General features: G+C 62.9%; 3 protein-coding genes across 18 annotated transcripts; 1 reads left to right on the top strand and 2 right to left on the bottom strand.

The window, feature by feature from the left end:
* Positions 1-3,905: 3,905 nt before the first annotated feature.
* On the top strand, positions 3,906-24,644 carry ARHGEF11 (Rho guanine nucleotide exchange factor 11). Of its 11 annotated transcripts, XM_062632689.1 has the most exons (41): positions 3,906-4,361; positions 5,109-5,200; positions 5,490-5,588; positions 6,993-7,042; positions 7,127-7,184; positions 7,369-7,547; positions 7,652-7,723; positions 7,879-7,998; positions 8,165-8,219; positions 8,299-8,375; positions 8,825-8,962; positions 9,100-9,174; positions 9,406-9,507; positions 10,467-10,565; positions 11,771-11,813; positions 12,246-12,342; positions 12,432-12,554; positions 12,802-12,825; positions 13,191-13,335; positions 14,063-14,162; positions 14,706-14,735; positions 15,015-15,144; positions 15,377-15,556; positions 15,916-15,963; positions 16,451-16,638; positions 16,966-17,112; positions 17,530-17,609; positions 17,789-17,914; positions 17,993-18,110; positions 18,451-18,629; positions 18,733-18,808; positions 19,446-19,613; positions 19,725-19,812; positions 19,893-19,994; positions 20,139-20,215; positions 20,288-20,515; positions 21,293-21,529; positions 22,545-22,637; positions 23,023-23,189; positions 23,306-23,492; positions 24,509-24,613. In XM_062632689.1, the coding sequence occupies exons 1-41, from the start codon at positions 4,210-4,212 to the stop codon at positions 24,550-24,552; spliced, it is 4,593 nt and encodes a 1,530-aa protein (XP_062488673.1). In that variant the 5' UTR covers positions 3,906-4,209; the 3' UTR covers positions 24,553-24,613. The 11 variants fall into 11 exon arrangements, with proteins under 11 accessions (XP_062488673.1, XP_062488670.1, XP_062488668.1 ...); XM_062632679.1 differs by lacking the exon at positions 3,906-4,361 and having other exon boundaries at positions 4,811-5,200; positions 15,018-15,144; XM_062632681.1 differs by lacking the exon at positions 3,906-4,361 and having other exon boundaries at positions 4,811-5,200; positions 20,291-20,515.
* Positions 24,645-27,351: 2,707 nt separating this feature from the next.
* LRRC71 (leucine rich repeat containing 71) lies at positions 27,352-35,915 on the bottom strand. The gene is made up of 10 exons (XM_062632704.1): positions 35,675-35,915; positions 35,466-35,582; positions 35,243-35,374; positions 35,058-35,133; positions 34,177-34,251; positions 33,992-34,060; positions 29,794-29,953; positions 27,568-27,651; positions 27,407-27,493; positions 27,352-27,357 (listed from the first exon to the last, which is right to left on the bottom strand). The coding sequence occupies exons 1-10, from the start codon at positions 35,769-35,771 to the stop codon at positions 27,352-27,354; spliced, it is 903 nt and encodes a 300-aa protein (XP_062488688.1). The 5' UTR covers positions 35,772-35,915.
* A 2,490-nt stretch (positions 35,916-38,405) lies between these two features.
* On the bottom strand, positions 38,406-58,301 carry PEAR1 (platelet endothelial aggregation receptor 1). 6 transcript variants are annotated; one of them, XM_062632695.1, is made up of 24 exons: positions 57,570-58,301; positions 53,485-53,595; positions 51,804-51,896; positions 51,593-51,697; positions 51,350-51,450; positions 51,174-51,266; positions 49,965-50,211; positions 49,766-49,880; positions 49,545-49,681; positions 49,033-49,245; positions 46,901-47,075; positions 45,354-45,474; positions 45,063-45,226; positions 44,853-44,955; positions 44,058-44,204; positions 43,850-43,978; positions 43,644-43,772; positions 42,065-42,193; positions 41,768-41,983; positions 41,165-41,271; positions 40,391-40,484; positions 40,235-40,288; positions 39,374-39,547; positions 38,406-38,612 (listed from the first exon to the last, which is right to left on the bottom strand). In XM_062632695.1, exons 3-24 carry the CDS (start codon positions 51,893-51,895, stop codon positions 38,407-38,409), a joined length of 3,051 nt encoding a protein of 1,016 aa, XP_062488679.1. In that variant the 5' UTR covers position 51,896; positions 53,485-53,595; positions 57,570-58,301; the 3' UTR covers position 38,406. The 6 variants fall into 6 exon arrangements, with proteins under 6 accessions (XP_062488679.1, XP_062488674.1, XP_062488677.1 ...); XM_062632690.1 differs by lacking the exons at positions 53,485-53,595; positions 57,570-58,301 and adding an exon at positions 52,378-52,852; XM_062632693.1 differs by lacking the exons at positions 53,485-53,595; positions 57,570-58,301 and adding an exon at positions 52,139-52,360 and having other exon boundaries at positions 51,804-52,028.
* Positions 58,302-61,972: the final 3,671 nt, after the last annotated feature.

The following is a 61,972-nucleotide window of genomic DNA, read 5'->3' as shown; positions in this document are numbered from 1 at the left end:
ACCGTGGCTCCAGGCAGACCAGTGCCCACCAGTACAGGTGCAGTGCACCACTGGGAGCATCACCCATCAGGCTGCGGGATGTGGCTTGGCCATGGGTTTAGCCACCCCTAAAGAGAAGGAGCCCATGGAAAGCATTCTGGGAGCAGCAGTTCCCACTTGGAAGAGGTGTGAGCTGGGATGTGGAGGCTTTTGTTATAGGAGGAAGGTTGGGAAGAAAACATCCCTTGGAGGAAGGTTATTCCCTATCTCTGCGTCTGCCGTGCAGCTCGCACCCCAAACCGGCGCTGGCCAAACCAGATCTGCCAGTCTGTGCTCCAGGAGATGAGTGGCACCGTTAATGATTACACTGCTCAGCACCAGGATTGCTTGGGAAGGGCCTGGAGAGCTTGGGAAGGACCTGGAGATCCGGCAGCGTTCCCAGGAAACCACATCGTCCTTGGTGGTGGATTGGGATCCCGGCTCTGCTTTCCCTATGGGGCTCCCTCCACGTGCTTGGCTTGCAGGCAGGGAAGGGATTTTGGTGGGAGGAATGGGGTTTTGGGGCACTGCTGCTCCGGCCTGATGGCTGGTGCTGGTCCTGATGGGTAACATCAATGGAGCAGAGCGTGCGTGGAGTGCTTGGCAAATGTTAGCTAATGGAGAAGCGTGGAATCATGGAATGCTTGGGGTGGGAAGGGAGCTTAAAGCTCATCTAAAGCTGCGAGCAGGGACCCCTTCCACTAGAGCAGGATGCTCCAAGCCCCTGTGTCCAACCTGGCCTTGAGCACTGCCAGGGATGGGGCAGCCAGAGCCTCAAAACACAGATCCCTGCTCATCCCTTCCTCCCCTCCTGTGCTCTTCCTCAGCTCTTTCTGGTCCCAGTGCTCCGTCTCCATCCCTTTGGGTCTAATCCTGCTCCGGAGCTCCCGCAGCCTCCTCCGGGGTTGTTTGGGATGGCTTTGGGAGGGAGCAGGGTTCCCGTGAGCCAGGCAGGCGTCACCACCGCGACACCCAACGGAGTCTGGGCTTTTCCTGCCCGTTGGGAATCAGCGTTGCAAAACTCCAGCGCACAGAGCACCAGAATGTTGGGAATGGCGCCTGGAACGGGCAGCGCTGCCGTGCTCGTCGCGCTCGTTTGGCTTTCCCCCGTTTCATTACAAGCCTTAATTTAAAGGGAGCTCCTGCAGGATCCTCTGTCTGCTGCCGGAGGGATCCCGGGATTCAAATCCACTTGGCCCTGGCGCCTACACGGGGCTTTGCATCTGATTTGCAAGCTCAAGTTTGGCCCCGGCCGCCTGCCGAGGGCTGAGGCTTCACCAGCAGTTCCCCTGGGATAAAACCAAGGAGAGGCCGAAGGGAAAAGCTTTGCTGCGGAATCCCAGACGGATCCAGGATGACTCCAGCCTCATGGATTCACAGGCTTGGCACTCACACAGAGCCACAGGGCACTGCTGCAGAGCCACCGGGATCAGCACGGCCGGGATGGAGGCACCGGGCTCCTGATCCAGCACTGGGCTGCTCCCACCCTGCACATCGGATGGGATCCGTTGGGAGTGGGAAACCTGTTGTGTGCTCCAGAGTGGGAAAAGAGGAGAGGAAAAGCGGATCTTAGGGACTGAGGGTCAGTGCAGGCTGCCTGCAGCAGCCAGGAATGCCAGGAAGGGGTATTCCCCCCTGTCCTCATCCCAGCAGCACCCAGCAAGGTTTAACTCCGCTTTGCCGCTCAAACTTCCATGCAGCTGCATCATTCCGAGCATCATTCCAAGCTTCCCGATGCGTCAGTGCGCGACAGGGCAGCCCCGGCGCAGCAGCAGCGGGTGGCTTCGAGCCGGCATTCCCAGGGGACGCACAGCCCATTCCCGGCGGGATGTGCGGGGCCATCCTCGGGAGATGCACGTCCCGGTTTTCCGCTGCGAGGCTGGAGCTGCTCCAGGCTGGACGCGTTCCCTCGGCCGAGCCGCGGGAGGGGGAAGGGGAGGAAGCTGAATCATTTTTCTTTATTTATTTTTGAAGCTGAAATTCCTTCCTTCCTTCCTGTCCCCAGAATCCCAGTGTGTGGAATCATCCACAAGGCTGTGGCCTGGGGAGAGAGCAGCCGGCTTTGGAGCGGGAGATGCCGGCTAATCCCAATGCGGGATCACCGAGCTGCGGTGGAAGCAGTGACTCTGTTGCAGGAGGCATCCCACCACCACACTGATTCCCCTTTCCGTGTTGTGGGCTTTATCTTTCCATAGATATTCCCACTTTTCCCCTGCTGACGGGCTGATGCTGTCCCCACCTGCATCCCTGCGTGCTCCTAAAGGCAGCCGCTTCCCAGGCACGCCGGAGCGGGCTCCGGTTTCTCTTCCCTGGAGCTGGGATCACAGGGAGCAGCCATTTGGAGACCTGGGAAGGAAAAGAGAATCAAGGTCCTGATGCTGGAGCAAAGCTCTGGCTGGAGGGTACCCGCTCCGAGGATGTGATGCTCTTCTTCTCCTTAATCTTTGCCCTGTGTGATGCTCCCGGTGTGGAAGCACCAGGGATGTGCTTGTGATGGGTTCATTTCCCTCCTTGGTGTTCTTCTCTTCTGGCCTGGCTGGGGGCATCTTGCTCCTGGGGTGTGTTCCTGAAGAGTGAAGAGCTGTGATTTCACTAGAAGGAGCCAGAATTGGCAGAGATAAGCTCAAAGCAGGTCATGGGGGGATCCTGCCCCTCTGCTGCGCTCTGTGAGACCCCCCCTCCCCTGCATCCTGCATCCAGCTCTGGGGCAGCAGCACCAGAGGGACGTGGAGCTGCTGGAGCGAGGCCACGGAGCTGCTGCGAGGGCTGGAGCAGCTCTGCCATGGAGCCAGGCTGAGAGAGCTGGGCTGGGGCAGCCTGGAGAAGAGAAGGCTCCTGAAGGGGAGACCTGAGAGCAGCTCCAGTGCCTAAAGGGGCTGCAGGAAACCTGGAGAGGGGCCTGGGACAAGGGATGCAGGGACAGGCCAAGGGGAATGGCTTTAACCTGCCCGAGGGGAGACTGAGCTGAGCTCTTAGGCAGAAGCTCTTCCCTGTGAGGATGCTGAGGCGCTGGCACAGGGTGCCCAGAGAAGCTGTGGCTGCCCCATCCCTGGCAGTGCTCAAGGCCAGGTTGGACACAGGGCTTGGAGCATCCTGCTCCAGTGGAAGGGTTCCCTGCCTGTGGCTGCAGATGAGCTTTAAGCTCCCTTCCAACCCAGACCAGTCTGTGCATCTCTATAGCAGAAACCTCTGTGGGTTCCAGATCAGAGCCTGGCCCCAGTGCTGGGGATGGGAGAGTCCAGGGCGGCTGCAGGATTCCTCAGTTAGAACTTTTAGGACAACCCAAGGGATGATCCTTAGGGCTGGAAACAGGCACCAGGGGCAGGGCTGCATCAGGCTGCCTGCCTTTGCTTCACAGCGGCATGTTTGGGCTCTCCCTAAGTCAATTAGGAAGCAGCTTATGCAAAGCCGAATTAAACTACTCTTTTAGACGGCAGTAAGCCAGCGCTGGCCCGGCTCCTTCCCGTGGGATGGAAACACAGATCGGGGTTGGCATCTCCACTGGGGTGGCACTGGTGGCTCCTGGCTGGGCTGGGGCTGAGCCTCACGTGGGCCTGGCACTGCTGGAGCTCCTAAGGAAGAGGCTTCATGAGCATCCCATGGTGCGGCAGCTCCGATGCGGAAGGAGGAGCCGATCCTGCCTTGGCCTGGATCAGGCTGACCTGCCCCGAGCTGCCGGGTAATCCCGTGGGGTTAATCCTGCACTCACCCTTTGACTGACACAGGTGCCCTGGGCCCATTTTGGATTGCCTTGAAATACAGGGAATTGATCCCACTGATGCCCTCAGCTCCCGGGAAAGCCCTTGGGATGCTTCAGCCCTTTCGCTATCCCCGGCTCCTTTGTGCTGGGGTCCCACTTCAGCAAGTGAGGGCTGCGATGGAGGCAATGAGAGGTTGGACCGTAACGGTTGTGCAGGTTGGGTCTGGATTCAGGTTATCCAGGCAGCCTCCAATGAGGTGTTTCCCAATATTCCTCTCCTGGAGCAGGGAAAGAGCTGCCTCCAGGAGCGGGGCTGTTGGCTTTACCCTGCTTCAGGCTCTGACTTAGGGGGACCCTCCTGCTCGTCCCCTACAAACTGCTGTGGGTGTCTCCAGGCTCCATGGTCCTGCAGGGAAAGCAAGGCTGGGAATGTTGCTGTAGGCAGGGGATGCTTCCCAAGCCTGCCCCCAGGCAGCCCTGCCCGTGGGGCGATGCCCTGGGCCGCACCATTGCCTCTTGATGTGTTTGTCTCCTCTTTCCACCCCTTCCCTTCCCCGCTGGCCTCCGGGTGTCCCTTGTGCCCCCCCTGTCCCTGTCCTGCCGGCAGCCGGGCGGGCAGCAAGCGGCAGCCTCGCGTGCCCAGGTAAGCAGGGTCGGGCTCGGGGGAATCCTGCGCTCATCCTGCACCTCGCTTCATCCCGTGAGGCAGAGCCCCGCTGCTTCCCGATGGGAACACCTTCATTTCCTACCTCTTCCCGTTGCTTTCTGACCCGTCCAGGAGAGCTGGCGCTGGTCGGGCTGGGAGAGGGAGCGACAGGACAGCAGAGCCGGAATGTCATCCTTGGGATGATGCTGGGAGCAGGGAGTGGCACAGGGAAAGGGAGGCCCTCTCCTGTAACAGCAGTGAGGGGATGTGTGGCACCCCTTGGATGCACAGAAATGAGCCCAGCATCCAGAGCCTCACTGCAGGACCCAGGAGGCTCAGCGGGATGTCTGCTGTCCGCCTGTTGTCTGCCTGTTGTCTGCCTGTTCTTGTCTGCCTGTGTCTGCCTGAGCCATCCTCGCTCTGCTTCCCTGAGCCCGGTGGCTGAGCTCCATCCTGTCCGTGCTGCATGGCACATCCCTGCCCTCGCCTGTCACCTCCACTGCTCCTCCCCAGTGGCAAACACAAGATTCCAGAGTCCTGGAGTCTCCTCTGGGGCTCCCTGTGGTGGGCAAGGGAGAGGAGTCTTTTCCTGGGACAGGCAATGGCAGGGACGTGCAGCACTCCCTGTGCTGCCTGCTGTCACCTTCCAGCTCTGTATTTCCTTCTCCCAAGCCCTAAGGAGCCGTGGATGGGGCTGGCCCCATCCGGCCGTCCCTCTCCCTCATCCCTGCTCTTCCTCCCCAGGTTAAGCAGCCTGTCTTCCCTGAGTGACTCTTCTTCCGAGCGCAGGTCTCCCGGGCACCGCCGCCAGCCCTCCGACTCCTCCGAAACCACAGGTAGGTTCTCCTGATGCCTCCTGTCCCTGATGCTTCCTGATGCTTCCCCTGTCCCTTCGGGGACCCTTCAGGGCACCCAGACTCACCCAGGAAGGGCTGCAAGTGCATGGGGAGCCCGGTGGGGTCGGGAACGCTGCATCCCAGGGACCGAGGCTCTCGCCACCAGCACCCTGTTTCCAGGAGCAGGGGTCGGAGCAGGGACATCCCCCAGGGAGTCTGGCGGGTGAGGATGCCTTGGCCGTGCCGCCGAGGCCGCAGGCTCACTGGTTCTGCTCCTGTTCCGACGCAGGCCTGGTCCAGCGCTGCGTCATCATCCAGAAGGACCAGCATGGCTTCGGCTTCACCGTCAGCGGGGACCGCGTCGTCCTGGTGCAGTCGGTGCGGCCAGGTGAGAGCAGCTGCGGCCCCGCGGCTCCCCTGGCCCCTTGTGAGGAAACAGGGGGGAAAGGGGGGGTCCTTCCTAAGGGTTCCCGGCTCGGGGGCTCGCTGCAGCCTCGAACCAGGGAATGGGTTGGGTGGGAAGGGAGCTTAAGGCTCATCCAGTTCCGTGGGCAGGGACAGCTTCTACTGGAGCAGGTTGCTCCAAGCCTCTTCCAATGGTAGGGTAAAGCCATTCCCCTTGGCCTGTCCCTCCATCCCTTGTCCAAAGCCCTTCTCCAGGTTTCCTGCAGCCCCTTCAGGCACTGGAGCTGCTCTGAGGTCTCCCCTTCATGCAGCAGAGGGGGAGCATCCCCTCCATGACCTGTGATGGATCAGCCAGGATGGGCAGGACACAGCAGACTGAGGGCGAGCTCCCCACATCCATAACTCCCTGCTCCCTGCACATCGTGGGAGCCGCGGCTGGGATGGGAATTCCCTTTGCAGCTCCCTGCTCCTGGCTTTGCTCTCTAATGGCTTTGCGGGGTGGCAGGGCTGGGAGCAGCAATTGAAACAGACAATGAGCTGCTTATTTTACAGCGGATGTTCCCACCTCCTCCCCCTTCCCCCCTCCAGCCCGAAAGCCAGGAAAAACGGGAATCTAGGAAAGGGAAAACGCTGAGTGCTTCCAGGGCAGGTTAACACTGGGGTGTCTCCATCCTGCAGCTGGAGCTGCATTGGGAGCCCCCCACATCACCCCCTGTCCTGGGCTCAGCAATAGCAGGGGCTCAGGTTGGGGGGACAAGGACCATGTCCCTGGTGCAGGACATCCCAGGGTCCTGTCCCCCCCTTTCCCCACTGGCTTCATTTGCTAATGAGGAGATGGTTGAAGCTGGAAGAATCCGAACAATCCAAGGCACTTTCCGCTGCCGGGGCTCGCTGCTGTGGCTCAGGCCCTTGGCTTGGAGTTGGGCCTCATGGAAACATTTTCCTCTTGGTGTTGGCTGGAGGAAAAGTGGATTTTTCGTGTATTCCAACCTCGGGAGCTTTGTTAAAGAGCAGGGGGAGAGGAGGCAGAGCGGAGCTGCTCTTCCCGGCCCCTGCTCCTGCCTTTGGATGCAGGCATGTGGATGTGTTGGAGCCAGCCTGGATGGTGGGGTAACAGGCTGGGGCCCTCTCTTCCACCCCGAATCAGATGGGAAAGACTGGGGGAGCAGAGGAGCTTGTCTGGATGAGCTGGGAGCATAAAGCACCCAAGGCTCCATCACCTGCCTTGTCCCATGGGCTGTGTGTGCACCCATGGGTGCCTGGTGGCTCCCATGTCCCCAGCCTGGCAGGATGAGTGGCACAGAACGTGCTGAGAGGACCTGGGACCAGTGGGAGCGGAGCCTCGGGCTCTGTTTGCTGACTCCTGTCTCTGCTCCCTGTGTCACAGGGGGAGCAGCCATGAGGGCCGGGGTGCAGGAGGGGGACCGCATCGTCAAGGTGAGCATCCCCCGTTGCCACCCTGCCCATGGGGCCCTGTGCCCCCTGTCCCCAGCCTGCCTGAGCCCCGCTCTCCTCTCCCAGGTGAACGGCACCATGGTGACCAACAGCTCTCACCTCGAAGTGGTGAAGTTAATCAAGTGTGAGTACGGGCAGGGAGCTGTGGGGGCTGCTTCCCACCCCCTGCCACCGTATCAGGGGTGGCCTCACTGCTTGTGGAGGTGCCCCATTACAGGGACGTGCCCGTCCTCTGCCGCGGTGCCCGTGGGATGTCTCAGGTGCAGGGACTGGGTCAGTCTCACCCTCACCCTTCCCTGTTGTTCCAGCCGGTGCCTACGTGGCTCTGACCCTCCTGGGCTCCCCCCCTCCATCCGTGGGGCTCCCCAGTTCTCAGCAGGACGTGAGCACGGCCGGGGCTCCCCGTGTCACCCCCGCCTGTCCCCCTCCGCCGCCTCCGCCACCGCTGCCTCCGCCGCAGCGCATCACCGACCCCAAACCCCTGCAGGTACCAAACCCCTCCGTGCTCCCGCTGCCGGGGCCCTGCTCCATGTGTGGGGCAGGAGGAGAGCAAAGCCCAACGTGGCTCTTTGCATCCCTCCCAACGTGCAGGACCCCGAGGTCCAGAAGCACGCCACGCAGATTCTGCGCAACATGCTGCGGCAGGAGGAGGCAGAGCTGCAGGTACAGCACCACATGGGGCTGCTGCGGTGCTGGCCTGGCTCCCCAGGCCCTGCAGCACGAGCCGGGCATGCTGCAGCCCGCTGGGCCACCGGACCTGCCCGGGACGGGCGGTGGGATGGAGTCTGTGAGTGTCGCGGTGGTGTCTCTTCACGCAGCGCTTCTATGAGGCTTACAGCAGGAACCCGGCCACAGCGGTGGAGGAGCAGATCGAGGGAGCCCGGCGGAGGGTGAGCCAGCTCCAGCTGAAGATCCTGCAGGAGACCGGTGGCTCCATGGTATGGGACATCAATGGGGGTCCTCCCGCCTCCCTCTGAGCCTGGCTGGAGCACGGGGAGGCCCTTGCGAGGTGGTGGGCACAGCTCTGGAGGCTGCTGTGGGGTGGGAGCTGCTGCGCTGGCACATCCATGGGCAGGGGATATCCCGCTGGTCCTCCCATTGCAGGACTCGGGACGGCTCTGCAGTGACTCCGGCTTGGCTGCTTTCAAGGTGGTGGAAGGTGAGTTGTGGTGGTGCCTCACACCGGCCCCATGTCCCCGGCTCCTGAGCTCACGGCTCAGTCTCTGCTCTGCTTCCAGGACGCCTCTCCCTGGACTCACAGGATGGGGACAGCGGGTTGGAGTCTGGGACGGAGCGATTCCCATCTGTGGGCGAGGTGAGAGCAGGACCCGGAGCCATGGGAATGCTCCATCCCTGGCAGTGCTCGAGGCTTGGAGCAAGCTGCGATAGTGGAAGGTGTCCCTGCTCGTGGCAGGAGGTTGATGACCTTTAAGATCCCTTCCAACCCAAACCATTCCATGATTCTATCCCAAGATTCTCCTGGAAGCACTGGGGGCTCTGTGCATCTGCAGGTCTCAGAGTGCTGCCTTTGCCATCACAGTGATCAGTTGTCACCTGAACAAACTGACTTGTGAAGCCCTCTCCCTATTCCTTGCTCTTGGAATGCTTCCCCTGCTGTGGTTGCCCCTCAAGTGAAGGCTGCCCCAAACCTTGTTGTGGTCCTCATCTTAAAACCTCTCTGACGGCCCCTGGGGGGTTTGGTGGGTCCGGGGCCTGTCCCCTTCATGCTGCCCCACGGCCCCTGACTCCTGTCACCCCGGGCAGGTCTCCCTGAACCGCAACTCGGTGCTGTCCGACCACGGCCTCGACAGCCCCAGGACATCCCCGGTCATCACAGCCCGGCTCTTCCAGCACCACCGGCGCCAGGGCTCCGACACCCCCGGCACCCCCTTGGCCGAGCAGGTGGATTGGGAACAACCTGGGGCTCCCACAGTGGGTGCTGGACCCGACCAGACCTGGTCCGAGGCTCCCATGGGTGCTGCAGGGAGGGCAAAGGTGCTGGGTGCCTGGCTCCTGACTCTGGCCCCTGTCCCTGGCAGGGCTTGGACCGCACGGGACGACCCCTGATCATCGGGCCAGAGGAGGATTGTGACCCCGGGTACTTCAATAACGAGGTAATGGTGTCCAGAGCTTGCTTGGGGGGGGCTTTATCCCTCTGCCTGGGGGACAGGGCTGTCACCATCACACATGGGGCCTGTTTTGGTGGCATTTAGAAGCCTTCCATCCAGGCTGGTCCGAGGGAGGTGGGTGCTTGGGTGGGAAGCAGGAGGTGGGGTTCGCCCCGGTGCTGAGCTGTGAGCTGGGCTCCTTTCCTTCCTGACTGGCTTTGTCTCCTCTGCTCCCAGTGCGACTCCCTCTTCCAGGACCTGGGCAAGCTCAAGTCCCGGCCGGCGCATCTGGGGGTCTTCCTGCGCTACATCTTCTCCCAGGCAGACCCCAGCCCCCTGGTAAGGGACCCACCAGCACCACTGAGCGGGGCAGGGGGGGCAGATGGAGCTGTGTGCTTGGCAACGTCCCCTCCTTCATGGAATCATGCAATGGGTTGGGTTGGAAGGGAGCTGAAAGCTCCTCCAGCCCCTGCCACGGGCAGGGACCCCTTCCACTGGAGCAGGATGCTCCAAGCCCCTGTGTCCAGCCTGGCCTTGAACACTGCCAGGGATGGGGCAGCCACAGCTTCTCCATTCAACCCATTCCAGTGTCCCACCACCCTCACAGGGAAGAACTTCCCTATCTCCAACCTAAATCCCCCTGTTCCAGTCTGAACCCATCACCCCTTGTCCTGTCGCTCCAGTCCCTGATGAAGGCCCCTCTCCAGCATCCTTGCAGCCCCCTTCAGACACTGGAAGCTGCTCTGAGCTCTCCACGCAGCTTCTCTTCTCCAGGCTGAGCAGCCCCAATGCTCCCAGCCTGGCTCCTATGGGAGCTGCTCCAGCCCCTGCTCATCCTCGTGGCCTCCTCTGCACTTGCTCCAGCAGCTCCATGTCCTTGTGCTGAGGACACCAGAGCTGCACCCAGTGCTGCAGGGGGGTCTCCCAGAGCAGAGCAGAGCAGAGGGGCAGGATCCCCTCCCTGCCCTGCTGCTCACCTCCTGTTGATGCCGCCCAGCACAGGGGGGTTTGGGGCTGCTTTCCTCACTGGGGAGCTCTGGTGGCTCCAGGCACTGCTGCCTGCACCCTCCTGGTCTCTGCTGCCTGCTGCAGGCTGCTGCCAGCCGGTGCTTCCCACCCACAGAGGGAAGCCCAGCGCAGGGCTGCGCTCCCTCCCCTTCCTCCAGGCGTGGCACAGGGGTGCTGCCCTCCCAGACCCCACAGCGTTTCCTGTTTCATGGCCCTGCCCTGAGCCTTCCTCCTCCCCACTTCCCAACCCTCCTCCTCCGCTGCCCCCCTCAGCTCTCCCCTCCTTGCAGCTCTTCTACTTGTGCACCGACGTTTGCCAGCAGACGACAGCCAAGGAGTGCCGGGGCTTGGGGAAGGACATCTGGAACATCTTCTTGGACAGGAGCGCGGTAAGGGCAGGGCTCAGCTGGGAGCCAGCACGGGATGCCTTGTCCCTGCTGGGGAGCCGCTGGAAACCCGGCATTATCCATCGTGCCCCTTGCACGGGGATGCTTTTAGGGCTGTTTTGCCACCGTCACCGCTTTGCTGCTGCTGGTTCCTGTGTGTCGGTGCAAGCGGTTGCAGCAGGCGTTGCACAACTGGGGCACCTCTGGAGAGGGGGGCCCTGGGTGGGGGACAGGGCTCCAGGGGCTCCCCTTCGTGCTCCTTCGTTGCAGGGAGCAGGATCCCATTGTGCTGCTCCACAGGGGGATGGGTTGGGTGCTGGGATGGGCGCAAGGTGCTGGAATGGGTGCTGGGATGGGTTGGGTGCTGGGATGAGTGCAGGGTGCTGGAATGGGTGCTGGGATGGGTTGGGTGCTGGGATGTGTTGGGTGCTGGGATGAGCACTGGGTGCTGGGATGAGTGCTGGGTGCTGGGATGGGTTGGGTGCTGGGATGCGCTGGGTGCTGGGATGTGTTGGGTGCTGGGATGTATTGGGTGCTGGGATGAGCACTGGGTCCTGGGATGCGTTGGGTGCTGGGATGCGTTGGGTGCTGGGATGCGTTGGGTGCTGGGACGTGTTGGGTGCTGGGACGTGTTGGGTGCTGGGACGTGTTGGGTGCTGGGATGGGTTGGGTGCTGGGATGAGCACTGGGTGCTGGGATGAGTTGGGTGCTGGGATGGGTTGGGTGCTGGGATGAGCACTGGGTGCTGGGATGAGCGCTGGGTCCTGGGATGCGTTGGGTGCTGGGATGCGTTGGGTGCTGGGACGTGTTGGGTGCTGGGATGTGTTGGGTGCTGGGATGGGTTGGGTGCTGGGACGTGTTGGGTGCTGGGATGTGTTGGGTGCTGGGATGTATTGGGTGCTGGGATGTGTTGGGTGCTGCGATGAGTGCTGGGTGCTGGGATGGGTTGGGTGCTGGGATGAGCACTGGGTGCTGGGATGGGTTGGGTGCTGGGACGTGTTGGGTGCTGGGATGTGTTGGGTGCTGCGATGAGCGCTGGGTGCTCGCTGCGGGAGATGCCCAGCTCCCACCTCTCTGCTGCAGAGCTCGCCATTGGGTGATGGTGCAGGGGCACAGGGCACCCTCCCCACCCTGCCCTGAGGCTGTCCCCAGCCCTGCACTGGAAGGGGAGCCCGGTGCTGAGCACCTCTTGTGCCTTCCCTCCGCAGCCTCTCCGGGTCAAAGTGGCCGAGCAGCTCCTGGCTGAGATCGGTGAGTGAGCGGCCCCGCCGGCCCCTTCCCCTCCCAAGGGCTCTTATTGGGATGCCAGGTCCAGATCCCAAAGGATTTCTGCAGCACTTGGCCATGCCAAGGTTTGGGAATGGGGCTCTTGAGCTCTTCCCAGGGCTCTTGTTAAAGGCAGGTGTCTCAGCCCGGGTGTGTGAACTGGAAACCAGTTAGCGAGGGGCTGGCTCTGCAGGGAGAGGCTCTGTGGTCTCCCTCCTGCCCCGCTCTGCCCAAGGGCCTGAGGCTACCAGAATCCTGGAATCCTGGAATGGTTGGGGTTGAAGGGACCTTAAAGCTCACCCAGCTCCAATGGGCAGGGACACCTTCCATAGGAGCAGCTTGCTCCAAGCCCCATCCAGAAGATCCCTTGTGCCCTTCCTTGCCTGCTGTGACACTGCTGCTCCTCTCCCATCCCAGAGACCCGGCTGCGGAATGGGGACGACGTCCGAGCCGCCCTCTTTGAAGCCCAGGAGATGGTGATGCCCGAGATCCAGGAGCAGATCCAGGACTACCGGTGGGTGCAGCAGCCCAGGAGCTCAATGGGCTCCTGCCTGTGCCGGTGGCCGGTGCCTGGGCTCATGGCCTTGCCCCTGACCCACACAGAACCAAGCGCACCATGGGCCTGGGCAGTCTCTATGGGGAGAACGACCTCCTGGACCTGGATGGGGACCCCCAGAAGGAGCGGCAAGTGGCCGAGAAGCAGCTGGCCCAGTTGGGTGACATCCTGTGAGTGCTGGTGCCACCCTGCCCTGTGCGTTGGGAAGCATCTCTCCCCTCGGATGCGGGGCGAGGGCGTTGGGAAAGGGCTTGGGCTCAAGCTTGGCTCTGCTCCTTGATCCTGCCCCATCCCTGCTTCTGCCATGCGAGAGGAGGGAAGGAGGGTTTGGAGCAGGGGCAGTGAGGGGAGGAGGGTGCCCAGGAGAGGAGCCTGCTCCTAACAAGCTCTTTCATCCCTCCCCACCTCCCTTTCCAGGTCCAAGTATGAAGAGGACCGGAGGTGAGTGGCCCCAGGGCATAGAGGGAGCACATCCAGGTGTGGCTGCCTTACAGCTCTTAGCTGGGGAGGCAAAAGGAGTCACAGGAGCATCCCCTTCCCATGCCAGGCGTATCCCTGTGGGCTCCTGGGTGGCCCTGGGGAAGGGTGGACACTGACCTCAGGGTCCCAGGGTGCTGGGTGCAGCCCCAGATCACCCTCTTGAGCTGTTCTTGCCTTTCCTCCCTTCTCCCTTGCCCTACATCCCTTAGGCATCCTCTCCTGCCCGGAATGGCCCCTCTCTGCCCCCAGAGTCCCACGGGGCATCCCAGCCTCCCCCATTGCCTCCCCGAGCTGGATCTCCAGCCTCACGCTCTGCTCTCTTGCAGCTCCCCCATGGCCTTTGCCCTCAGCACCTACATGAACCACGCAGGCATCCGCAGCCGCGAGCCCCGGGCAGCCGGCGCCAGCGAGAAGGCCCAGTCCCTCCCAGACAGGGACAAGTGGCTCCCCTTCTTCCCCAAGGCCAAGAAGGTGGGAGGCTGCTGCTCCTCGGCCAGGGGCTGCACTCATGCTGCTGGGTCATGGAACCACGGAATGGGTTGGGGTGAAGGGACCTTAAAGCTCACCTAAAGCCACGGGCAGGGACCCCTTCCACTGGAGCAGGATGCTCCAAACCCCTGTGTCCAACCTGGCCTTGAGCACTGCCAGGGATGGGGCAGCCACAGCTTCTCCATTCAACCTATTCCAGTGTCCCTTTATGCAAAACTTCCCTATCTCCAACCTAAATCCCCCCTGTTCCAGTCTGAACCCATCACCCCTTGTCCTGTCGCTCCAGTCCCTGATGAAGGCCCCTCTCCAGCATCCTTGCAGCCCCCTTCAGACACTGGAAGCTGCTCTGAGCTCTCCACGCAGCTTCTCTTCTCCAGGCTGAGCAGCCCCAATGTTCCCAGCCTGGCTCCTATGGGAGCTGCTCCAGCCCCTGCTCATCCTTGTGGCCTCCTCTGCACTTGCTCCAGCAGCTCCATGTCCTTATGCTGAGGACACCAGAGCTGCACCCAGTGCTGCAGGGGGGGAGGACTTCTGAAGCAGCCCAGGGAGCGGTACTCCAGAGATCCCCATCTCCCCCCATGTCTCAGCTGCTTAATGCCAGAGCCAGATCCCAGCCCCATCCTTTCCCAAGCAGTTCCAGCATGGCCAAGGTTGGGGACACCCTTGGTACCCCCATGGTGTTTATCAGTGTTCCTCTGGGGTGTCCCAGCAGAGCAGCAGCACGAAGAAGGACAAGGATGCCATGGAAGACAAGAAGCGCAACCCCATCCTCAAGTACATTGGGAAGCCCAAAATCAGCTCCCAGAGCAGTGAGTACTGGGGCCTCCTGGGGTGCTGCACCCACAGCTCCTCTGCTGCCTGCAGGAGCAGCAGCGTGCCCAGGGCACCTTGGAACCCCTCTCAACCCTCTGTGCTCCCACATGGCTCTGAGGGGAGAAGGAAGGGAGCAGAACCGAGCTCTCCCCACAGATTTATAGGTTAGGGGCTGCTGACAGCATCTTAAAAGGGCCACAGCTCCTGGGGGTTGAGGTAGAATCAGGGAGCATGGAATCAATCCAGTTGGAAAAGAGCTTTAAGCTCATCAAGCCCAACTGGTCTCCAGCACTGCCAAGGCCACCACTAAGCCATGGCACTGAAGGGCTCATCTATGGTCCCATGAGGTGGTGGAGAGCAAGCGTGTGCCTGTGTGTGTGTGTGTGTGTGTGTGTGTGTACACACGTGTGTGCCCCTGTTTCTCCTCCTCCCCTTCTGCTTTCAGTTCTCATGCATTGGCTCACCCATCCCCTCTTTGCCTCCTTCGTTGCCAAGATGCAGGGTTGAGTTGACATCTCATTTTTGTTTTTCCCTTCCAGCATTTCATGTCCCTTTGTCCCCTGTTGAAGGTAAAAGGCCTCTTCTTTTGTTTGCCCTTCACCTCATGTGCTTAGTTTTATTTTATGCCCCCCCCCCCGAGCTACCCCAGTGTTGTTGCACCGGGTGTTGGGTGGGCTCAGGGTCAGGGCTTAGCATCGGCATCCCTGCTGCCTGCTCAGCCCATCTCCCCATGGAGGCTGGAATGCCCTCAGTGATGGTCACCAGTGCTTGGCCACGGGGTGGGTGGCAGCACCCGCATCTCCTCCCGACCCCATCTCACTGCTGTTCCCTCCTTGCTCTGGCGCCAGCAGTCAAACCCGGCAATGTGAGGAACATCATCCAGCACTTTGAGAACAACCAGCACTGCGAGAGCCAGGAGCCCGGCTCCCAGCGCCTCTCCACCGGCAGCTTCCCTGAGGACCTGCTGGAGTCGGACAGGTGGGACACGGGCACACGTGGGGAGCAGCTCCAGGGGTCCCACAGCCGCTTTGCAGGGATGCCCCTGCTTGTTCCTGGCCTTGGAATCATGGAATTGGGTTGGAAGGGACCTTAAAGCTCCTGACGGGGACCCCTTCCACTGGAGCAGCTTGCTCCAAGCCCCTGTGTCCAACCTGGCCTTGAGCAGGGATGGGGCAGCCACAGCCTCCTTGGGCTCTGTCTCCTCCTGCAGCTCCCGTGCCGAGGTCAAGCTGGGCCGCTCCGAGAGCTTGAAAGGTCGGGAAGAGATGAAGAAATCCCGGAAGGTGGAAAACGTTCCTCGGTCCCGCAGCGACGTGGACATGGATGCGGCGGCTGAGGCCACCAGGCTCCACCAGTCAGCATCATCCTCTGCTTCCAGCTTGTCCACAAGGTGGGAGGCACCATCCAAGCCCCAGGAAGGGCAGACCTGGGGTCCTATGGAGGTGTTGGCTTCAAAGAGGAGCTGGGATGGGCAGGCCTTGCCTTGGGGAAGCTTTTGCTAAGCCTGTGGGTCAAGGCCAAGCCTGGCCGTGCAGAGTGGGGTGTCCGTGGCCCTGGCTGAGCTTTTCCAGGGAAAAGCAGAGCGAATTGGGCTTTACTTCCCATTTGTGTCCCAACCCCCTCTCGCAGCGGTGGCACCAGCCCTGGATGTGTGAGGCCTTAGGGAAGCGCTGCTGGGTGCTGCCCCATGGGCAGGAGAGGGACCGGGATGCCGGGACACGAGGGTGACTTCTCCCAATCCCTCCCCAGGTCGCTGGAAAATCCCACCCCTCCGTACACGCCGAAGATGGGGCGCAGGTGAGTGGCCCAGCCTTGCTCTCGGTGTCTGTACCGCGCCGGGGCCCCGGGGCCAGCTTTCCTTCAGAGCAGGAGGTCACTGTAGGGGTGTGCTGGGGCTGTGCCCCCACTCTGGGGCTCCCAAAAGAGGATCCCATCTGTCCCTTCCTAGCTTGGCCCTGCCCGTCAGCGAGCCTTGACAGAGCACAAGGGGAGGCAGTGCCCTGGGGGGAGTCCCCTCTTAGTTCTCCATCCTCCTGGGGCGAGGGGGCAGCTCTGTTCCCTTGTGTCTCCCGCAGGAGCTAAAAGGACCTATGTAGATGTCTGCTGGGGGACCTAGTCTGTTAGCTCCAGAGTCAGAGGCTCTGTACTTCTTGTGCTGAAGGCCCCGGGTTCGAGCCGAAAATAGGGCCCAGGTAGATATTGGCTGTGCTGGGAGCTGCGGGGTTGGGCTGGCTGGATGCGGGTGGCTGCAGAGGACTCCCACCGCCGCCTTTCCCCCCCCCAGGAGCATTGAATCCCCCAACCTGGGCTTCGGCGTGGATCCCTTCCTGCCCCACCTCCTGGAGGACGAGCAGGGGCAGCTCTCGGACCTGGAGCCCGAGCTGGACACCCAGAACTGGCAGCACTCGGTCAGCAGGGACCTGGTGGCCAACCTGCCCCAGAAGGAGATCGACCGGCAAGAGGTCATCAATGGTAAGGAGGCACCGGGCACCCTGGGGACACGAGGGGCACCCTGGGGACACGAGGAGCACCCTGGGAACATGAGGGACACCCTGGGGATATGGGGGGGCACCCCGGGGATATGAGGGGCACCCCAGGGACATGAGGGGCACCCCAGGGACATGAGGGCCACCCTGGGGATATGTGGGGCACCCCGGAGATATGAGGGGCACCCCAGGGACATGAGGGGCACGCCGGGGACATGAGGGACACCCTGGGGATATGAGGGGCACCCCGAGGACACAAGGGGCACCCCAGGGACATGAGGGGCCCTTCTCCACCCCTGTGCCTTTCACACAGAGCTCTTTGCCACCGAAGGCTCCCACCTCCGCATCCTCCGGGTCCTCGACCTCCTCTTCTACCAGCGGATGAAGAAGGAGAGCCTGCTGTCCCGGGAGGAGCTGGCGCTGCTCTTCCCCAACCTCCCTGACCTGATAGAAATCCACAGTAAGCCTCTTCCCATTGGATTGTGCTCTGCCCTGGAAGCATCCCCTCTGCGGTGGCAGCAGAGGGTGGCCCACCCAGCCACCGGCATTCCAGAGCAGCCCTGCTGATGGCATGGTGTCATCTCGCTGCTCCAGTCTTTCCATTCCCTCTCCTGGGAGCAATCCAGAGCCTGTTTTTCCCAGGCTGTGCCAATGCCTGGTCAGCACCAGCCCTTGGTGTAGCCCTTCCAGGGCCTGCTTTTGGTGTCACACTCCCTGGCATGCAGCAATTGAAGCCCATCAGGCTCTCAGCTCCTCCTGCCCATGCCCAAGAGCTGGCAGGGACCCTCTGGGGCACAGGCAGCTCAGGGGGGGGGCTCACACCGGTGGCCCTGGCCCCTTGTTCACGGGAGTCCTGTCTCCCCCCATCCTTGTGCAGATTCTCTCTCCGAATCCATGAAGAAGCTCCGGGAAGAAGGACCAATCATCAAGGAAATCGGGGATCTCATGCTGTCTCGGGTGAGGGGCGCAGGGGTGGTGGAGCTCCTCTGGCACGGAGGGGTTGACCTCCCTAAGGGAGGTGGAGGTGACCCCACGCTGTCCCCTGGCTGTGCTTGGAGCTGAGGGACATGGGGGGCTCAGGGCCAAGCCTGGGGGAGCCTGAGCCCCGTTTTCCTCTGCCCCCCCCCCCCCCCCAGTTTGACGGCCTGGCCAAAGAGGAGATCCAGCAGGTCGCTGCTGACTTCTGCTCCTACCAATCCATTGCCCTTGAGCTCATCAAAACCAAGCAGCGCAAGGAGACCCGCTTCCAGATCTTCATGCAGGTTGGCCCTTGTCCTGGTGCTCCCCTGGCACCCCCCGATCCCACCTCAAGCCTTCCACCCTCTTCCCTTCCACCGCAGGAAGCAGAAAGCAACCCTCAGTGCCGGCGCCTGCAGCTCAAGGACTTGATCATCTCGGAAATGCAGCGCCTGACCAAGTACCCGCTGCTGCTGGAGAACATCATCAAGCACACCGAGGGTAGGGGCTGGGGGCACCCGGGGGTGGCCCCCACGCTGCTCAGCTCCGTGCTCCCATCTCCAGCCCATGCTCAGGCTGGAGGGAGATGATCGCGCTCTCCCACGGGGCTCCCGCCTCTCTGTTGCCATCCAGAGCAAAGGGTGGTGGGGAGGGACCTGGTGCCTTCCCAGCTGGAAGAGCCAAGGCGGGGGAGTGCTGGGGGTGGGAAATGTCCCCCCCTGTTCTCCATAGGGAGCTGTGGGCTGGCAGCGTTCTGTGCCCGGGAGCCGTGGCAGCGGGATGGGGCCAGCGCCGGGGCTGGGTGGTGCTGAGCCCCTGTCCCCACTGTGTGCCACGGCAGCGGGCACCTCGGAGCACGAGAAGCTGTGCCGAGCCCGGGACCAGTGCCGGGACATCCTGCGGCACGTGAATGAGGCCGTGAAGCGAGCGGAGAACCGGCACCGCCTGGAGGGCTACCAGAAGCGCCTGGATGCCACCTCGCTGGAGAGGACCAGCAACCCCCTGGCTGCTGAGTTCAAGGTAACCCCCGGGTCCCTGCAGCACCCAAGGGGGCTGGGGGGGGGGGGGTGTGTGTGTGTGCACATCCCAGCCCATGCTCAGCTCCAGCCGTGGCTTCCTGCAGAGCCTGGACCTCACCTCCCGGCGCATGATCCATGAGGGGCCGCTCAGCTGGCGTGTCAGCAAGGACAAGACTGTGGGTATGGAGGGCGTGATGTGGGGCTCGGAGCACAGACTGGGGGTACTCGGTGTGAGAGGGACGTGGAGCTGCTGGAGCAAGTGCAGAGGAGGCCACAAGGATGAGCAGGGGCTGGAGCAGCTCCCATAGGAGCCAGGCTGGGAACATTGGGGCTGCTCAGCCTGGAGAAGAGAAGCTGCGTGGAGAGCTCAGAGCAGCTTCCAGTGTCTGAAGGGGGCTGCAAGGATGCTGGAGAGGGGCCTTCATCAGGGACTGGAGCGACAGGACAAGGGGTGATGGGCTCAGACTGGAACAGGGGGGATTTAGGTTGGATGTTGGGAAGTTCTTCCCTGTGAGGGTGCTGGGACACTGGAATGGGCTGAATGGAGCAGCTGTGGCTGCCCCGTCCTTGGCAGTGTTTGATCTTTAAGGTCCTTTCCAACCCAAACCTTTCCATGATTCTATGGACCTTCCCCATCACCCGGTACCAGCAGCTCCTGCATCCTCAGATCCCCCAGGACATGGGCACTTCACCTCCAGCCCGGCAGCATTACAGGGACGCCCTTAGCCCCCCTTTGCTGGATCCATGGGGCCATCATCCCTCTTGGCTGCAAGGCAGGAGGTTTCCTGGTTGAATCCCGTCTCCTCTCCCACCCCAGACCTGCATGTGCTGCTCCTCGAGGACCTCTTGGTGCTGCTGCAGAAACAGGATGAGAAGCTGGTGCTCAAGTGCCACAGCAAGACAGCGCTGGGCTCCTCGGACAACAAGCAGACCTTCAGCCCCATCCTCAAGCTCAACTCGGTGCTCATCCGTTCCGTGGCCACAGGTCAGAGCAAGGGGAAGGCAGTGGGGCTGGCAGTGGGGACCCTGTGTCCTGTGACCACCATGTGGGTCGGGGTGAAGCCCATGCCACGTGCTGACCTTCCTCATCACACAGATAAACGAGCCCTCTTCATCATCTGCACCTCAGAGCTGGGACCCCAGATCTATGAGCTGGTGGCACTGACGTCCTCCGAGAAGAACACGTAAGGAGCATGGGGATGGGGCTGCAGGGGGGGGTGCAGGACCCCCCCGGGGAGCTGACCAGGGGCTCTGGGCCCTGCAGGTGGATGGAGCTGCTGGAGGAGGCGGTGCAGAGTGCCACCAGGAACGCCACCTTCCCCCCCAAGCGCCGCACGCCGGAGCCCTCCCGTGGGGCAGCCTCAGGGTGAGCAGCCCGGTGCCGTGCTCTGGGCACGGGGGGGTGCGATGGGCACCGGGCTCTTGCCTGCTCACTGGGGGGGCTCCAGTGGTGGCAGCCCCCGGCTCCTGCCTCTCTCCTAATGCGCCGTCTCCATCCTCATCCTCGCAGCCTGGTGTTGCAGGACCCCGATGTCTCCCCCATCCTGTCCCGAGGCTCTGGAGCAGAGGCAGGGGATTGCCCCTCAGGTGAGAGCTGCCCCAGCCCTGCCCGTCCCGGGGAGGCAGGACGTGGGTCTCACCTCTCCCCTGCTCCTGCAGCAGACGTCAATGCCCCCGCGCTGCTGGGCAGGGAGAAGGCCCCCGAGGAGCCGCTGAGCAGCGAGGTGGAGGAAGGGGAGGAGGAGCTGCCCGCAGCCCCCCTGCCCACAGGGGCTGCTGTGGAGGTGCCTGACCCCCACCCAGCCGAGCAGCTGGGGCCCCCCATGTGTCTGCTGCTCCCGGGGCCTGCCAGTGCAGAGGGACTGGCGGAGGCAGCGCTGGAGGATGGTGAGTGCCGTGGAGAGCCCTTCTCCTCCTTCTCTTCCTCCTCCTTCTCTTCCTCATTTTCTTCCTCCTTCCCCTCCTCTCCTCTTTCTCTTCCTCCTTCTCCTTCTGTTCCTCATTTTCTTCCTCCTTCCCCTCCTCTCCTCTTTCTCTTCCTCCTTCTCTTCCTCCTTCCCCTCCTCTCCTCTTTCTCTTCCTCTTTCTCCTTCTCTTCCTTCTCCTCATCCTCTTCTTCTCCTCCTCTTTTCCTCCTCCTCCTCCTCCTCTCCTCTCCTCTCCTTCTCCTCATCCTTTCCTCCTCCTTCTCTTCCTTTCCTTTTTTTCTCTTCCTCCTTCTCCTCCTCTCTTTCTCTTCCTCCTCCTCTCATCATCCTTCTCCTTGCCTTCTCTTTCTCTTCCTCCTCTCCTCTTTCTCCTCCTCTCCTTCTCCTCCTCCTTTCCTCCTTCTTCTCTCCTTCTCCTCCTTCTCTTCTTCCTTCTCCTTCTCTTCCTTTCCTTTTTTCCTCTTCCTCCTTCTCCTCCTCTCCTCCTCTTCCTCCTCCTCTCCTCATCCTTCTCCTCCTTGCCTTCTCTTTCTCTTCCTCCTCTCCTCTTTCTTTCTCCTCCCCTCCTTCTCCTCCTCCTTTCCTCCTTCTTCTCCTCTCCTTCTCCTCCTTCCCTTCTTCCTTCTCCTTCTCCTCCTCCTCCTCCTCTCTCCCCTTTCCTCCTCCTCCCTTTCCCCCTGATGCCGCCCTCCCCGTGGAGGCTCTGACCCGAGCCCTCCTCTTTCACCCGCGGCAGTGGAGAGCCTGCGGGTGCTGCTGCTGCGGCGGCTGGTGCCGGGCCGGGACGCGGAGCCCGAGGACGAGCTCACCCCCACGCCGTCGGTGAGCGGGGCCGCGGGCCAGGCCTGGGGCTCGGTGCTCTGCAGCCAGGGCTCGGCCCTGCAGGAGGCGCTGGCGGAGCCCCCCGAGGACGCGGAGCCCCGGGACGGGCCGGGGCCGGGACCCGCCGAGGAGCTCAGAGTCGTCCGGAAAGGTGGCGGGAGGGGGCTTGGGTGGGCGGGCACGGGGGGACCCCCCCTTTCCTCCTCTTCCTCTTCCTCCCTCCCCTCTCCTCTCCCTGACCTGCCCCAGGCTGGGATTTGGGGTCTCGCTGCCACCCGCCCAAGTGAGCGCTGCTGGATCGGGGCTGGGGGCTCACAATGGGGGCTGAGGGATGCAGGTGAACCCCCCCCGTCCACTGTGCACCCCAGGGTGCCGGGGCTTGCATGGGTGCTGATGGGTGCTGATGGGTGCTGGTGGTGGGATGCTGATGGGTGCTGGTGGTGGGATGCTGATTGGTGCTGGTGGTGGGGTGCTGATGGATACTGGTGGTGGGATGCTGATGGATACTGGTGGTGGGGTGCTGATGGGTGCTGGTGGTGGGATGCTGATTGGTGCTGGTGGTGGGGTGCTGATGGATACTGGTGGTGGGGTGCTGATGGGTGCTGGTGGTGGGGTGCTGATGGGTGCTGGTGGTGGGGTGCTGATGGATACTGGTGGTGGGGTGCTGATGGGTGCTGGTGGTGGGGTGCTGATTGGTGCTGGTGGTGGGGTGCTGATGGATACTGGTGGTGGGGTGCTGATGGATACTGGTGGTGGGATGCTGATGGATACTGGTGGTGGGGTGCTGATGGGTGCTGGTGGTGGGGTGCTGATGGATACTGGTGGTGGGATGCTGATGGATACTGGTGGTGGGGTGCTGATGGGTGCTGGTGGTGGGGTGCTGATGGGTGCTGGTGGTGGGGTGCTAGCAAATACTGGTGATTGGGTGCTGGTGAGGGGGTGCTGACAAATACTGGTGATTGGGTGCTGATGGGTGCTGGTGGTGGGGTTCTGGTGTTGGATGCTGGGTGCTGATGCTGGGGTTCTGGTGCTGGGATGCTGATGGGTGCAGGTGAGGGGTGCTGGTGATGGGGTTTCTGTGGTGGGATGCTGATGGGTGCCAGTGCTGGGTGCGGGCTCTGCTCACCCCCTTTCCCCGACCCCCCCTTTCTTTTCGGGGTGCACAGCCCGGGCAGAGGGGGGCAAGGAGGCCACGCCCTCTCCAGGTAGCAGCCAATCAGAAACTGAGCTGCAGGAAGGAGGCGGAGCTAATGTAGATGGTAAAGAGCCCCCCCTCCCCATGTCTCGGTGGCCCCATTGTTGTCCCTGTGGCCCCATTGTTGTCCCTGTGGCCCCAGGAGGCCTCATCCTCTAATGGCACATGAGACCCTGGGGGGGGGGCCGTTGGCACTCGGGGGTCCTGTCCTTTGAGGGGGACACACACCCCCCCACACACACTGTCCCTAAGGACTGGCCCCATGGCCAGGGCCACCCCGTGCCACCACAACCAGGACCCAGAGTGAGCTGAGGCCGGGTCTGTGTCCTTATCCCACCACAAAGGGACACATCCTGCATGGGGGGACACACACAGCAACCCCCCCGTGACACCACCAGCACCTCCCCACATGGGTCCCTACCCCCTAACGCTGCTCATCCCCTCTCTAGGCAACTACTTCTATGTGAGCATGCCCATGGGGCTGCCACCAGTGCCCCCACCGAGCCCCCCCAGGGAGCCACCGGCCCAGCGGAGCCCCCCCGAGGCTCCCCCCGGGGACGTGGACCTCATCTTCCGCACCATCGAGCAGCTCACGTTGAAGCTCAACAGGCTGAAGGTGAGCCCCAAGCCGGGCATGGGGTGCTGGGGGGGGGGGGGGGGGGGCACACGTTATGGGGGGGGTCATTGGGTGTTGTGTGCCCCCCTCTCCATCACCCCATTTCTCTGCTCCAGGCTGTGGAAAGAGCCCATCGGGAGCTGTTGCGGTCGCTGGGGGGCAGCTCCTCAAACGATGCCACCCCCCTGGGGGGCTCAGCCCCAGAGATGGAGCCATGGGGCCAGCAGCCCCCCAGCCCCGACAGCGACAGCCCCTTGTCCCGTGCCCTGCGGAGCTTGCAGGGGCCTGCCACCAGTGCCCCAGGTAGGAGCCCCCCTCCATCCCATCACATCCCCATTGCTTCCATGCAGAGCCCCCCTCCATCCCATCACATCCCCATCACTTCCATGCAGAGCCCCCCTCCATCCCATAACATCCCCATTGCTTCCATGCAGAGCCCCCCCTCCATCCCATCATTTCCATGCAGAGCCCCCCCTCCATCCCATCACATCCCCATCACATCCATGCAGAGACCCCCTCCATCCCATCGCATGGGATGGGATGGAGGGGACTTCCATGCAGAGCCCCCTCCATCCCATCACATCCCCATCGCTTCCATGCAGAGCCCCCCTCCATCCCATCATATCCCCATCACTTCCATGCAGAGCCCCCCTCCATCCCATCACATCCCCATCGCTTCCATGCAGAGCCCCCCCTCCATCCCATCACATCCCCATCGCTTCCATGCAGAGCCCCCCTCTATCCCATCACATCCCCATCGCTTCCATGCAGAGCCCCCCCTCCATCCCATCACATCCCCATCACTTCCATGCAGAGCCCCCCTCCATCCCATCACATCCCCATCGCTTCCATGCAGAGCCCCCCTCCATCCCATCACATCCCCATCGCTTCCATGCAGAGCCCCCCCTCTATCCCATCACATCCCCATCGCTTCCATGCAGAGCCCCCCTCCATCCCATCATATCCCCCCATCACTTCCATGCAGAGCCCCCCCTCCATCCCATCATTTCCATGCAGAGCCCCCCCTCTATCCCATCCCATCCCCATCACTTCCATGCAGAGCCCCCCCTCTATCCCATCACATCCCCATCACTTCCATGCAGAGCCCCCCCTCCATCCCATCACTTCCATGCAGAGCCCCCCCTCCATCCCATCACATCCCCATCACTTCCATGCAGAGCCCCCCCTCCATCCCATCACTTCCATGCAGAGCCCCCCCTCCATCCCATCACTTCCATGCAGACCCCCCCTCTATCCCATCATATCCCCCCCCCTCCATCCTCCCCCCCCATTCCTCACCCCTCTCCCCTCTCTTCCAGGCTCCAGAGCCCCCCTGGCCGAGGCCCCCCCTCCTGACCTTTAGCAGCAGTGGGGCCCCCCCCAAGCCCCCCCCCCCCCCAGCTGTGGGCTGGGCTGGCAGGAGGGAGCCCCTATGGGCCCCCCCATGGCACCCATTGGGCCCCCCCATGGCACCCATCGGGCCCCCCCATGGCACCCATCGGGCCCCCCCGCGGGAGCTGGATCCGGTCTGTATAAATGCACTTTGTTCTGTCCCCCCCCCCCGCTGCGGCCCCCCCCACCTATAAATATGTACGTACGTGCCCCCCCCTGTAAATACCCACCCGCGGCCCCCCTGCACCGGGTGTCCCCCCCCCCGGGGCCAGTCGGTGACCCCAGGGGGAGCCAGGTCCCATCTCCCCCTCCCGGGTGTCGCGGCGAGGCCGGCGCGGGGGGGCCCATATATATATTATATATAATAGAGCCGAGAGCGAGCGGTGCGGTTGGACCTCCTGGATCCCGGTTCTTTCCCTCCTGGATCCCGGTTCTTTCCCTCCCGGATCCCGGTTCTTCCCCTCCCGGATCCCGGTTCTTTCCCTCCCGGATCCCGGTTCTTTTCCTCCCGGATCCCGGTTCTTTCCCTCCTGGATCCCGGTTCTTTCCCTCCCGGATCCCGGTTCTTTCCCTCCCGGATCCCGGTTCTTTGCCTCCCGGATCCCGGTTCTTTCCCTCCTGGATCCTGGTTCTTTCCCTCCCAGATCCCAGTTCTTTCCCTCCTGGATCCCGGTTCTTTCCCTCCTGGATCCCGGTTCTTTGCCTCCCGGATCCCGGTTCTTTCCCTCCTGGATCCTGGTTCTTTCCCTCCCAGATCCCGGTTCTTTCCCTCCCGGATCCCAGTTCTTTTCCTCCTGGATCCCGGTTCTTTTCCTCCTCTCCACCACAAGGGTTTGGGGTTTGGGGTTGGTTTCCAAGGGGAAGGCCAGGACCCGGGACCGGGACCGCCCTAAGTGCCCGCATCCTGCTCCTCCTCCTGCTCCGGGGCTTTGGGACCGGGCTCCAGCGGCAGCAGCTCCTGCAGCCGGGCCAGGGCCGGGCTGGTGGGAGGGATGCGGTTGCTCTGCAGGGAAGGGGGTGTCAGACCCACGCTGATGCCAGCCCCACGGTGATGCCAGCCCCATGGTGATGCCAGCCCCATGGTGATGCCAGCCCCACGGTGATGCCAGCCCCATGGCAGTACCAGCCCCATGGTGATGCCAGCCCCATGGCAGTACCAGCCCCATGGTGATGCCAGCCCCACATGATGGCATCCCAATGGTGATGCCACCCCCATGGCAGTACCAGCCGCATGGTGATGTCAGCCCCACATGGTGGCAACCCCGTGGCAATGCCAGCCCCACACTGATGCCAGCCCCGTGGCAGTACCAGCCCCATGGCAGTATCAGCCCCATGACAGTACCAGCCCCATGGCAGTACCAGCCCCATGGCAGTATCAGCCCCATGTCAATGCCAGCCCCATGTCAGTACCAGCCCCATGTCAATACCAGCCCCACGGCAGCACCAGCCCCACGGCAGCCCCAGCCCCATGTCAATGCCAGCCCCATGTCAATGCCAGCCCCATGTCAATGCCAGCCCCATGGCAGCACCAGCCCCATGGCAGCACCAGCCCCATGTTGATGCCAGCCCCATGGCAGTATCAGCCCCATGTTGATGCCAGCCCCACGGCAGCACCAGCCCCACGGCAGCACCAGCCCCACACGACGCCCCCCCCCCCGGCACCTCCATCCCGAGCCGCTCCAGCCCCTGCTGCCCGGGCCCCTTGGGCTGCTCCTGGCGCTGCTGCGCTTCCAGCGCCGCCAGGAAGGCTCCGAGGCCGCGCTCGGACACGCGGTTGTCTGGGGGGGGACGGGGGGGGTCAGAGCCCGCAGCGGGTCCCGGTCCCGGTCCCGGTGCCCCCCCCCCCCCCGCACTCACGGTCCAGGCTGAGGCTGCGCAGGGAGCGGTTCCCGGGCAGCAGCGCCCGCGCCTCCAGCAGCGCCCCGGGGCCGCCCGCGCCCGGCAGCGGCTCCGCGCCCGCGCTCGGCTTCTGCGCGCCCGGCTTCGGCTCCGGCGCTGCCGGGGAGCGGGCACGGGGCTGAGCCGGGGCGGGCCCCAGGAGAGACCCGGGACCACTGCGACCGCGGCCCCGCTGAGACCCCCCTGTGCCCCCCAACCTCATCCTGCCCCTGACCCCCTGTGCCCCCCAATCTCATCCTGCCCCTGGCCTCACTGCAACCCCCCCCTGTGCTCCCCGGCCCCATCCTGCCCCCGGCCCCACTGTGCCCTCATCCTGCCCCAGTCCCACTGTGTCCCCAGCCTCACCCTGCCCCTGACCCCCTGTGCCCCCCAGCCCCATCCTGCCCCCGGCCCCCTGTGCCCCCAATCTCATCCTGCCCCTGACCCCCTGTGCCGCGCCGTGCCCCCCAACCTCATCCTGCCCCCGGTCCCCTGTGCCCTCCAACCTCATCCTGCCCCTGAGCCCCTGTGCCCCCCAACCTCATTCTGCCCCCGCCCCCCCTGTGCCCCCAACCTCATCGTGCCCCCGGCCCCCCTGCCCCCCCCCGGTGCCCCCAGCCCCATCCTTCCCCATCCCCACTGTTCCCTCCGCCCCTCGCAGCCCCTCTCACGCTTCTTGCTCTGTTTGAGCTCCTCTTTCCGCTGCGGTTCCTGCAATGGACGGGGCAGGGGCCATGAGGGCGCTGCCCCCCCCCGCGCCCCGCGGCGCCCGACCCCGCTCTCACCTTGCTCCTGGGTCCGGCTCTGCCGGGCCGGGCCGGGGCCCCTTTGCTGCCCGCAGCGGGGTCTCCGCGGGGCTCGGGCTCCTTGGGGGGGGGGAACAGGGACGGGATCAGCGCTGGGACCCCCCCGGATGGGACTTGGGGGGGGGGGGGGGGGGTCCTCACCGCACGGGAGCGCCCCAGGGCCCGGGCCAGGAGCAGCCGCCGCCGCTGCGCCTCCTCCTCGGGGCTGAGCGCGAAGGGCGCCAGCACCTGCGGGCAGCGGCGGGAGCGGGAGGGGTCCGGGGGAGAACCGCGGCCGAGGCACCGGGAGCGGGGGCACCCACCTGGGCCAGCGCGGAGGCCCCGGCGTCACCGATGTCGTTGCTGGCCAGGGACAGGGAGAGCAGGGAGCGGTTCAGGCGCAGCCCCTGAGGGACGGGATGGAGCCGGGTGATGGGTGCGGGGGGAGGGTGATGGGGGGAGGGTGATGGGTGCGGGGTGATGGGTGCGGGGTGATGGGTGCGGGGTGATGGGTGCGGGGTGATGGGTGCGGGGTGAGGGTGATGGGTGAGGGTGATGGGTGAGGGTGATGGGTGAGGGTGATGGGTGATGGGTGCGGGGTAAGGGTGATGGGTGATGGGTGACGGGTGCGGGATGAAAGGTGATGGGTGCGGGGTGGTGGGTACTGGGTAACAGGTGCGGGGGATGAAAGGTGCTGGGTGCGGGGTGATGGGTGACAGGTGATGGGTAATGGGTGCGGGATGAAAGGTGATGGGTGCATGGGGGTTAGGTACTGGGTAATGGGTGCGGGATGAAAGGTGATGGGTGCAGGGTGGTGGGTACTGGGTGCGGGATGAAAGGTGCTGGGTGCGGGGTGATGGGTGACAGGTGATGGGTAATGGGTGCGGGATGAAAGGTGATGGGTGCATGGGGGTTAGGTACTGGGTAATGGGTGTGGGATGAAAGGTGATGGGTGCAGGGTGGTGGGTACTGGGTAATGGGTGCGGGATGATGGGTGACAGGTGATGGGTAATGGGTGCGGGATGAAAGGTGATGGGTGCATGGGGGTTAGGTACTGGGTAATGGGTGTGGGATGAAAGGTGATGGGTGCAGGGTGGTGGGTACTGGGTAATGGGTGCGGGATGAAAGGTGCTGGGTGCGGGGTGATGGGTGACAGGTGATGGGTAATGGGTGCGGGATGAAAGGTGATGGGTGCAGGGTGATGGGTACTGGGTAATGGGTACTGGGTGATGGGTAACGGGTGCGGGATGAAAGGTGATGGGTGCTGGGTGATGGGTGCGGGGTCATGAGTGATGGGTGCAGGATGAAAGGTGATGGGTGATGGGTACTGGGTGCGGGATGAAAGGTGGAGGGTGCAGGTACTACATGCTGGGCCTGCATATGGTGCTGGGTACTGGGTGCAGGGTACTGGGTGCAGGGTGATGGGTACTGGTGATGGGTAATGGGTGCAGGGTATGGGTGCTGGATATGGGTGATGCATACTGGTGCAGGGTGCTGGTACCGGTCGCTGGCACTGGATGATGAGTACTGGTGCAAGGTAATGGGTGCAGGGTGATGTGTGCAGGGTGCTGGCTGCAGGATGTTGATGCCAGGTGCAGGGTACTGGCACTGGGTATTGGGTGCAGGGTGCTGGATGCAGGATGCTGATTCTGGATGCAGGGTATGGCTGATAGTGCTGGGTGCGGGATGCTGGATGCAGGGTATGGCTGATAGTGCTGGGTGCGGGGTGCTGGTTGCAGGGTGCTGGATGCAGGGTGCTGGTGCTGGGTGTTTGTTGCAGGGTGCTGGGTGTTTGTTGCAGGGTGCTGGGTGCAGGGTGTTTGGTGCAGGGTGCTGGGTGCAGGGTGCTGGGTGCAGGGTGTTTGGTGCAGGGTGCTGGATGCAGGGTGCTGGGTGTTTGTTGCAGGGTGCTGGATGCAGGGTGCTCGCTGCAGGGTTCTGGCTGCAGGGTGCTGGGTGTTTGTTGCAGGGTGCTGGGTGCAGGGTGCTGGATGCAGGGTGCTGGATGCAGGGTGTGCAGGGTGCAGGGTGTTTGTTGCAGGGTGGTGGCTGCAGGGTGCTGGGAGGGTGTTTGATGCTGGGTGCAGGGTGCTGGGTGCAGGGTGCTGGGTGTTTGTTACAGGGTGCTGGGTGCAGGGTGCTGGGTGCAGGGTGCAGGTGCAGGGTGCTGGGTGCTGGGTGCAGGGTGCTGGGTGTTTGGTGCTGGGTGCAGGATGCTGGGTGCAGGGTGCTGGATGCAGGGTGCAGGTGCAGGGTGCTGGGTGCAGGGTGCAGGTGCAGGGTGCTGGGTGCAGGGTGCAGGGTGCAGGTGCAGGGTGCAGGTGCAGGGTGCTGGGTGCAGGGTGCAGGGTGCAGGTGCAGGGTGCTGGGTGCAGGGTGCTGGGTGCAGGGTGCTGGGTGCAGGTGCAGGGTGCTGGGTGCAAGGTGCTGGGTGCAGGGTGCAGGTGCAGGGTGCTGGGTGCAGGGTGCAGGGTGCAGGTGCAGGGTGCTGGGTGCAGGGTGCAGGGTGTGCAGGCACAGGGGCACAGGCCCCGCGGCCCGGTGCCCACCTCTGCGATTCGCTGCGCGCCGCGGTCCCCGATGCGGTTGAAGCTCAGCACCAGGGACTCGAGGCTCCGGTTGCAGCTCCCGGGGGTCGAGAGGCTCCTCCCGATGCGCTCCGCGGCCGCGGCCCCGATGCTGCAGCAGCGCAGCGAGAGGTGGCGCCACCTGCGGCAAGGAGCGGAATGACAGCGCCCGGGGCGGCGCACCGGGACCCTGCAGCTCCGCACGGGGACGCAGCGACAGCACCCATAGCGCTGCACTGGGACACAGCGAAAGCACCCATAGCGCTGCACTGGGACACACAGGGACAGCACCCATAGTGCTGCACTGGGACACACAGCGACAGCACCCATAGCGCTGCACCGGGACACACAGGGACAGCACCCATAGCGCTGCACTGGGACACACAGGGACAGCACCCATAGCGCTGCACCGGGACACACAGGGACAGCACCCATAGCGCTGCACCGGGACACAGCGAAAGCACCCATAGCGCTGCACTGGGACACAGCGACAGCACCCATAGCGCTGCACCGGGACACACAGGGATAGCACCCATAGCGCTGCACCGGGACACACAGGGATAGCACCCATAGCGCTGGACCGGGACACACAGCGACAGCACCCATAGCGCTGCACCGGGACACACAGGGACAGCACCCATAGCGCTGGACCGGGACACACAGGGACAGCACCCATAGCGCTGGACCGGGACACACAGGGATAGCACCCATAGCGCTGCACTGAGACACAGCGACAGCACCCATAGCGCTGCACTGGGACACAGCGACAGCACCCATAGCGCTGCACTGGGACACAGCGAAAGCACCCATAGCGCTGCACTGGGACACACAGGGACAGCACCCATAGTGCTGCACTGGGACACACAGCGACAGCACCCATAGCGCTGCACCGGGACACACAGGGACAGCACCCATAGCGCTGCACTGGGACACACAGGGACAGCACCCATAGCGCTGCACCGGGACACACAGGGACAGCACCCATAGCGCTGCACCGGGACACAGCGAAAGCACCCATAGCGCTGCACTGGGACACAGCGACAGCACCCATAGCGCTGCACCGGGACACACAGGGATAGCACCCATAGCGCTGCACCGGGACACACAGGGATAGCACCCATAGCGCTGGACCGGGACACACAGCGACAGCACCCATAGCGCTGCACCGGGACACACAGGGACAGCACCCATAGCGCTGGACCGGGACACACAGGGACAGCACCCATAGCGCTGGACCGGGACACACAGGGATAGCACCCATAGCGCTGCACTGAGACACAGCGACAGCACCCATAGCGCTGGACCGGGACACACAGCGACAGCACCCATAGCGCTGCACTGGGACACACAGCGACAGCACCCATAGCGCTGCACTGAGACACACAGGCATAGCACCCATAGCGCTGCACTGGGACACACAGGGAGAGCACCCATAGCGCTGCACTGGGACACACAGCGACAGCACCCATAGCGCTGCACCGGGACACACAGGGACAGCACCCATAGCGCTGCACGGGGACACACAGGGACAGCACCCATAGCGCTGCACCGGGACCCTGCAGCGACAGCACCCAGAGCGCTGCACTGGGACACAGCGACAGCACCCATAGCGCTGCACTGGGACACAGGGACAGCACCCATAGCGCTGCACCGGGACACAGGGATAGCACCCATAGCGCTGCACTGGGACACAGCGAAAGCACCCATAGCGCTGCACTGGGACACAGCGACAGCACCCATAGCGCTGCACTGGGACACACAGGGACAGCACCCAGAGCGCTGCACTGGGACACACAGCGACAGCACCCATAGCGCTGCACCGGGACACACAGGGACAGCACCCATAGCGCTGCACTGGGACACACAGCGACAGCACCCATAGCGCTGCGCTGGGACAAAGCGACAGCACCCATAGCGCTGCAATGGGACTCAGGGACAGCACCCATAGCGCTGCACTGGGACACACAGCGACAGCACCCATAGCGCTGCACTGGGACACAGCGACAGCACCCATAGCGCTGCACTGGGACACACAGGGACAGCACCCATAGCGCTGCACCGGGACACAGGGATAGCACCCATAGCGCTGCACTGGGACACAACGAAAGCACCCATAGCGCTGCACTGGGACACACAGCGACAGCACCCATAGCGCTGCACTGCGAAACACAGGGACAGCACCCATAGCGCTGCACCGGGACCCTGCAGCGACAGCACCCATAGCGCTGCACTGGGACACAGCGACAGCACCCATAGCGCTGCACCGGGACACAGGGACAGCACCCATAGCGCTGCACCGGGACACACAGGGACAGCACCCATAGCGCTGCACTGGGACACACAGGGACAGCACCCATAGCGCTGCACTGGAACACAGGGACAGCACCCAGAGCGCTGCACTGGGACACACAGGGACAGCACCCATAGCGCTGCACCGGGACACAGGGACAGCACCCATAGCGCTGCACCGGGACACAGCGACAGCACCCATAGCGCTGCACTGGAACACAGCGACAGCACCCATAGCGCTGCACTGGGACACAGGGACAGCACCCATAGCGTTGCACTGGGACACAGGGACAGCACCCATAGCGCTGAACGGGGACACACAGCGACAGCACCCATAGCGCTGCACCGGGACACACAGGGACAGCACCCATAGCGCTGCACTGGAACACAGGGACAGCACCCATATCGCTGCACTGGAGCACAGCGACAGCACCCATAGCGCTGCACTGGGACACACAGGGACAGCACCCATAGCGCTGCACTGGGACACACAGGGACAGCACCCATAGCGCTGCATTGGGACACACAGGGATAGCACCCATAGCGCTGCACTGGGACACAGCACACAGTGCATGGACCCTATAGCTCCATACTGGGACACACAGTCCCACAGTGCCAGCACCATATAGCTCTGTACTGGGACCGCATAGCTCCATAGTGGGACATACAGCCTCATAGTGCCAGCACCATATAGCTGTACTGGGACATAGAGACCCCCAGTGTCAGTACTGTATAGCTCTGTACTGGGAATATCTAGCTCCATACTGGAACCATACAGCCACATAGTGCCAGTGCTGTGTATCTCCATACTGCCTTGTCCCATATAGCTCCACACCAGGACCATATAGCCCTATACTGCTGGGCCATATAGCTCCACACCAGGACCATATAGCCCTATACTGCTGGATCCATACAGCTCCACACCCGGACCATATAGCCCCATAGTGCTGGATCCATACAGCTCCACACCAGGACCATATAGCCCCATAGTGCTGGATCCATACAGCTCCACACCCGGACCATATAGCCCCATAGTGCTGGATCCATATAGCTCCACACCAGGACCATATAGCCCCATAGTGCTGGATCCATATAGCTCCACACCAGGACCATATAACCCCATACTGCTGGATCCATACAGCTCCACACCAGGACCATATAGCCCCATACTGCTGGATCCATACAGCTCCACACCAGGACCATATAGCCCCATACTGCTGGATCCATACAGCTCCCCACCAGGACCATATAGCCCCATACTGCTGGATCCGTAGAGCTCCCCACCAGGACCATATAGCCCCATACTGCTGGATCCATACAGCTCCCTACCAGGACCATATAGCCCTATACTGCTGGATCCATACAGCTCCACACCAGGACCATATAGCCCTATACTGCTGGATCCATACAGCTCCACACCAGGACCATATAACCCCATACTGCTGGATCCATAGAGCTCCACACCAGGACCATATAGCCCCATACTGCTGGTCCATACAGCTCCACACCAGGGCCATATAGCCCTATACTGCTGGATCCATACAGCTCCACACCAGGACCATATAGCCCCATAGTGCTGGATCCATACAGCTCCACACCAGGACCATATAACCCCATACTGCTGGATCCATAGAGCTCCACACCAGGACCATATAGCCCCATAGTGCTGGATCCATACAGCTCCACACCAGGACCATATAGCCCCATACTGCTGGATCCGTAGAGCTCCCCACCAGGACCATATAGCCCCATACTGCTGGATCCATAGAGCTCCACACCAGGACCATATAGCCCCATACTGCTGGATCCATACAGCTCCACACCAGGACCATATAGCCCCACACTGCCTGGGCCCGTACAGATGTTGGGGCTCGGCCCAGCTCGGACTCACAGGCTGCCGGTGCCCATCAACAGCTGGAAAGCGGATTCAGGCAAAGGATTCCCCTCCAGGCTGAGCGTCCTGCGGAGAGCCCATTCCAGCGCTCAGGATCCTCCCTGCCCCCCCCACAGGCCTTAATGAGCGCTAATGAGGGAGCGTTAATGAGCGCTAATGAGGGAGCGTTAATGAGCGCGTACCGCAGGCGGGAGCAGCGCGTTGGCAGCGCCGCCAGCACCGGCAGCAGCGGCTCCGGCAGCGGCACGTTCCAGAGGCTGAGGGGGGACACGGCGCCATCAGGGTCCAGATGCGGGGGGGGGGACATGGGGGTCCCGATGCCATGGGGGGGGGAGATGGGGGTCCCGATGCCATGGGGGGGGGGAGATGGGGGTCCCGATGCCGGGGGGGGTCATGCGGGTCTCGATGCCATTGGGGGGGGACATGGGGGTCCCGGTGCCATGGGGGGGGACATGGGGGTCTCGAAGCCATGGGGGGGGGGACATGGGGGTCTCGATGCCACTGGGGGGAGGACATGGGGGTCCCGATGCCGGGGGGGTGGACATGGGGGTCCCGATGCCATGGGGGGGGGACATGGGGGTCCCGATGCCATGGGGGGGGGAGATGGGGGTCCCGATGCCGGGGGGGGTCATGGGGGTCTCGATGCCATTGGGGGGGACATGGGGGTCCTGGTGCCATTGGAGGGGACATGGGGGTCTCGATGCCATTGGGGGGAGGACATGGGGGTCCCGATGCCATGGGGGGGGGGAGATGGGGGTCCCGATGCCATGGGGGGGGACATGGGCGTCTCAAAGCCATGGGGGGGACGACATGGGGTTTTCGAAGCCATGGGAGGGGACATGGGGATCTCAAAGCCATGGGGGGGGACATGGGGGTCCCGATGCTATGGGGGTCTCAAAGCCATGGGAGGGGACATGGGGGTCTCGAAGCCATGGGGGAGGACATGGGAGTCTCGAAGCCATGGGGGGGGACATGAGGATCTCAAAGCCATGAGGGGGGGACATGGGGGTCCCGATGCCATGGGGAGGGCATGGGGGTCCCGCTGCCTGCACCCCGCACTCACTGCAGCTCCTGCAGCGCCCCCAGCGCGGTCAGACACTGGCTCAGGACCCCCAGCATCTCCTCCTCGAGCTTCCAGCCTGCGGGACACAGGGACACAAGTCCATGGAGGGGGGGGGTTGGCCCTCCCCGCATTCCCAGCGGGATCCCAGGGGTGATCCCAGGCTCTCCTCGCCCCCCAGGACCCACCTCGCAGGAACACGGCGCGGACGCTGCGGGGCTCCTCCTGCTCCCGCTCCACCTGGATGCGGGGCTGGAAGCTCCGGTACTTGCGCTCGATGCGGGCCAGCGCCTCCTCCAGTGTCCCCGCAGGCGGCTCCGCTGCGGGACCGGGACCGGGACCGGGGGGTTCTGGGGGTGCTGCCAGCACAGACCCCCCCCCCCCCTTTAAACCCCCCCGGATCCCGCTCACCGTCCGCAGGGAAGCTCGGGGCCGGCCGCACCGTGACCCGCGGGACATGGGTGATGCCGGCGCGGGCGCAGAGCTCGGGGAAGTCCCGCTCCAGGGCACCGGAGCACTGGAACCCCTCTGGGGCAGGGCAATGGGGGGGGACATCAGGGGGTCCCTCGCAGCACACACACACACACCCCCCCCCAAGCCGCTGTGGGGCCGGGGCTCACCTGGGCCCTGCTCCCCCTTCCTGCCCGCGCTCTTCGTCTCCTCCTCCGTGGCCACCAGCGCCTTCTCCCTGGGGGCACGATCGCTCCTGCGCCGCATGACCCACGGCTGGGGGGCACCGGGGGGGGGGGTCAGCGGCTCCCCCCCAGCACCCACCGGATACCCCCGTCCCCCGGCTTGGGGGGTCCCGGTGCGGTCCCGAATGTGGGTGAGGGTCGCGGGGGGAGGAGCCCTGTGGGGTGGGAGGGGGTGCCCCAGGGATAAGGGGTGCTCGGGGGTGTCTCTGGGGGGGGGGGTCCCTAATGCGGGTGAGGGGGTCCCAGGGCCCTATGGGGGTCCCTATTGGGGTGAGGGGGAGTCCCAGGTCCTTATGGGGGTGAGGGAGGGTCCCAGGGTCCTGTGGGGGTCCCTGTGTGGATGGGAGGGGGGGTGTCAGGGATGCTGGGGGGGGGGGATGACCTGGGGGATCTCGATGAGGGTCCACAGAAGGGGCAAAGGGGAGTCCCAGTGGATGGGGGTCCCTATGGGGGTCTCCAGGGGGTGATGGAGGGTCCCAGGGTTGGGAGTGGGTCCCTATGGGGGTCTCCTTAGGCGGTGAGGGCGGTTGTACCAGGCCTGGTGCCTATGGGGCTGCGGGGAGGGGGGTGTTTCTAGGGCGCAGGAGGCCGCATAGGGGTACAGGGGGGTCCCTATGGGGGTCTCCTGGGTGCGGGGGTTCCCTATGGGGTGCGCGGGGTCCCTGTGGGGTGCGGAGGGGTCCCTATGGGGTGCGGAGGGGTCCCTATGTGGTGCGCGGGGTCCCTATAGGGTGCGAGGGTCCCTATGGGGAGCGGAGGGGTCCCTATGGGGTGCGAGGGTCCCTATGGCGTGCGGAGGGGTCCCTATGGGGTGCGGGGTTCCCTATGGGGTGCGGTGGTTCCCTATAGGGTGCGAGGGTCCCTATGGGGTGCGGGGGTCCCTATGGGGTGCGGAGGGGTCCCTATGGGGTGCGGTGGTTCCCTATGGGGTGCGAGGGTCCCTATGGGGTGCGGAGGGGTCCCTATGGGGTGCGAGGGTCCCTATGGGGTGCGGGGGTCCCTATGGGGGTCGCGGGGGGAGCCCGGGGCCGGCGGCGACCTCGCTCCTTGGCAACGGAAAGGACGCGAGGGGCGGGGCCGCGCCTGCGCGGGGCGGAGCCGGTGCTGAGTGGGCGGGACCTAACGAAAAGGAGGCGTGGTTTGTCGAGAAAGGGCGGGGCCGTCCGGGAAAGGGGCGGGGTCTGGTCAAAGGGGCGGGGCCTCCCCCCTTCCCAGGCCGGCGCTGCGCTGCGACCGAGCCCGTACCGGGGCCGGCGCTGGAGCACCCGGGGCTCTGCTGGGGGCAGCGCTGGGCGCATCCTGCCCCATTCCTGCCCCATTCCTGCCCCATTCCTGCCCCCATTCCTGAGCCCATTCCTGGGGCCCCCACTGGTCCATTCCTGTCCCATTGCTGGGTCTTCACTGCGGTCATCACCGGTCCTTTTCTTACCCCTTTACTGGTCCCATTACTGGGTGTTCACTGGGGTCGTCACTGGTCCGTTTCTTACCCCTTTACTGGTCCCATTACTGGGTCTTCACTGGGGTCATCACCGGTCCGTTTCTTACCCCTTTACTGGTCCCATTACTGGGTCTTCACTGGGGTCATCACTGGTCCGTTTCTTACCCCTTTACTGGTCCCATTACTGGGTCTTCACTGGGGTCGTCACTGGTCCGTTTCTTACCCCTTTATTGGTCCCATTACTGGGTCTTCACTGGGGTCATCACCGGTCCGTTTCTTACCCCTTTACTGGTCCCATTACTGGGTGTTCACTGGGGTCATCACCGGTCCGTTTCTTACCCCTTTACTGGTCCCATTACTGGGTGTTCACTGGGGTCGTCACTGGTCCGTTTCTTACCCCTTTACTGGTCCCATAACTGAGTGTTCACTGGGGTCATCACCGGTCCGTTTCTTACCCCTTTATTGGTCCCATTACTGGGTCTTCACTGGGGTCATCACCGGTCCGTTTCTTACCCCTTTACTGGTCCCATTACTGGGTCTTCACTGGGGTCATCACCGGTCCGTTTCTTACCCCTTTACTGGTCCCATTACTGGGTGTTCACTGGGGTCGTCACTGGTCCGTTTCTTACCCCTTTACTGGTCCCATTACTGGGTGTTCACTGGGGTCATCACCGGTCCGTTTCTTACCCCTTTACTGGTCCCATTACTGGGTGTTCACTGGGGTCGTCACTGGTCCGTTTCTTACCCCTTTACTGGTCCCATTACTGGGTGTTCACTGGGGTCGTCACTGGTCCGTTTCTTACCCCTTTACTGGTCCCATTACTGGGTGTTCACTGGGGTCATCACCGGTCCGTTTCTTACCCCTTTACTGGTCCCATTACTGGGTGTTCACTGGGGTCGTCACTGGTCCGTTTCTTACCCCTTTACTGGTCCCATTACTGGGTGTTCACTGGGGTCGTCACTGGTCCGTTTCTTACCCCTTTACTGGTCCCATTACTGGGTGTTCACTGGGGTCGTCACTGGGCCCTTACTGCTCCGTTCGTTATCCCGTTACTGGGCCTTTCCCGGTCTCGTTACTGGGGTCATCATTAGACCCCCCCGGGCCCTTACTGGTCCATTACTGGCCCGGAGCCCCTCCCAGTCCCAGCACAGCCCCCCCCCCCCCCCCCAAATTCCACAGCCAGCCCCGGCTCGCACCGACACCCCTTTATTCACCCCTTTATTCAGCACTGGCACCCCGGGGCTGGGGGTCCGGGTCAGCCCCGTGTCCCCGGTGCCCCCCCGGTCCTCGCGGTGCAGGGGGTGACGGCGGGTGCCGGGTGGGGGGCACATCGTAGTGAATGGGGATGTGGCTGTTCTTGGGGGAGTCGTAATGGCTGGGGGGGGGGGCGGGGGGCACAAGGTCCCCCCCCTCCGGGCAGCTCTCTGCGGGGACAAGAGCAGGTCACAAGTGGGTTTGTGTCCTCTCCTTGGTGCCTCCTGTCCCCCCGGTGTCCTTGTGTCCCCCCCGGTATCCGTGTGACCCCCAATGTCTGTGTGTCCCCAATGTCCGTGTCCCCCTCAGTGTCCATGTGTCCCCCGCAGTGTCTGTGTGTCCCCCCAGTATCCATGTGCCCCCCAGTGTCCATGTGTCCCCCAGTGTTTGTGTGTCCCCCCCAGTATCCAGGTACCCCCAGTGTCTGTGTCCCCCCACTATCCATGTCCCCCAGTGACTGTGTGTCCCCCCCAGTATCCATGTACCCCTAGTGTCCATGTCCCCCCCAATGTCCGTTGTGTCCCCCCAATGTCCATGTGTCCCCCCAGTGTCCATGTCCCCCCCAGTGCTTGTGTCCCCCCCCAAGTCTGTGTGTCCCCAATGTCTGTGTCCCCCCCAGTATCCATGTACCCCCAGTGTCCATGTGTCTCCCCCAATGTCCGTGTCCCCCCCCAGTGTCCGTGTGTGTCCCCCAATGTCTGTGTGTCCACAATGTCCATGTACCCCCCAGTGTCCATGTGTCCCCCCCAGTGTCCGTGTGTCCCCCCCAATGTCTGTGTGTCCCCAATGTCCATGTACCCCCCAGTGTCCTTGTGTCCCCCCCAATGTCTGTGTGTCCCCAATGTCCGTGTCCCCCCCCAGTGTCCGTGTGTCCCCCCCAATGTCTGTGTGTCCCCAATGTCTGTGTCCCCGCCCCGTGCCCGTGTCCCACCGTGGGGCTGCTCCTCGAGGGGCCGGATCTCGGCGTAGGACATCTCCCTGCGCACCGGGGGCCTCATCTCCATGTAGCTGCCCTCGGGCGCCAGGGGGGGCTCCCGGATGGTGGCGTAGGGGCTCTCGCTGCCCACGGAGCTGCCGCTGCCCCCCAGACCCTCCGGGGGGGGCTCTGAGGGGGAGGAGTTGGGGGGTCCCCATGGCGGGGGACAGGGAGCAGCTGCGTCGGGAGAGTCCCAGCCCCAGCCCAATCCCATTCCCACCCTCTCTTAACCTCTTCCCCATCCTTTTCCCACTCCATCCCATCCAATCCCATCCCAGGCACCCTTTCCCATCCCACCACAGCCACCCTTTCCCAACCCCCCCCCCCCATCCCATCCCACCCCACCCCATCGTGTGCCATCCCATCCCAACCCAGCCACCCTTTCCCATGCCATCCCACCCCAGCTCATCCCATGCCATCCCACTGCACCTCATCCCACCCCATCGCGTGCCATCCCATCCCACCCCAGCTCATCCCACCCCACCCCCATCTCATCCCATGACATCCCATCCCATCCCATCCCATCCCATCCCATCCCACCCCATCCCTCCCCACCCCATCCCATCTCACCCTATCTATGCCATCCCACCCCATCCCATCCCACCCCATCCCTCCCCATCCCGTCCCACCCCACCACATCCCACCCCATCGCACCCCATCCCACCCCATCCCTCCCCACCCCTCCCCATCCCACCCCATCCCATCCCACCCCACCCTATCCCACCCCATCCCTCCCCACCCCATCTCATCCCACCTCATCCCATCTCATCCCTCCCCATCCCATCCCAGACACCCTCTCCCATCCCGTTCCTTTACCTTCACACTTCCCCAGGCTGCAGCTGCAGCTGTAGCTCCGGTCCAGCTGCCCCCCTGCAAAGGGGCAGGTTTGGGGTCCCCCCCGCTCCAGCCCAGCCCATCCCGGTCCCTTCCCGGTGGATACAGCCGGGAGCGCTCCCGCTGCCCCCCCCTTACCGCTGCTGCCCGAGGCGCCGCGGGGCTTCCAGCCGGGGGGGAGCGTGGTGCTGCCGGCTCCGTCCGCAGCCGCCGGGAGCTGAGAGCCGGGGACCTGCGGCGGGACGGGACGGGACGGGACGGGATGGGATGGGGTGGGGTGGGGTGGGATGGGGTAGGATCGGGTGGGACGGGATGGGATGGGGTGGGATGGGGTGGGATGAGATGGGATGGGATGGGATGGGATGGGGTGGGACGGGGGGTGGGATGGGATGGGGTGGGGTGGGATGAGATGGGATGGGATGGGGTAGGATGGGGTGGGATGGGACGGCATGGGGTGGGATGAGATGGGATAGGGTGGATGGGGTGGGGTGGGATGGGATGGGATGGGATGGGATGGGGTGGGATGGGGTGGGATGGGAATGGGGTGGGATGGGGTGGGATGGGGATAATGTGGGACGGGATGGGGTGGGATTGGACGGGATGCGGTGGGGTGGGACGGGGTGGCATGGGATGAGCACAGGGCTCCAGCAGCACCGTGGAGCCCCATACACCACGGTGCACCTTCCAACACCCCCGTGCACTGTGCAATGTCACCCTAGAGCACCGTGCAACCTCATGGTTCACCTTACACCATGGTGCACCATACAATACCATCACAGGGCACCGTGCACCCCTGGTGCACTGTACAGCACCAGTGCACTGTGCAAAACCATGGTTCACCATGCAGCACTGTGCTACGCCATCACGGTGCATCATCCAGCACCCTGGTGCATGGGTGCTGTGCTGCCATACCTTGATGCTGGCTGTGTCCGGGGCACCAGGAGCTGGCATCGGGCACTGGGACAGTGTGTGGTAGCTGGGGTTGCAGTAGTAATGCGCGTGGTGGCTTGGGGGCACATCTGGGGGGCGGGCATCAGTGTGGTCACAACGGTGGTGTCCCCATTGCCACCATGGTGGTGTCCCCATTATCACCACGGTGGTGTCCCCATTGCCACCACGGTGGTGTCCCCATTGCCACCACGGTGGTGTCCCCATTATCACCACGGTGGTGTCCCCATTGCCACCACGGTGGTGTCCCCATTATCACCATGGTGGTGTCCCCATTGCCACCACGGTGGTGTCCCCATTGCCACCACGGTGGTGTCCCCATTGCCACCACGGTGGTGTCCCCATAATCACCACGGTGGTGTCCCCGTTGCCACCACGGTGGTGTCCCCATTATCACCACGGTGGTGTCCCCATTGCCACCACGGTGGTGTCCCCATAATCACCACGGTGGTGTCCCCATTGCCACCACGGTGGTGTCCCCATAATCACCACGGTGGTGTCCCCATTGCCACCACGGTGGTGTCCCCATTGCCACCACGGTGGTGTCCCCACCGCCACCACCATCACCTGGCACCATGTAGTCCGACGTGTCCGTCTGTCCTGCTGTGTAGGCCACGGCAAGGTGCCGGCTCCCCTTCCCCTTCCGCCGGTGCCGGCACCACAGCCCCGCAGCCACCACGGCCACCAGCAGCGCCAGCAGGGCCACCAGGCTGAGCACCACCCCCAGCGAGCTGTAGGCTGCCGGGGGGGCTGGCACGATGGTGTAGGGCTGCTCGGGGGTCTCTATGGGGAGGGAACACGACACAGGGTGTCCATAGGGTGGCACAGGGGCCCTTGGGGGTCCCCAGTGCTGCACCCACTCACCATCACCGCAGTGGGGCCCGGTCCTGCCCGGGCCGCAGGGACACGTCCCACTGGCCGGGTGGCACGTGGCGTTGTGGGGACAGCGGCAGAGCTGAGCACACTGGAGCCCGAAGGTGCCGGGGGGGCAGGCTGGGGATGGGGGGGACAGGGATGGAGACAGAGACAGAAGTAGGCTGCTCAGGGCCATGCAGTGCCATGCCAGGACCATACAGCTCCATACTGGGACATACAGCTCCATACTGGGATGATACAGCCCCATACTGGGACCATCCAGCCCCATACTGGGACATACAGCTCCACACTGGGACCACACAGCCCCATGCTGCCTCAGACTGTATGGTTCCATAGAGGGACCATATAGCTCCAAACTCCCTGGGACCATCTAGCTCCACAGCAGGACATACGGCCCCATAGTGCCCAGCACTGTATAGCTCTATGCAGGGACAATATAGCTCCATACTGGGAGCATACAGCCCCATAGTGCCCAGCACTGTATAGCTCTATGCAGGGACAATATAGCTCCATATGGGGACCATACAACCCCATAATGCCCAGCACTGTATAGCTCTATAGAGGGACAATATAGCTCCATACTTACAGGGACAATATAGCTCCATACTGGGACCATACAACCCCATAGTGCCCAGCACTGTATAGCTCTATACAGGGACAATATAGCTCCATACTGGGACCATACAGCCCCATTGTGCCCAGCACTGTATAGCTTCATACTGGAACGATACAGCCCAATAGTTCCTGGGCCCATATAGTTCTATAGTGGGCCCATATAGCTCCATACTGCCTGTGACCACACAGATCCATGCTGGGAAAATATGACCATACTGCCTGGGATCACCTGGCTCCATACTGGGACAATACAGGCCTATAGTGCCTGAGGCCATGTAGCTCCATACTGGGACAGTATGGCTCCATACTGACTGGGTCCACCTGCTTCACCCTGTGACCATAGAGCCCCACAGTGCTGGGGCCATCTAAATCCACACTGGAACATGCAGCTCCTTGATGGGACCATAGAGCCCCACAGTGCCTGGGGCCATCTAATTCCACACTGGAGCATGCAGCTCCTTGATGGGACCATAGAGCCCCACAGTGCCTGGGGCCATCTAATTCCACACTGGAGCATGCAGCTCCTTGATGGGACCATAGAGCCCCACAGTGCCTGGGGCCATCTAATTCCACACTGGAACATGCAGCTCCTTGATGGGACCATGGAGCCCCGCAGTGCCTGGGGCCATGTGAATCCACACTGGAACATGCAGCTCCTTGATGGGACCATACAGCCCCGCAGTGCCTGGGGCCATCTAATTCCACACTGGAACATGCAGCTCCTTGATGGGACCATGGAGCCCCGCAGTGCCTGGGGCCATGTGAATGCACACTGGAACATGCAGCTCCTTGACGGGACCATAGAGCCCGCAGTGCCTGGGCCCGTACAGCTCCGTAGTGCCCAGGACGGAGCTGGGCAGGGCTCACCCTCACGGCCCTGGGCAGCTCCTCCCGTGCCCCCCATCCCCGGGAGCGCAGCCCCATGGCGGGGGGGGCTCCATCCGGGCCCTACCTTCCCCGCAGAGCGCCCCGGTCCAGCCGGGCGGGCAGAGGCAGGTCCCGTCGGGGGGGTGACAGGAGCCGCCGTGGCGGCACAGGCAGGGCTGGGCGCAGGCAGCGCCCCACGAGCCGGGCGCGCAGGCTGCGGGCGGAGCAAGCGATGGGGTCAAGGGGCTCAGCCCCGCTCCGAGCCCCCCCACCCCGAGCCCCCGGACTCACGCTGGGCGCAGCGGGGGCCGCGGAAGCCCGGGGCGCAGAGGCAGGAGCCGTTGGTGGGCAGGCAGGAGGAGCCGTTGGCGCAGGAGCAGCTCAGGGCGCAGCGCTTCCCGTAGCGGCCGGGCGGGCAGGCTGCGGACAGCGGCCCCTTAGCACGGCGATGGGGGCCATGGGGGGGATGTTTGGGGCGCGGGGGGGGGGGGGCACTCACGGCGCTGGCAGGAGGGGCCGCGGAAGCCCGGGGCGCAGGTGCAGGAGCCGTCGTGGGGGGAACAAGCGGCTCCGTTGCGGCAGGAGCAGGGCGAGAGGCAGCCGCGGCCCCAAAAGCCCTGGGGGCAGCTCTGCTTGCACTGGGAGCCTGCGGGAGGGGGGAAAGGCGGCTCTGAGCCGGGCTCGGTGTGCGCTGGGTACCAGAACCCCCCCTGTGCTGGGCGGCATCAACAGGAGGTGAGCAGCAGGGCAGGGAGGGGATCCTGCCCCTCTGCTCTGCTCTGCTCTGGGAGACCCCCCTGCAGCACTGGGTGCAGCTCTGGTGTCCTCAGCACAAGGACATGGAGCTGCTGGAGCAAGTGCAGAGGAGGCCACGAGGATGAGCAGGGGCTGGAGCAGCTCCCATAGGAGCCAGGCTGGGAACATTGGGGCTGCTCAGCCTGGAGAAGAGAAGCTGCGTGGAGAGCTCAGAGCAGCTTCCAGTGTCTGAAGGGGGCTGCAAGGATGCTGGAGAGGGGCCTTCATCAGGGACTGGAGCGACAGGACAAGGGGTGATGGGTTCAGACTGGAACAGGGGGGATTTAGGTTGGAGATAGGGAAGTTTTGCATAAAGGGACACGGATGGGTTGAATGGAGAAGCTGTTGCATCCCTGGCAGTGCTCAAGGCCAGGCTGGATCATCCTGCTCCAGTGGAAGGGGTCCCTGCTCGGGGCTTTAGATGCACTTTAAGGTCCCTTCACCCCAACCCATCCCATGGTTCCACGATCGCTGCGCGCTCAGGGGGTGCCCCCGTTACCTGTCCAGCCGGGCAGGCAGCGGCACTCGCCGGTCACGGGCTCGCACCCATCGGCGTTGGCGCAGTCGCAGCGCTCCCCACAGCCCGCCCCGAACGTCCCGTTCTGGGGTGCAGGGGAGGAAGGGGGGGGGGGGGGGTTCAGTGCCGCTGGGGGGGGCGAACCCCGTTGTCGGCGGCGCGGGGAAGGGGGGGGGGAGCTGCGGCACTCACCGGGCAGGGCTGCAGGCAGCGGGGGCTCTGCCAGCCGGGGGGGCAGCGGCACGCCCCGCTCTGGGGGTCACAGCCGGCCCCATGGCCACAGTCGCAGCTCCGGTTGCAGCCGGCGCCCCAAGTGCCCGCGGGACACGGGGTCGAGCAGTGGGGGCCGTGCCAGCCTGGGGGTGAGGGCGCAGTGGGATGGGGATGGGGATGGGGATGGGGATGGGGGGGGTTTAGGTGAACTTTAAGGCCCCTTTAACCCAGCCCGTCCCATGGCTCCATGGCCCCCCCGTCCGCACCCACCTTCCTTGCAGACGCAGGAGCCGTCGAGGGGGGAGCAGGCCAGGGCGTGCTGGCAGGAGCAGCGCCCCGAGCAGTTGGTGCCGAAGGTGTCGGGGGGGCAGAGGGAGGAGCAGTGCTCGTCCTGGGGGGGACACGGGGGGACACACACGGGCCTGAGCACAGCCGGGACACCCCCCCTCCAAGGGCTGGGCTGGGTGGGGAACCCCGTGTCCCCCCCCCGTCCTCCCATGGGGCACACACGTTGTGCCCAGAGCTGCCTGCATCCCCCCCAAGGGTGCCCAGACCCCAAAACTGCCCCCCCCTCCCCAGGTAACAGGAGCCCCAGCCCAGCCTCAAGGATGCTCAGAACCCCCCCAAACCTTCCAGAGCCCCGGCCTTACCCTAGAACTATCCAGACCCCCCCCCCTTTCCACCCTGGAACACTCAGACCCCCCCCGCCCCCCCCCCCCCGCCCCGGACCACCCAGACCCCGTTTTACCTCCCTAGGACCACCCTCAGCCCCACTTTTCCACCCAGACCCTCATTGTTCCCCCCTAGAACCAACCAGGCCCCCAATTTCCATCCCAGACCCCACTTTCCCCCTCCAGAGCACCAGACTCCCACTGTCCCCATAGGGATGCCCAGGTCCCAGCTGTCCCCATAGGGATATCCAGACCCCCCCTGTCCCCACAGAGATGCTCAGACCCCCACTGTCCCCATAGGGATGCTCAGACCCCCACTGTCCCCACAGAGGTGCTTAGACTCCCACTGTCCCCATAGGGATGCCTAGGCCCCCACTGTCCCTATAGGGATGTCCAGACTCCCCCATCCCCATAGGGATGCCCAGACCCCCACTGTCCCCATAGGGATGCCCAAACCCCCACTGTCCCCATAGGGATGCCCAGACCCCCACTGTCCCCACAGAGATGCTCAGACCCCCACTGTCCCCATAGGGATGCTCAGACCACCACTGTCCCCATAGGGATGCCCAGACTCCCCCATCCCCATAGGGATGCCCAGACCCCCACTGTCTCCATAGGGATGCCCAGACCCCTCCCCGTCCCCATAGGGATGTCTAGACCCCCACTATCCCCACAAAGATGCCCAGACTCCCCCCATCCCCATAGGGATGCCCAGATCCCCGCTGTCCCCATAGGGATACTCAGACCCCCGCTGTCCCCATAGGGATGCTCAGCCCCCCACTGTCCCCATAGGGATGCCCAGACTCCCCCCATCCCCATAGGGATACTCAGACCCCCGCTGTCCCCATAGGGATGCCCAGACCCCCGCTGTCCCCATAGGGATGCCCAGACCCCCGCTGTCCCCATAGGGATGCTCAGACCCCCGCTGGCCCCATGGGGATGCCCAGATCCCCGCTGTCCCCATAGGGATGTCTAGACCCTCCCTATCCCCACAAAGATGCTCAGACCCCCACTGTCCCCATAGGGATGCCCAGATCCCCGCTGTCCCCATAGGGATGCTCAGCCCCCCGCTGTCCCCACAGGGACACGCAGACCCCCGCCACCCTCCATGTGCTGCCCTCTCCCCACCGCCCCATGGCCCCGCACCGTGTAGCCGGGGGGGCAGTGGCAGAGGCCGGTGGCCCCGTCGCAGACGCCCCCGTGGAGGCAGAGGCAGGGCTGGAGGCAGCCGGCCCCGAAGGAGCCTTGGGGGCAGCTCTCGTTGCAGAAGAGCCCGGCCCAGCCGGGGCTGCAGACGCACTCCCCCAGCAGCGGGTGGCAGCTGGAGGGGGGGGCACCGTCAGCACCCCCAGTGCTCCCAGTACGGGCAGTTGGGGGTGCAGGGAAAGGGGGGGGGGTACAAAGACGTTGCCTTTGGGGGGGGGGGTTAAGGTCTTTCTGGTCCCCGGCATCCTGGGGTGGCAGAGTGGGGTGGGGGTGCAGGGTGGGATGGGGATGGTAAGGGCGGGATGAGGGATGGAAAGGGGGCAACTGGGGGTGGGATGGGGGTGATAGGGTGGGACGGATATGGCAGGGTGGGATAGGGGTGCAGGGTGGGATGTGGGTGAGATAGGGGTGCAGGGTGGGATGTGGGTGGGATAGGGGTGCAGGGTGGGATGTACGGTGGAAAGGGTGGGATGGAAGTGACAGGGTGGGATGAGGGTGGTAGCGTGGGACAGGGGTAGCAGAGTGGAATGTCGGGTGGAGAGATCAGATGGGGTGGATGGGGGTGCATGGAGTGGATGTGGTCCCACCTCCGGCTGCGGGTGGCAGGGTTGGATGTGGGGTGGATGTGGGGTGGATGTAGGTGGATGTGGGGTGGATGTGGGATGGATGTGGGATGGATGTGGGGTGGATGTGGGGTGGATGTAGGTGGATGTGGGATGGATGTGGGTGGATGTGGGGTGAATGTGGGATGGATGTGGGATGGGTGTGGGATGGATGAGGGATGGATGAGGGATGGGTGTGGGATGGATGTGGGATGGATGTGGGATGGATGTGGGGTGGATGTGGGGTGGATGTGGGGTGGATGTGGTTGGATGTGGGGTGGATGTGGTTGGATGTGGGGTGGATGTGGGATGGATGTGGGATAGATGTGGGATGGATGAGGGATGGGTGTGGGATGGATGTGGGATGGATGAGGGATGGGTGTGGGATGGATGTGGGATGGATGTGGGATGGATGTGGGATGGATGTGGAATGGATGTGGTTGGATGTGGGATGGATGTGGGGTGAATGTGGGGTGGATGTGGGATGGCTGTGGGGTGGCTGTGGGGTGGCTGTGGGATAGATGTGGGATGGATGAGGGATGGGTGTGGGATGGATGTGGGATGGATGTGGGGTGGATGTGGGGTGGATGTGGTTGGATGTGGGGTGGATGTGGTTGGATGTGGGGTGGATGTGGTTGGATGTGGGGTGGATGTGGGGTGGATGTGGGATGGATGTGTGGTGGATGTGGGGTGGATGCGGGATGGCTGTGGGGTGGATGTGGGATGGCTGTGGGGTGGATGTGGGATAGATGTGGGATGGATGAGGGATGGGTGTGGGATGGATGTGGGATGGATGTGGGGTGGATGTGGGGTGGATGTGGGGTGGATGTGGTTGGATGTGGTTGGATGTGGGGTGGATGTGGGGTGGATGTGGTTGGATGTGGTTGGATGTGGGGTGGATGTGGGATGGATGTGTGGTGGATATGGGGTGGATGCGGGATGGCTGTGGGGTGGATGTGGGGTGGATGTGGGGTGGATGTGGTTGGATGTGGGGTGGATGTGGGGTGGATGTAGGTGGATGTGGGGTGGATGTGGGTGGATGTGGGATGGATGTGGGATGGATGTGGGGTGGATGTGGGGTGGATGTGGGATGGATGTAGGTGGGTGTGGGTGCATGTAGGTGGATGTGGGTGGATGTAGGTGGATGTGGGATAGATGTAGGTGGATGTGGGGTGGATGTGGGATGGATGTAGGTGGTTGTGGGGTGGGTGTGGGGTGGATGTGGGATGGATGTGGGATGGCTGTGGGGTGGATGTGGGGTGGATGTGGGGCGGATGTGGGGTGGATGTGGGGCGGCTGTGGGGTGGATGTGGGGTGGATGTGGGGTGGATGTGGGTGGATGTGGGGTGGATGTAGGTGGATGTGGGTGGATGTGGGTGGATGGGGGTGGATGTAGGTGGATGTAGGTGGATGTAGGTGTATGTGGGTGGATGTGAGTGGGTGTGGATGGGGCGGGGCTGTGTGTCCCACCTCTGGCTGTGCTGCGGGTGGCAGAGGCAGCGGCTCTCGCAGTGGAGCCCGTAGAGCCCGGGCTGGCAGCGCCGCTCCTCGCAGCGGCTGCCCTGGAACCCGGCCTCGCACAAGCAGCCGCCGTCCACGTGGAAGCAGCGGCCGCCGTTGGCGCAGTCGCAGCGCTCCCGGCAGTCGGGCCCGTAGCGCCCCACGGGGCACCGCTCCCGGCACCTGCAGCGGGGCTGGGGCTGCACCGGGACCGGGCACCGGCGGGGCTCGAAGGCTCCGTCCCCGTGTGTGCCCGCCCCCCCCCCCCCCGTGCACCCCCATCTCCATCCTCCCCCTTGTGCCCCTGTCCCCAAGCGCCCCATCCCCATGCCCCATGCTCCCTGTGCCCCCCCCATCCCATCCCATCTCCGCCTGTCCCCGATGCTCCCGTCCCCATGTGCCCCCATCCCAAAGCACCCGGTCCCTCTGTGCCCCATCCCCGCGCCCCATCCCCTGTCCCCCCCCCCCAGTTCCCTGCTCACTGCTCTCCGGTGAAGCCGGGGGCACACTGGCACTGCCCTCCCTTGGGGTCGCAGTGTCCCCCGTTGTGGCAGTGACACTCGCCCTGGCAGCCGGGCCCGAAGCGCCCGGGGGGGCACGGCACGGAGCAGATCTCCCCCTGCGCAGGAGCAGGGGGGTCAATGGGGACACCGAGGCAGACACCGCGCCTGGCGGTGGGGGGGGGGGCTCGCAGCGCTCCTACCATCCATCCGTGCGGGCAGACGCAGGAGCTGGTGCCGGGGGGGTGGCAGAGGCCCCCGTTCTGGCAGGGGCAGGGGGTGTCGCAGGGGGTCCCCTCGGGGCACGGCACCTCGCAGCTGGGGGGGGGGGGGGGGGGAGAGGGGTGAGCGGGACCCCCCCAGCAGGGGTGGGGGGCTCCGGGCGGGGTCCCCCGCACTCACAGGGGCCCGGCGAGCTCCGGGGGGCAGCGGCAGGCGCCGGTGGAGGCGTCGCAGGCGGCGCGGGGGGGGCAGGCGCAGCGCAGGCGGCAGCCGCGGCCGTAGGTGCCGTCGGGGCAGGGATCGCGGCAGCGCGGAGCCGCGAAGCCGGCGGGGCAGGAGCAGGCGCCGCTGAGGGGGTCGCAGGGGGCTCCGTGGTGGCACTCGCAGCGCTGGGAGCAGTCGGGGCCCCAGGAGCGCTCGTCACAGCCTGCGGGGACACCGCCGGTACCGGCCCGTCCATCCCAGCCCTTGTCATGTGCCACCGCATCCCAGCCCACCGCATCCCAGCCCGTGGTGTATGTACCACAGCACCCCACCCCAGCCCAGCCCTCCCCATCCCATCTCATCCCGTGGTGTATGTGCCACCGCATCCCGTCCCATCCTGTGCCACCGCATCCCATCCCACCTCATTCCCTCCATCCGAGCCCTTGATGTGTCATCGCATCCCATCCTCTCCAGCCTAGCCCAGCCCAGTCCACAGTGTGCACAGCGTCTCATCCTCTGCCACTGCATCCTACCCCAACCCATCCCATTCTAACCCGTTCCATCCCATCCCATCCCAACCCATTCCTTGCCATCCATTCCACGCTATCCCATCCATCCCACCTCATCCCATTCCACCCCACCCCATTCTATCCCACCTCATCCCTTCCCATCCATCCCACCTCGTCCCTTCCCATCCCACCCACTCCATTCCACCCTGTCCCATTCTTGTGCTATCTCCACCCCTTCTCATCCTCATCCCCATCCCCATCACAATCCCATCTCCAACCTTATATTTTATAGTCATCCCTATCTTCTGTTCATCCGAATCTCCACCCCCATCCCGACCCATTCCCATCCCATTCTCCAACCCCAACCCATCCCAATCTGTCCCCATTCCAGTCCCATCTCTATCCCATTTCCAGCCCATTCTCCATCCCCATCCCATGATTATCCTATCCCAACCTCCCCATCCCGTTCTCCGTCCCCTCATTCTCCATTCCCATCTCCTTCTTCGCCACCCTTCTCCATCCCCATCCCTATCCCATTCCCTGTCCCCATCCCACCCTCCATCCCTCTCCCAACCTCCCTCCCCATCCCAATCTCCTCCCGTCCCAGCCTCCACCCTGTCCCCATCCCACCCCCATGCACCCCTCCCCGTGCCCCCCCCTTGTCCCCATCCCACACCGCTGGAGCAGTCTGCTCCTCGCCAGCCGGGCTCGCACTGGCACCGCTCCGGAGCCACGCAGCGCCCATGGACACACTCCTGCGAGCAGCGCGCTGCGGGGACACGGCCGGGGGGGGGGGTTAGCGGGGACAGGGCCCCCCCGGAGCCCCCCAACCCGCCCCGCTCCCGCACTCACGGACGCAGGTCCCCCGGCTCTCGTAGTAGCCCTGGCAGCACTGGTAGCGCCGGCGGGACTCGGTGCGCAGCGCCTGCTGGTACTCGGTGCGGTGCACGATCCTGCGGCACCGCTGCCGTCAGCGGGGACACGCAACAGCCCCCCGGGACACCCCGCAGTGGGGCAGCCCCCCACCAGCCCCGCCATGGCTGTGGGGACCCCCTGCAGTCCCCGAGAGGTGCCGGGGGTCGGGGGTGCTCCCACCTCTGCTGCGGGCAGGGCAGGGAGGTGCCCATCACCGTGGGGCAGGGCTCGCCGGAGGACACGACGTGGGGTTTGGTGTAGGACTCCTTCACCGCCACCGTGAAGCTTCCGATGGGGGGCACACGGGGTGATGGATGGTGAGGGCAGGTCCCGGGGGGGAGGACACCCCACCGCCGTCACCCCCCAGCACCCCCAGTGCCCCCAGTCCTACCTCTCCCAGTAGCTGCAGACGTTGGGGTCGCTGGGCCGGAGCGCGGACAGGAGGCAGAGGTGCAGCGCCAGCGCCGCAGCCCGCAGCACCATCCTGCACGGAGACACCGCGGCTTCACCCTCTGCCCCACCGCATTCCCGATCCACACCCTCCACCCCCGGCTCCGGAGCAGGATCCGGCATCCCCATGGAGCTGCCTTCAGCATTCCTCGATCCCAGCCCCGGCCTGTGCCAAGGGGAAACTGAGGCACGGCCGCGTTGGGTGGCCCCACGCAGCCTCATCCCAGCATCCCGACGCTGCATCCCGGCATCTCCCTATCGCGGCGCGGGGGGTACCCGAGGTGCCAGGGTGGAATTCGGGATGGACGGCGGCTCCCACCCCCGGCACGGCGCCGCGCGGCCCCAGCTCAACCCGTTCCGTGCTTATTCCCTGCTGTGTTTCCTGGATCCAGCAGCTTCTTGCTCAACCCAATGAGGGTCCGGCTTTGCCGGGGCGGCTCCGGGATCGCTGCCAGCCTTGGGGCTGGGAAAGGGGGGACAAGGAAGGGACCCCGAGCCCGCGGGGCCGTGTTTACCGGGACACGCGTGCTGCGGCTGAGCCCGCTGCCGGGGGAGGAAACAGAGGTTTCCTGGTCGGCACCGCTGGATTTATGGATGCTTCCACGCTGCTCCAGCCATGGGGACACCCCAAAAGTGCTGCCCCGGCACCCCCGGAGCTCATCCGGTGGGATGGAGGGAGCGGGTGACCCCCCCTTATCCCGCAGGCGTTGGGTTTGGCTGGGAAAACTTTTAATGGGAAAGTTTTTCCGTTCGGCTCCCAGCGGTGAGGAATTAACTGCTCATTAATTAAGGAATTGGATCCTCCCGAGGGGGCAGAGCCGGGAAGACCCCCCCCAGCCCTCCCCATGGCCCCGCTGCAGGCCCCATTCCCTGCTCTAGCAATGTGGGGGGGCCCTCAGCGCTGCTCCAAACAACAGGAACTGCTGGGAGATGCTGGCAGGAAAAGCGAGGAGTCATCAAAACCCGCTGGTGGGCCCCATCTGCTCCTCACTGGGGGGGGGGGGGACACGGGACTGGTCGTGGGGAAGAGCCCTCCCAAGGTCACCATAGGGGCAAGAGACTCCCCCGAAGAGCCATTGCTCTGGGGCCACCCCATGGGTGCCCCTGAGCACCCCTGGGTGGGATGGGGAGCATCACCCACAGGTGATGGGGTGACATGACCCAAAGGGAACAGCATGGGGTGGGCAGCAGGGCTGGGGACCAGGGACCAGGGGCCCGGGGGACCAGGGACACAGCCCTGCCCCATCCTTGCTGGGGACATGGTGCTGCCCCCCCCCCCTCCCCCGGAGCCACTATCTCTGCTCCAGCGCTTCCTCCAGCACAAGCCGATGGGTGACGAGTTTCCTCTGGAGGCTTCGGACCCACAGGGATGGGGCTGGGTGAGGGGGACCAGGACGAAGCTCAGGATCAGGGTCGGGATCGGCAATGGGATCAGCAAGGGGATCACCACGCGGTGTCACAGCACGTTCATCCCGCTGTCCCCTCATCCCCCATCCGCCCGTCCCCATCCCTTTGCCTTGTCCGCTGGGACCCTGCGGCATTCCCAAGCCCCCGGCACGGCGCTGGGACCGTCCCCTCCGGCAGAGCCCCCCAACCCCAGCCCCGGGGACGGTGGCACTCACCTGGCCGGGGGCCACGGTGCTGTGGGGCTGGCGCTGGCGCTGGCGGCGTCGGAAGCGGAGGCAGGGCCGGGGCCGCTGTCAGGAAGTTTGGGAGCTCGGGCGCGGAGACGACTGCGGAAAAGGGAAAAAAAAAAACAACTGAAAGCCCCGCGCGCTTCTGGGTGCGTTTTCCCTTAAAAGCCCTTTTCTGGCCACGAATCAGAGAGTTTGGGAGCAGCAGCAGCAGCTCCCGGCGCTGGGGCGGGGACGGGGCCGTGGGGATGCTCCAACCAGGTCAGGTCCCCCCCTCCGTCCCCCCCCCCGTCCCCATCAGTGTCCCCCCGTCAGTGTCCCCTGAGGGCTCCGTAGGGAGCTGTGACCCCCGCGTCCATGGCTCCAGCCCTGCCCGCCCCACGGCTACGGACCGCGGGATGGAAACACGGCACCAATGAGGATCCATTCCCCCCTTCTCCCGCCCCGGTGCTGGCACCCACGGGCATGAGGACGGGACGCCCGGGCAGGGCTTTGCTGTGGCTTAACAGCAGCATCTGGTGGCAACGTGGGGAAGAACCTGGTGTCCAGTAGCCCAGACCATTATCCTGGCATTCCAGCGCATCATCCCTGCCTCCCGGGCACACGGCATCCCAGAATCCCAGCATCCTGGACGCACATCATCCCTGCATCCCAGCTACACATTGCTCATGCATTCTGACATTCCAGGCACGCATCATTCCTGCATCCTAACATCCCGGGCACACATGGCCCCTGCATCCCAGGCAGATATCATCCCTGCACCCTGAGATCCCAGACACACATCCACATCACCGCTGTTACACATCATACCTGCATCACGACACTCCAGGCACAGATTGTACCTGAGTATCCCAGGCTCACATCATCTCCACATCCCAGAATCCCAGACACACATCATCCCTGCATCCCAGCATTGCAGACATGCAATATCCCTGCATCCCATCACACATCATCCCTGCATCCCAGCATTGCAGACATGCATCACCCCTGCATCCCATCACACATCATCCCTACATCCCAGCATTGCAGACATGCAACACCCCTGCATCCCATCACACATCATCCCTGCATCCCAGCATTGCAGACATGTATCACCCCTACATCCCATCATCCCTGCATCCCAGCACTGCAGACATGTATCACCCTTGCATCCCATCACACATCATCCCTACATCCCAACATTGCAGACATGTCACCCTTGCATCCCATCCCATCATTCCTACATCCCAGCATTGCAGACGTGTCACCCTTGCATCCCATCACACATCCCTGCATCCCAGCATTGCAGACATGCAACACCCCTGCATCCCATCACACATCATTCCTGCATCCCAGCATTGCAGACATGTATCACCCTTGTATTCCATCACACATCATCCCTACATCCCAACATTGCAGACATGTCACCCTTGCATCCCATCCCATCATTCCTACATCCCAGCATTGCAGACGTGTCACCCTTGCATCCCATCACACATCCCTGCATCCCAGCATTGCAGACATGCAACACCCCTGCATCCCATCACACATCATTCCTGCATCCCAGCATTGCAGACATGTATCACCCTTGCATCCCATCACACACCATCCCTGCATCCCAGCATTGCAGACATGCATCACCCCTGCATCCCATCATCCCTACATCCCAGCATTGCAGACATGCATCACCCCTGCATCCCATCACACATCATCCCTACATCCCAGCACTGCAGACATGCAACAACCTTGCATCCCATCACACATCATTCCTGCATCCCAGCATTGCAGACATGTATCACCCTTGCATCCCATCACACACCATCCCTGCATCCCAGCATTGCAGACATGCATCACCCCTGCATCCCATCATCCCTACATCCCAGCATTGCAGACATGCATCACCCCTGCATCCCATCACACATCATCCCTACATCCCAGCACTGCAGACATGCAACAACCTTGCATCCCATCACACATCATCCCTACATCCCAGCATTGCAGACACGCATCACCCCTGCATCCCATCACACATCATCCCTGCATCCCAGCATTGCAGACAGGCAACACCCCTGCATCCCATCACACATCATCCCTGCACCCCAGCATTGCAGACATGCATCACCCCTGCATCCCATCACACATCATCCCTGCATCCCAGCATTGCAGACAGGCAACACCCCTGCATCCCATCACACATCATCCCTGCACCCCAGCATTGCAGACAGGCAACACCCCTGCATCCCATCACACATCATCCCTGCACCCCAGCATTGCAGACATGCATCACCCCTGCATCCCATCACACATCATCCCTGCATCCCAGCATTGCAGACATGCATCACCCCTGCATCCCATCACACATCATCCCTGCACCCCAGCATTGCAGACATGTCACCCTTGTATCCCATCACACATCATCCCTACATCCCAGCACTGCAGACATTCAACAACCTTGCATCCCATCACACATCATTCCTGCATCCCAGCATTGCAGACACGTATCACCCTTGCATCCCATCACACATCATCCCTACATCCCAGCACTGCAGACATGTATCACCCTTGCATCCCATCACACATCATTCCTGCATCCCAGCATTGCAGACATGTATCACCCTTGTATTCCATCACACATCATCCCTACATCCCAACATTGCAGACATGTCACCCTTGCATCCCATCCCATCATTCCTACATCCCAGCATTGCAGACGTGTCACCCTTGCATCCCATCACACATCCCTGCATCCCAGCATTGCAGACATGCAACACCCCTGCATCCCATCACACATCATTCCTGCATCCCAGCATTGCAGACATGTATCACCCTTGCATCCCATCACACACCATCCCTGCATCCCAGCATTGCAGACATGCATCACCCCTGCATCCCATCACACATCATCCCTGCACCCCAGCATTGCAGACATGTCACCCTTGTATCCCATCACACATCATCCCTACATCCCAGCACTGCAGACATTCAACAACCTTGCATCCCATCACACATCATTCCTGCATCCCAGCATTGCAGACACGTATCACCCTTGCATCCCATCACACATCATCCCTACATCCCAGCACTGCAGACATGTATCACCCTTGCATCCCATCACACATCATCCCTACATCCCAGCATTGCAGACATGCATCACCCCTGCATCCCATCACACATCATCCCTACATCCCAGCACTGCAGACATGTATCACCCTTGCATCCCATCACACACCATCCCTACATCCCAGCATTGCAGACATGCATCACCCCTGCATCCCATCACACATCATCCCTACATCCCAGCACTGCAGACATGTATCACCCCTGCATCCCATCACACATCATCCCTACATCCCAGCATCACAGACATGTTTCAACCTTGACATGTTTCCTTCCTGCATCCCGGACACATCCCATCCTTACATCCTGGGATGGTCCCTTCCAACCCAAACTGTTCTGATCCGATGATTCTAAAAGCCAGGAGTACTCTTTCAGTGCCATCTCTTCCCATAGGATTTGAGCACCAGCCCCTGGGGGATCTGCAGCTTTTGGGAAGGGTTTTTAGCAGGACTTTTAAATTCATCCCTAATCTTGGACGCAGCGCTCATGGATGCAGCACATGGAACGCGCCCACCCGGCCGTGCGGGCTCCGGCCGGGGGGGACCACGAGGTGGCGGTGGCTCCGCGCCGCTGGTCCCGAGCTCTTGGCCGCTGTCCCAGGAGCTTCGTGCGCTCGGAGCGAGGTGGAAACCACCTTTCCGGGCGGTTTCCAGGCGGTGGGAAGGCTCCGGAGCAGGTTATCCAAGGAACTGCGGCTGCCCCAGTGCTCAAGGCCAGGCTGGACACAGGGGCTTGGAGCATCCTGCTCCAGTGGAAGGTGTCCTTAGATGAGCTTTAAGGTCCCCTCCCACCCGAACCATTCCAGGATTCCATGTTTACTTCCCGGTCAGCCCAAGCAGACGCTGTTTACAAAAGCAGGAAAACTTTATTTAGAATGGAAAGCCTTGGGCAGCAGGAGCAGCCTGTCCATCAGAACCGCCGACACCCCCCCCGGTCCTGAAAGCGCTCCCATGGGAAGCGCAGCTCGTCCCACCTACCTCTCGGGAGCACTGGGAAGCCCCCGGCAGCTGGTGCCATGGGGGAACGGAGGGGTTTAGGTTTCCTTCATCCATCTTCTCATCTCCTGCACTGAAAACACGGAACAATGTCCCCTCCGGAGACTTCCGCAGGAATGCTGCTAATGTCATCTGCGCAGGCACAGGGCATTGTTAAGGGAAGAGTCTTGTTTCCCAGCTGGAATATTTTCATGTCCAAGTTTTACTTCCGTCTATGAAAGCTGGGAAATGACGTGATGCACCCGAGAGCCGGGCATGGGGCTGAGCTCACTCACACCTTCATCCTCAGCATGGCAATGGTGCAATCCCCATCAGGCTTCACAGCACCGGGATGCTCCAAGCATAGAACCATGGAATGGGTTAAAGCTCCTCCAGTTCCAACCTTTCAGGGGCACCTTCCACTCGAGCAGGTTCCTCATGAGAAGCAAGATCCAGCTTTGTATCCCCTTCTGGAAAAGCCTTTTTGGGCTGTGGCTCCCACGTTGGGTTTTCCCATGGGAAAGGCATCGTTCCCATGCTGCTCCTTCACCGTGGAGCCTTTCCAGGTTGGATTTCAGTGGGTAAACTTGAACAGGAAAAAGCCACAAAAGGCCAGAGATTGAGCAAAGTGGGAATGAGAGGGGGTGGGAAAGGGATCCGAGGAGGGAAAGGTGCTGGTTTGGCTGCTCTTTGGGCAGTGTTTCTGCTCTGTGTTGAGGGATGGGCAAAGCAAAGAAGAACCTGAAAGAGAAACCAAATGAACAAAACCAGGGGGTTTCCTTCTGCAGCCAGAAACAGAACTGCAAATCCAGCCCTGCGTTTCCCAAGGAGACCCAAGGACCATCCCTCACACCAGGAAGATGCAGGATGCTGCTGGGGATGCTCAAGCTGGACACCGATGTGCTCACAAAGAGCAGAGCTGGGGAGGAAGGTTGGTTTCAGCCCTTCCAGTGCATTTAACCCACTCGTGTAGCACCATCACGCTGCAGGATCTGCGCTTCCTGGTTATTCCATGTTTTTCCAAGCTTTCCATCATCCCATCCAACTCAGTCCCCAGGTGGCTAATCCAGGATTCCAAGCCCATCCAATAAAAGCCACCAGCACCCTCATCCTCCTTCCTTGTCCCTCCCCTCCCCATCACTTTCAGCCACAATCTCCTCTTTCATGGCTCTGCATCTCCCCAGGCACTTCCCAGCTGAGCCAGCAGCTCTGATCCCAGTGGGATTCAACCCAAGGAGGTCAGATTTCTGCTTGGACTGAGAGTTTGAGGGGAGGTTTCCCTTCCTGCCTGCTCAGAGGCATTTCCCTGTTGGAATCCTTGCCTTAAAATCCATAGGAATCCTTGACTTAAAATCTGTAGGAATCCTTGCCTTAAAATCCATAGGAATCATTGCCTTAAACCCCATAGGAATCTTTGGCTTAAATCAATAGGAATCCTTGCCTTAAAATCCATAGGCATCCTTGGCTTAAATCAATCGGAATCCTTGGTCGTCGGGATGCTGGGATGAGGCTGCAGGAGCATCAGTAATAAAGTCCCACCTCCTGCTCCTTGAAGTCCCCTTTTCTGCCACACCAGTTAACACCAGTTCCCACCAGTATCACATCAACTCCCCGGGGACCTTCTGCACCGGAATCAGCTTTTCCCCCCAAAGCAGCAGAGCTGGATCCTGTTTTCCTCCCCATTCCTCTCCTTTGGTTTAGAGGAGGAGGGAAACAAGGAGCTGGTACCAACCCGGATCAGAGCACCACGAGCTTGAGCTGACCATGCCCCAAGTGTGGCTCCTAAACCATCCCAACCCGGGGTGTTTCCAGCTGTGACCTCTTCATGCTGCTGCTTAAAGGGGAAACTGAGGCTTGGGAAGGCAAAATGAAGCCAAGCACAAGAAGTCCCCCAAGACTTAAGGGGAAGTCAGGATCCGAATCTGGCTCCCAGGCGTCATTTCTGCCTTCGCCTCTCTCTGCACGGAGGAGTTGCTATTAATAACATCCACTCTGTTGTAACATAATCAAAACCATCCCTCCGTGTGTGAGCTCGTCCAGCGGCTCTGACCCTCCCTGGAGGATAAACTTCCCAAGATTTGCAACTCAGCCCTTGGAAAGCTCTTTGCAAAGGGAAAACCTGCCTCGGCCGGAGCATCGCGCACCTCCTGGTCCATACGGGACCACCGCAGCCCAGCCGGGCATTGCCCCGCTTGGCAAACTGCAGCAAAGCCTGGATCCGGGCGCGGGGCTGCTCGGTCCAGCCCTCGGAAGAGTCATTTCCTGCCTCCAATGGGACGCCTGGAGACATTCCCGAGCTGCGGCACCGAGCACCGGCAGGCGACACCGGAACGTAGGATGACGAAGTTCTTCATGGCCGCGCTCCTGGTTCTTCATCTCTCCCTGGGTAAATGTCTTTCTCTGCTTCCCGGGCTCACAGGTTGATGCTTTCCCACTGCAAAGTGCTGGGACTGAGGTATTCCTGGGGGGCTGCGTGGGATTCGGGGTGCGGTCCTGCAGGAGGAAAGGGGTTTGCTTGGGTGCTGCTCTGGTGGAAGGTGTCCCTGCCATGGCAGGGGTTGGAACTGGAGGAGCCTTAAGGTGCCTTCCAACCCAAGCCGTTCCATGATTCCATGATTCTAGGGGTTGTCAGGAGCAATAGGAAAACCCATGGAGAAGCACACTGGAATTACTGGAAGTTATGTAAGGGATGTGCTTGGGACAACATGGTTTGCGCTCGCAGCATGAGTCTGATCATTGTTTTCCGTACTGCATCCCTAATAATTCAATATACAGCTGGAAGCTATGAAAAGAGACAGATACAGGCAAGGGGGGGGGGGGAACCAAACCCAAGAGGATTTCCTGAAGTATTAGGTGGGCACTTGGGAGGAAAAGCATGGGACGGGGAGGGATGAGGCAGGAACCTGAAGTGAATGAGGGATGGACACACGTGAAGTCCAGCTGCTGGGAACGGGAGGCACTGGGAAGCACCGGCTGAGGGGAGCTGCACTGGAAGCTGCCAAAAGCCTTCTTCCTCCTTCTCCTCCTCCTCCTCCTCCACGAGGAGGAACTGAGCCAAATGTGAAACATCCGAGGGCTAAAAGCTGCCGCGGGGGGGAATTCCAGATGGAAGCTCTTTGCCTCCATCCACCTCCTCTGTTATTCCTAGCGCGGCTCCAGTGTAAATACGAGAGCCAGCTTGGAATAACGTTCTCAGAGAGCTTTGGGCATGGGATAATGTGCCCTGAGGGCCGGAGCTGCCGGCGCCGGAGCCAAAGGGATGGAGGAATTGCGATGGGCGAGCGTGGGAAGGCAGGGGGTGGAGGGGCAGCTCCGGTCTGAGATTCCCTGAAAGCTTGGGAATTGTGGCTGTGTGTGACAGGAGGCCCCCAGCGCAGGAGGGACGTGGAGCTGCTGGAGCGAGGCCAGAGGAGGCCATGGGGATGCTATAGGGGCTGGAGCAGCTCCATGGAGCCAGGCTGGGAGAGCTGGGCTGGTCCAGCCTGGCCATTGCCCCCTTCTCCCCACGCCATGTGTGCTCTCAAGGCATGGTTGTGCTCAGCTTCACATCAGCAGGTTCAGGATGGTTCTGTGCTCTGCAGGGAGCTCTGCATCCTTGCCATGATCCAGCTTTAATACCCCCAGAGCCAACCATGCAATCCAAGCATCCCTTCCTGGGAATGGCCACCTTGCTGCTCCTCTGCTGGCCAAGTGCCCTCTTTGTCCCATGTTATTCCTCATGGACAGACCCACAGACCCCACGTGGGATGCACAAAGCAACCTCTGTGCTCCCTTTGGCTTTGGAGCTCCGTTAGGATTCCCCGCATCATGCTGTAGGTGCGAAGGCTCTGATGGAATGATGGGCCGTGGGGAATCCGTTATCCATGTGAAGCCGCTCTGCTCACATTGTGGATGATGAACCCTCTGGTCTCTGCTTGGTTTTAGGGAATGCTGAGCTGGAAGGAGAAGAGGATATCTCAGAGTTCTTATACGACTACGCATCGCGATTCAGTGAGAAATCCTTCTTTGGGGTGGTTTTGGGTGGGTTTTGGTCATTTTATGCAAGCTGCATGAGCAAACTGGGATAAGAACAACTGGAATGATGCTGGGAAATCTCCATCCAGCCTCCCCCAGGCTTTGCCCACCAAAACCTATGCCATGGCAGGGAAAAGGCACTGAATCAAGCCCTCTGCAATCCCAAATAGGCACTGAGGTCATCCCACCCCCCCATGCTGCCTCCAGCACCCTCAGGCTTGACTTCAAGCCCAAAGCTCAATGCTGAGGGGAACTGAGGAGCTGCCTGGTGCCATCGCAGCTCTGCAGCAATGAGAACGGGTCTGAGGCTGGGGAGATGCTGCGGAGATGAAGCCACGCTCTAAAGGTGGGACCCAGCTCACCTGAGGCTGGACGATGCGAGCGAAGCCCAG

Source organism: Pezoporus occidentalis, unplaced genomic scaffold, assembly GCF_034315485.1.
Source record: "Pezoporus occidentalis ecotype Australia unplaced genomic scaffold, CSIRO_AGI_Poc_V1 ctg393, whole genome shotgun sequence".
Lineage (NCBI taxonomy): Eukaryota > Metazoa > Chordata > Aves > Psittaciformes > Psittacidae > Pezoporus > Pezoporus occidentalis.
The sequence above is the reverse complement of the archived record's forward strand: the minus strand, read 5'-3'. Positions and strand labels throughout refer to the sequence as shown.

Bases quoted from the DNA above. Each gene is read 5' to 3' on its own strand.
- ARHGEF11 (XM_062632678.1), top strand. From the start codon at position 4,831: ATGGCACATCCCTGCCCTCGCCTGTCACCTCCACTGCTCCTCCCCAGT. The intron at 13,336-14,062 runs GTGGGAGGCTGC...GGGGTGTCCCAG, and splicing joins TCTTCCCCAAGGCCAAGAAG to CAGAGCAGCAGCACGAAGAA. The intron at 19,995-20,138 runs GTGAGCAGCCCG...TCATCCTCGCAG, and splicing joins TCCCGTGGGGCAGCCTCAGG to CCTGGTGTTGCAGGACCCCG.
- LRRC71 (XM_062632704.1), bottom strand. From the start codon at position 35,771: ATGCGGCGCAGGAGCGATCGTGCCCCCAGGGAGAAGGCGCTGGTGGCC. The intron at 35,583-35,674 runs GTGAGCCCCGGC...GCCCTGCCCCAG, and splicing joins GAAGGGGGAGCAGGGCCCAG to AGGGGTTCCAGTGCTCCGGT. The intron at 29,954-33,991 runs GTGAGTCCGAGC...TCCTTGCCGCAG, and splicing joins TTGATGGGCACCGGCAGCCT to GTGGCGCCACCTCTCGCTGC.
- PEAR1 (XM_062632690.1), bottom strand. From the start codon at position 52,709: ATGGGGAGGGCTGGGGGGGGTCTTCCCGGCTCTGCCCCCTCGGGAGGA. The intron at 49,246-49,544 runs GTGAGCAGGGAA...GCCCCGCTGCAG, and splicing joins CCCGGCTTCACCGGAGAGCA to GTGCCGGGAGCGGTGCCCCG. The intron at 45,475-46,900 runs GTGCGGGGCCAT...TGTCCCCCCCAG, and splicing joins ACTGCCCCCCCGGCTACACG to GACGAGCACTGCTCCTCCCT.